The sequence below is a fragment of the Arachis ipaensis genome, chromosome B8 (assembly GCF_059453495.1).
Source record: "Arachis ipaensis isolate K30076 ecotype BB chromosome B8, ASM5945349v1, whole genome shotgun sequence".
NCBI lineage: Eukaryota > Viridiplantae > Streptophyta > Magnoliopsida > Fabales > Fabaceae > Arachis > Arachis ipaensis.
In genome coordinates, this window is record NC_142443.1 from 88,175,187 (window position 1) to 88,247,275 (window position 72,089).

General features: G+C 38.4%; 1 protein-coding gene and 2 non-coding genes across 3 annotated transcripts; 2 read left to right on the top strand and 1 right to left on the bottom strand.

The window, feature by feature from the left end:
• The first annotated feature begins 14,748 nt into the window (after positions 1 to 14,748).
• Positions 14,749 to 14,856, top strand: LOC148548748 (small nucleolar RNA R71). Its single transcript, XR_015898891.1, has one exon. It is a non-coding gene; the product is annotated as a small nucleolar RNA R71 (small nucleolar RNA).
• Positions 14,857 to 20,023: 5,167 nt separating this feature from the next.
• LOC148548749 (small nucleolar RNA R71) lies at positions 20,024 to 20,131 on the top strand. Its single transcript, XR_015898005.1, has one exon. It is a non-coding gene; the product is annotated as a small nucleolar RNA R71 (small nucleolar RNA).
• A 27,141-nt stretch (positions 20,132 to 47,272) lies between these two features.
• LOC148548750 (uncharacterized) lies at positions 47,273 to 47,815 on the bottom strand. The gene has a single exon (XM_088495656.1). The coding sequence runs from the start codon at positions 47,813 to 47,815 to the stop codon at positions 47,273 to 47,275; it is 543 nt and encodes a 180-aa protein (XP_088351782.1).
• Between the last annotated feature and the right edge of the window lie 24,274 nt (positions 47,816 to 72,089).

Below are 72,089 nucleotides of genomic sequence, written 5' to 3' on the forward strand. Positions count from 1 at the left end.
GATATTTTTTTGATTTTTGAATTTTTATGATGCAAGAGAAAAACACTAAAAGGATGCAATGCATGAAATTTTTAGATCAAAACAATGAATGCATGCAAGAATGCTATGAATGTCAAGATGAACACCAAGAACACTATGAAGAACATGATGAACATCAAGAACATATTTTTGAAAAATTTTTAATGCAAAGAAAACATGTAAGACACCAAACTTAGAATTCTTTAATGCTTACGCACTAAGAATTCAAGAATGCATATGATAAACATGAAAAGACACAAAACAACAAATCATCAAGATCAAACAAGAAGACTTACCAAGAACAACTTGAAGATCATGAAGAACACCATGAATGCATGATATTTTCAAAAAAAATGCAAGATGCATATGCAAGTGACACCAAACTTATGATATGACTCAAGACTCAAACAAGAAACACAAAAATATTTTTGATTTTTATGATTTTCAAAATTTTTTTTTTTTTGGATTTTTATTTTATGTTTTTCGAAAAATAATTTTGAAAAAGAAAATAAGGATTCCAAAATTTTTAATATGACTTCCAGGAATCTTATGCTCTAAAGCTCCAATCAAAGGGTCAGGCATGGCTTAATAGCCAGCCAAGCTTTAGTATGTAACTCAGACTTGACACGCCTGACATTCCTTACATTCAACAGCCAATTGGCTAAGAAAGATAAAGAAGCTCTTCTCTTGAGTATAAGAATTGAGACATGGCTTTACAGCCAGCCAGGCTTCAACATGCTCAATGAAACACTAGAATTCATTCTTAAAAATTCTGAAAGGAAAATATATTTTTGAAAACATTTTTATTTTAAATTTTTTTTTTCGAAAACAAAGGAAGAATTTTTAAAAGATTTTTGAAAAATTTTTTGAAAACAAGACAAAAAGAAAATTACCTAATCTGAGCAACAAGATGAACCGTCAGTTGTCCAAACTCGAACAATCCCCGGCAACGGCGCCAAAAACTTGATGCACGAAATTGTGATCTCCAGGCTCGAACAAATCCTGGTAATGGCTCCAAAGCTTGGTGCTCTGATCTTAATTCATGATTGTCACAACTTCGATACAACTAACCAGCAAGTGCACTGGGTCGTCCAAGTAATACCTTACGTGAGTAAGGGTCGAATCCCACGGAGATTGTTGGTATGAAGCAAGCTATGGTCACCTTGCAAATCTCAGTTAGGCAGATATAAATTGGTAATGGTGTTTTCGAATAATAAATAATAGAATAGGGATAGAGATACTTATGTAAATCATTGGTAGGAATTTCAGATAAGCGAATGGAGATGCTTTCGTTCCTCTGAACCTCTGCTTTCCTGCTATCTTCATCCAATCAGTCTTACTCCTTTCCATGGCTGGCTTTATGCAAGGGCATCACCGTTGTCAGTGGCTACATCCCCTTCTCTCAGTGAATAATATGCTCACGCACCCTGTCACGGCATGGCTATTCATCTGTCGGTTCTCGATCATGCTGGAATAGGATTCACCCTCCTTTTGCGTCTGTCACTAACGCCCAGCACTCGCGAGTTTGAAGCTCGTCTCAGTCATTCAATCATTGAATCCTACTCAGAATACCACAGACAAGGTTTAGACCTTCCGGATTCTCTTGAATGCCGCCATCATTCTAGCTTACGCCACGAAGATTCCGGTTAGGAGATCTAAGAGATACTCATTCTAGCTTAATTCATGTAGAACAGAAGTGTTTGTTAGGAACGCGTTCATAAGGGAGAAGGATGATGAGCGTCACATATAATCATCACCTTCATCACGTTCTTGGGTGCGAATAGATATCTTAGAAGCGAAATAAGAAGAATTGAATAGAAAACAGTAGTACTTTGCATTAATCTTTGAGGAACAGCAGAGCTCCACACCTTAATCTATGGAGTGTAGAAACTCTACCGTTAAAAATACATAAGTGAAGGTCCAGGCATGGCCGAGATGGCCAGCCCCCTAAAACGTGATCAAAGGATCATAAGGTAATCCAAAGATGCCTAATACAATAGTACGAGGTCCTATTTATAATAAACTAGCTACTAGGGTTTACATGAGTAAGTATTTGATGTATAAATCCACTTCCGGGGCCCACTTGGTGTGTGTTTGGGCTGAGCTTAAGTGTTGCACGTGCAGAGGCCATTTGTGGAGTTGAACGCCAGTTTTTGTGCCAGTTTGGGCGTTCAACTCTGGTTTTGGATCCTTTTCTGGCGCTGGACGCCAGATTTGGGTAGAAAGTTGGCGTTGAACGCCAGTTTACGTCGTCAATTCTTGGCCAAAGTATGGACTATTATATATTGCTGGAAATCCCTGGATGTCTACTTTCCAACGCAATTGGAAGCGCGCCATTTCGAGTTCTGTAGCCCCAGAAAATCCACTTTGAGTGCAGGGAGGTCAGAATCCAACAGCATCAGCAGTCCTTTTTCAACCTCTGAATCTGATTTCTGCTCAAGTCCCTCAATTTCAGCCAGAAAATACCTGAAATCATAGAAAAACACACAAACTCATAGTAAAGTCCAGAAATGTGAATTTAACACAAAATCTATTAAAAACATCCCTAAAAGTAACTAGATCCTATTAAAAACATACTAAAAACAATGTCAAAAAGCGTATAAATTATCCGCTCATCAAAGTGCAAGCGAATATCTTAGAATAGGAATAAGCTTGAATTGAATAAGAAAACAATAGTACTTTGCATTAATTCATGAGGAACAGTAGAGCTCCACACCTTAATCTATGGTGTGTAGAAATGCTACCGTTGAAAATACATAAGTAATGAAGTTCCAGGCATGGCCGTGAGGCCAGCCTCCATTGTCTAAGGACTAAACGTTCAAAAGATCTAAAAATGATCCAAAGATAGATTTAAATACAATAGTAAAAAGTCCTATTTATACTAAACTAGTTACTAGGGTTTATAGAGATAAGTAAATGATGCAGAAATCCACTTCCGGGCCCACTTGGTGTGTGCTTGGGCTGAGCATTGAGCTTTCATGTGTAGAGACTCTTTTTGGTGTTAAACGCCAGGTTGTAGCCTGTTTCTGGCGTTTAACTCTGATTTGCAACCTGTTTCTGGCATTTAACTCCAGAATTGGGCAGGAAGTTTCCGTTTGAACGCCAGTTTACGTCGTCTAAGCTCGAGCAAAGTATGGACTATTATATATTTATGGAAAGCCCTAGATGTCTGCTTTCCAACGCAATTGAGAGCGCTCCAATTGGATTTCTGTAGCACCATAAAATCCATTTCGAGTGCAGGGAGGTCAGAATCCAACAGCATCTGCAGTCCTTCTTTAGCCTCTGAATTAGATTTTTGCTCAAGTCCCTCAATTTCAGCCAGAAATTACCTGAAATCACAGAAAAACACACAAACTCATAGTAAAGTATAGAAATGTGATTTTTATTTAAATACGAATAAAAATATACTGAAAACTAACTAAATCATACTAAAAACTATGTAAAAACAATACCAAAAGCATATAAATTATCCGCTCATCACAACACCAAACTTAAATTGTTGCTTGTCCCCAAGCAACTGAAAATCAAATAGGATAAAAAGAAGAGAATATACTATAAATTCCAAAATATCAATGAAACTTAGCTCCAATTAGATGAGCGGGACTAGTAGCTTTTTGCCTCTGAACAGTTTTGGCATCTCACTTTATCCTTTGAGGTTTAGAATGATTGACATCTATAGGAACTCAGAATTCAGATAGTGTTATTGATTTTCCTAGTTTAGTATGTTGATTCTTGAACACAGCTACTTTATGAGTCTTGGCTGTAGCCCTAAGCACTTTGTTTTCCAGTATTACCACCGGATACATAAATGCCACAGACACATGACTGGGTGAACCTTTTTCAGATTGTAACTCAGCTTTGCTAGAGTCCCCAATTAGAGGTGTCCAGAGTTCTTAAGCACACTCCTTTTTTTTTGCTTTAGATCACGACTTTAACCGCTCAGTCTCAAGCTTTTGGCTTGACACCTTCACGCCACAAGCACATGGTTAGGGACAGCTTGGTTTAGCCGCTTAGGCCAGGATTTTATTCATTTGGGCCCTCTTATCCATTAATGCTCAAAGCCTTGGATCCTTTTTACCCTTGCCTTTTGGTTTAAAGGGTTATTGGCTTTTTCTGCTTACTTTTTCTTTTCTTTCTCTCTTTTTTTTCTTTTATTTTCGCCATTTTTTTTCGCAAGCCTTGTTACTCACTGCTTTTTCTTGCTTCAAGGATCAATTTTATGATTTTTCAGATTATCAATAACATTTCTCCTTTTTCATTATTCTTTCAAGAGCCAACAATTTTAACATTCATAAACAACAAATTTAAAAGACATATGCACTGTTCAAGCATTAGTTCAGAAAGCAGAAAGTGTTGCCACCACATCAAAATAATTAAACTAAGCTCAAGGATGAATTCGAAATCATGTACTTCTTGTTCTTTTGTTTTTAGAACATTTTTCATTTAAGAGAGGTGATGGATTCATAAGACATTCATAGCTTTAAGACATAGACAGTTAGATACTAGTGATCATGTAGTAAAGACACAAACATAAATAAAACATAAGGCTCAAAAACCAAAAAATAGAAAAATAAGAACAAAGAGATTAAGGAACGGGTCCACCTTAGTGAGGGTGGCGTCTTCTTTCTCTTGAAGAACCAATGGTGTTCTTGAGCTCCTCTATGTCTCTTCCTTGCCTTTGTTGCTCCTCCCTCATAGCTCTTTGATCTTATCTAATCTCATGGAGAATGTTGGAGTGCTCTTGGTACTCCATCCTTAGTTGTCCCATGTTGGAACTTAGTTCTCCTAGGGAGGTGTTGATTTGCTCCCAATAGTTTTGTGGAGGAAAGTGCATCCCTTGAGGCATCTCAGGGATTTCATGATGAGGAATTTCATCATGCTCTTGTTGAGGTCCATGATCTCTTGTTTGCTCCATCCTTTACTTAGTGATGGGCTGATGAACGAGTTTTTCTCAATGGTTTAGAATTTCTCTTCTAGAAATAAGAACTTCGTTGTAAGCATAGTTCTAAACTAACAAACAATTCTCACATAAAAAATTTGAGTTGTCACATGTAACAAACCCCAAATGAAAATTAACCGGAGTATTTAAACTCCGGGTCATCTCACAAGGAATTACAATGAAATGCTCAATTATTGGCAAGAAAATAAATGGCAAGAAAAATTAAATGGCAAGAAAAGTAAATGAACAATGAACTAACAAAATAAATGGAAAAGAACTCTTGGCTAGACATAGGTAATTGAGATCACCATCCTTGTCTACATACCAAACATTGATAATTATGAGAGGCCAAGCTCATTAAGTCTACTTCCAAAAGTCTTAAGTACGTAATATCTACTCCTAGACTTGAAGTACGTCAAATGGCTTTGATCACATCAACCCATAAGTCCCAACCTACCTACTAATTAGATTAGTAGTGGGTTGGCATCAATGAGTATCAAATTGATCACCAAGGGTTCTCAAATCACCAATCTAATGAGACCCAATGACTCAAGGTCACTCAGTTCCCTTAGCCTAGGCCAAGAGCAAAGAGAACTACTCAAAAACTAGTGTAAACATTTCATCAAACATTTAGAGTGCAAAAAAGTAAACATCACAAAATACTAGAATTAATGAAACCCATAACTATCATAAGCAAGAAATCCATAATAACAAGCAAGATAAACATCAAGAGACATGGAAATATAAAATTGCATCAAAAGAAATTGAGATCCAACAATGTTCATAAACATAAAAGAGTGCAAAATGAGAAATTAACAAGTAAAACTAGAAGATCAAGACCATAGAACACTCAAATATAAAGAGAATTGAAATCAAAGCAAGAATTGAAAGATGGATTTGAGAGAGATTAATCTAACTCTACCCTAATTTCTATCCTAAATCTAGAGAGAGGAGAGAGCATCTCTCTCTAGAATTCTACTCCTAAAACATGATGAAAAACTAAACTCTGACTATTTTGTTTCATTCTTCCTCCAATCCTTGGTTCAATAGCATCAGAAATGGGTTGGATTGGGCCCAAAATGCTTCAGAAATCGCTGGGGGTGATTTCACTAAAGTGGACCCACGTGCTCCATCGGCACGCGCGCGCACATGGCACGTGCGCGCCCCTATGCGTCAGGCAACATATGGCAAATTTTATATCATTTCGAAGCCTGGGATGTTAGCTTTCCAATGCAACTGGAACCGCTTCATTTGGACCTCTTTAGCTCAAGTTATGGTCGATTGAGTGCCAGCAGATCGGGCTTGACATCTTTACGGTTCCTTCATTTCTTCATGAGTTCTCCCAGTTTGCATGCTTTTCTCCTCACTTCTTCCATCCAATACTTACCTTATGAACCTGAAATCACTCAATAAACATATCAAGGCATCGAATGGAATTAAAGTAAGTTAAATTTAGCTATTTTAAGGCCTAAAAAGCATGTTTTCACATTTAAGCACAAATCAAGGGAGAATTGCAAAATCATGCTATTTCATTGAATAAATGTGAGAAAATATGATAAAATCCCCCAAAATAAGCACAAGATAAACCACAAAATCAGAGTTTATCATGGGCTTGTCCTCTTCAATGAGGATGTCTCCCTCTATGTCAATCCCAGCCGAATTGCAGAGTTGGCAAATAAGGTGAGGAAAGGCTAACCTTGCCAAAGTGAAGGACTTGTCAGCCACCTTGTAGAGTTCTTGAGGTATAATCTCATGAACTTCCACTTCCTCCCCAATCATGATACTATGGATCATGATGGCCTGATCCACAGTTACTTCGGATCTGTTGCTAGTAGGAATGATAGAGCGTTGGATGAACTCCAACCATCCTCTAGCTACAGGCTTTAGGTCCGGTCTTCTCAATTGAACCGACTTGCCTCTTGAGTCAACTTTCCATTGAGCTCCTTCTACACATATGTCCATGAGGACTTGGTCCAACCTTTGATCAAAGTTGACCCTTCTAATGTAGGGGCGTGCATTTTCTTGCATCATTGGCAAGTTGAATGCCAACCTTACATATTCTGGACTGAAATCTAAGTATTTTCCCCGAACCATTGTAAGCCAATCCTTTAGGTTTGGGTTCATACTTTGATCATGGTTCCTAGTGATCCATGCGTTTGCATAGAACTCTTGAACCATTAGGATTCCGACTTGTTGAATAGGATGGAGAGTACTTCCCATCCTCTTCTTCTAACCTCTTGTCGAATCTCTGGATATTCGCCCTTTTTGAGCTTAAAAGGGACCTCAGGGATCACCTTTTTCTTGGCCACAACTTCATAGAAGTCATCTTGATGGACCTTTGAGATGAATCTCTCCATCTCCCATGATTCAGAAGTGGAAGCAATTGCCTTCCCTTTCCTCTTTCTAGAGGTTTCTCTGGCCTTAGGTGCCATTAATGGTTATGGAGAAACAAAAAGCAACACTTTTACCACACCAAACTTAAAATGTTTACTCGTCCTCGAGCAAAAGAAGAAGGAAAATAGTAGAAGAAGAAGAAAATAGAGTAGATGGAGGGGAAGTGTGTATTCGGCCAAGGGGGAGAAGAAGTGTTTGTAATGTGTGAAAATGAGATAGTGTTGAGGGGTTTATATAGGGGTGGGGGAAGGGTTAGATTTCGTGTATTAGGGTTGGGTTTGGGAGGGAAAGGATTTTTGAATTTGGAGGTAGGTGGGGTTTTTGGGGAAGAGTAGATGGATGTGAGTGGTGAGGAGTATTTGGGAAAGAGATATGGAGGTGATTCGTGAAGGGTATTTGGGGAAGAGTGTTATGAAAGGGTGTGAAGAGGAGAGAAGAAGAGGTGGGGTACGTGGGGATCCTGTGGGGTCCACAGATCCTGAGAGGTCAAGAACTTAACATCCCTGCTCCATTTAGGCGTGCAAAATGCCCTTGTGCACTTCTGGCATTAAACGCTAGGTTGCTGCTTGTTTATGGCGTTTAACGCCAGCTTTTCTCCCATTCTTGGCGTTCGACGCCAAGTAGATGCTCTATTCTGGCGTTAAACGCCAGTTTGGTGCTTGTTTCTGGCGTTTAATGCCAGCTTGATGCTTCTTTCTGGTGTTAAACACCAGTCTGCTGTTTCTTACTGGCGTTTAAATGCCAGTAAGCTCTTCCTCCAGGGTGAGCTGTTTTTAATGCTGTTTTTTCATTCTGTTTTTGATTTTTCAGTTGTTTTTGTGACTTCACAAGATCATCAACCTAAAGAAAACATAAAATAGCAATGGAAAATAAATAGATATAATTAAATAACATTAGGTTGCCTCCCAACAAGCGCTTCTTTAATGTCAATAGCTTGACAGTGAGCTCTCATGGAGCCTCACAGATAATCAGAGCAGGGTTGGGGCCTCTCAACACCAAACCTAGAGTTTGGTTGTGGCCTCCCAATACCAAACTTAGAGTTTGAATGTGGGGGTTTTGTTTGACTCTGTATTGAGAGAAGCTTTTCATGCTTCCTCTCCATTGTTACAGAAGGAGAACCTTGAGTCTTGAATACAAGGTAGTCCTCATTCAACTGAAGGACCAAATCTCCTCTGTCAACATCAATCACAGCTTTTGCTGTTGCTAGAAAGGGTCTGCCAAGGATGATGGATTCATCCTCATCCTTCCCAGTGTCTAGGATTATGAAATCAGTAGGGATGTAAAGACCTTCAACCTTTACTAGCACGTCCTCTACTAGTCCATAAGCCTATTTCATTGATTTGTCTGCCATCTCTAGTGAGATTCTTGCAGCTTGTACCTCAAAAATTTCCAATTTCTCCATTACAGAGAGTGGCATGAGGTTTATCCCTGACCCCAGGTCACACAGAGCCTTCTCAAAGGTCATGGTGCCTATGGTACAAAGTATGAAGAATTTTCTGGGATCCGGTTTCTTCTGAGGTAATGTCTGCCTCATTAATGCATTCAGTTCATTGGTGAATGGTGCACGAAATTGTGATCTCAGGCAACGGCGCCAGAAAATCTGTACGCACGTCTTAATAAATCATTTTTCATTCACAACTTTGATACAACTAACCAGCAAGTGCACTGGGTCGTCCAAGTAATAAACCTTACGTGAGTAAGGGTCGATCCCACGGAGATTGTTGGTATGAAGTAAGCTACGGTCACCTTGTAAATCTCAGTTAGGCGGATAATGATTGTTTATGGAGTTTTCGAAAATAATACTAATTAAACAGAAAATAAAGATAGAAATACTTTTGTATATTACTGGTGAGAATTTCAGATAAGCGTATAGAGATGCTTTTGTTCCTCTGAACCTCTGCTTTTCTGCTGTCTTCATCCAATCAATCCTACTCCTTTCCATGGCTGGCTTTATGTAAGGACATCACCGTTGTCAATGGCTACTTTTAATCCTCTCTGGAAAATGGTCCGATGCGCTGTAATTGCATGGCTAATCGTCTGGAGGCATCACCCTTGTCAATGGCTGCATCCTATCCTCTTGTGAAAATGGTCTAAATGCTCTGTCACAGCACGGCTAATCATCTGAGGTTCTCGATCATACTGGAATAGGATTCACCCTCCTTTTGCGTCTGTCACTACGCCCAGCACTCGCGAGTTTGAAGTTCATCATAGTCATTCAATCCCAGAGTCCTACTCAGAATACCACAGACAAGGTTTAGACTTTCCGGACTCTCATGAATGCCGCCATCAATCTAGCTTATACCACGAAGATTCTGATTAAGAGATCCAAGAGATACTCATTCAATCTAAAGTAGAACGGAAGTGGTTGTCAGGCACGCGTTCATAGGGAATGATGATGATTGTCACGTTCATCACATTCAGGTTGAAGTGCGAATGAATATCTTAGAAGCGGAATAAGTTGAATTGAATAGAAAAACAGTAGTACTTTGCATTAATCTTTGAGGAACAGTAGAGCTCCACACCTTAATCTATGGAGTGTAGAAACTCTACTGTTGAAAATACATAAGTGAAAGGTCCAGGCATGGCTGAATGGCCAGCCCCTCTGATCTAAGAACCAGACGTCCCAAGATGTCAAATACAATAGTAAAAAGTTCTATTTATAATAAACTAGCTACTAGGGTTTACAGAAGTAAGTAATTGATGCATAAATCCACTTTCGGGGCCCACTTGGTGTGTGCTTGGGCTGAGCTTGAATGTTACACGTGCAGAGGCTCTTTCTGGAGTTGAACGCCAGGTTGTAACGTATTTCTGGCGTTCAACTCTGGTTTGTGACGTGTTTCTGGCGTTTAACTCCAGATAGCAGCGTAGAACTGGCGTTCAACGCCCTTTTACGTCATCAAAACTTGGCCAAAGTATAGACTATTATATATTGCTGGAAAGCCCTAGATGTCTACTTTCCAACGCAATTAGAAGCGCGCCATTTTGATTTCTGTAGCTCCAGAAAATCCACTTTGAGTGCAGGGAGGTCAGAATCCAACAACATCAGCAGTCCTTCTTCAACCTCTGAATCTGATTTTTGCTCAAGTCCCTCAATTTCAGTCAGAAAATACCTGAAATCACAAAAAAACACACAAACTCATAGTAAAATCCAGAAATGTGAATTTAACATAAAAACTAATGAAAACATCCCTAAAAGTAACTAGATTCTACTAAAAACATACTAAAAACAGTGCCAAAAAGCGTATAAATTATCCGCTCATCACAACACCAAACTTAAATTGTTGCTTGTCCCCAAGCAACTGAAAATCAAATAGGATAAAAAGAAGAGAATATACTATAAATTCCAAACTATGAATGAAACATAGCTCCAATTAAATGAGTGGGACTTGTAGCTTTTTGCCTCTTGAATAGTTTTGGCATCTCACTTTATCCATTGAAGTTCAGAATGATTGGCATCTCTAGGAACTCAGAGTTCAGATAGTGTTATTGATTCTCCTAGTTCAGTATGATGATTCTTGAACACAGCTATTTTGTGAGTCTTGGCTGTGGCCCTAAGCACTTTGTTTTCCAGTATTACCACCAGATACATAAATGCCACAGACACATAACTGGGTGAACCTTTTCAGATTGTGACTCAGCTTTGCTAAAGTCCCCAATTAGAGGTGTCCAGGGTTCTTAAGCACACTCTTTTTTTTGCTTTGGACCTTGACTTTAACCGCTCAGTCTCAAGTTTTCACTTGACACCTACACGCCACAAGCACATGGTTAGGGATAGCTTGGTTTAGCCGCTTAGGCCAAGATTTTATTCCTTTAGGCCCTCCTATCCACTGATGCTCAAAGCCTTGGGATCCTTTCTATTTACCCTTGCCTTTTGGTTTTAAGGGTTATTGGCTTTTTGCTCTTGCCTCTTGGTTTTAAGAGCTTTTGGCTTTTTCTGCTTGCTTTTTCTTTTTTTTTTTTCGCCTATATTTTTTTCTGCAAGCTTTGTTCTTTGCTACTTTTTCTTGCTTCAAGAATCATTTTTATGATTTTTCAGATTATCAAATAACATGTCTCCTTATCATCATTCTTTCAAGAGCCACCATATTTAACATTCTAAAACAACAACTTCAAAAGACATATGCACTGTTCAAGCATTCATTCAGAAAACAAAAAGTATTGTCACCACATCAATATAATTAAACTAAGTTCAAGGATAAATTCGAAACTCATGTACTTCTTGTTCTTTTGAATTAAAACATTTTTTCATTTAAGAGAGGTGATGGATTCATAGGACATTCATAACTTTAAGACATAGTTACTAAATACTAATGATCATGTAATGAAGACACAAACATGGATAAGCACTTAACATAGAGAAAACGAAAAATAGAGAATAAGAACAAGGAATGAGTCCACCTTAGTGATGGTGGCATTTCCTTCTTGAGGAACCAATGATGTCCTTGAGCTCTTCTATGTCTCTTCCTTGTCTTTGTTGCTCCTCCCTCATTGCTTTTTGATCTTCTCTTATTTCATGAAGGATGATGGAGTGCTCTTGATGTTCCACCCTTAGTTGTCCCATGTTGGAACTTAATTCTCCTAGGGAGGTGTTGATTTGCTCCCAAAAATTCTGTGGAGGAAAGTGCATCCCTTGAGGTATCTCAGGGGCTTCTTGATGATGAGCTTCTTCATGTGACTGTTGAGATCCATGAATGTGCTCTCTTGTTTGCTCCATCATTTTCTTAGTGATGGGCTTGTGAGATGAATCTTTCAATCTCCCATGGCTCAGAGGTGGAAGCAATTGTCTTCCCTTTCCTCTTCTTGAGGTTTCTCTGGCCTTAGGTGCCATTAATGGTAATGGAAAAACAAAAAGCTTATGCTTTTACCACACCAAACTTAGAATATTGCTCGCCCTCGAGCAAGAGAAGAAAGAATATAAGAAGAAGAAGAAGATATGGAGGAGATGGAGGGATGTGTGTATTCGGTCATATGGGTGGGAAAGAGATTTTGAATTTTTAAGGTAGGTGGGGTGTATGGATGTGAGTGGTAAAGTAGTGATAGGGAAGAGAGATTGAGGTGATTGGTGAAGAGTTTTGGGGAAGAGTGTTTATGAGATAGTGTGAAAGAGGGGTGAGAAGAAGTGAGTGGAGGTAGGTGGGGATCCTCTAGGGTCCACAGATCTTGAGGTGATCTTGTGGGGTCCACAGATCCTGAGGTGTTCAAGGATTTACAACCTTGCACCAAATTAGGCATGCAAAATGCCCTTGCACACAACTCTGGGCGTTCAGCGCCAGATTGGTGCTTGTTCTGGGCGTTGAACGCCCATTTATTACCCATTTCTGGCGTTGAACGCCAGAACCATGCTTGTTCTGGGCGTTCAGCGCCAGCTCTTCTCCAGGGTGCAATTCTGGCGTTCAAACGCCTAGATGCTGCCCATTTTGGGCGTTCAGCGCCAGAACCATGCTCTGTTCTAGCGTTGAACGCCAGCCAGATGCTTCTTACTGGCGTTTAAAGGCCAGTAAGGTCTTCCTCCAGGGTGTGATTTTTCTTCTGCTGTTTTTGATTCCGTTTTCAATTTTTATATTTATTTTGTGACTCCACATGATCATGAACCTAATAAAACATGAAAGAACAAGAAAAATAAAATTAGATAAATGAAAATTGGGTTGCCTCCCAACAAGCGCTTCTTTAATGTCAATAGCTTGACAGTGGGCTCTCATGGAGCCTCACAGATGTTCAGAGCATTGTTGAGACTTCCCAACACCAAACTTAGAGTTTGGATATGGGAGTTCAACACCAAACTTAGAGTTTGGTTGTGGCCTCCCAACACCAAACTTAAAGTTTGACTGTGGGGGCTCTGGTTGACTCTGCAGTGAGAGAAGCTTTTTATGCTTCCTCTCTATGTTTACAGAAGGATGACCTCGAGTTGTAAACACAAGGGAGTCCTTATTCAATTGAAGGACTAATTCACCTCTGTCAACATCAATCACAGCTCTTGCTGTGGCTAGGAAGGGTCTTCCAAGGATGATGAATTCATCCTCATCCTTCCCAGTATCTAGGACTATGAAATCAGCAGGGATGTAAAGGCCTTCGACCTTTACTAATACGTCCTCTACTTGTCCATAAGCCTGTTTTCTTGAATTGTCTGCCATCTCTAATGAGATTTTAGCAGCTTGCACCCCATAGATTCCCAGTGTCTCTATTACAGAGAGGGGCATGAGGTTTATCCCTGACCCAAGGTCACACAGAGCCTTTTCAAAGATCATGTTGCCTATGGTACAAGGTATTACGAACTTTCCAGGATCCTGTTTCTTCTGAGGCAACGTCAGTTGATCCAGATCACTTAGTTCATTGGTGAACAAGGGAGGTTCATCCTCCCAAGTCTCAATACCAAATAATTTGGCATTCAACTTCATGATTGCACCAAGGTACTTGGCAACTTGCTCTTGAGTAACATCCTCATTCTCTTCAGAAGAGGAATACTCATCAGAGCTCATGAATGGCATAAGGAGGTTCAATAGAATCTCTATGGTCTCTAGATGAGTCTCAGATTCCTTTGGTTCCTCAGAGGGAAACTCCTTATTGATCACTGGACGTCCTAGGAGGTCTTCCTCACTGGGATTCACGTCCTCAACCTCCCTTACAGGTTCGGCCATGGTGGTTATGTCAATGGCCTTGCACTCTCCTTTTGGATTTTCTTCTGTATTGCTTGGGAGAGTACTAGGAGGGATTTCAGTGATCCTTTTACTCATCTGGCCCACTTGTGCTTCCAAATTTCTAATGGAAGACCTTGTTTCATTCATGAAACTCACAGTGGCCTTAGATAGATCAGAGACTAAATTTGCTAAGCTAGATGGATTCTGCTCAGAATTCTCAGTCTGTTGCTGAGTGGATGATGGACAAGGCTTGCTATTGCTAAACCTGTATCTTTCACCATTATTAAAGCCTTGTTGAGGCTTTTGTTGATCCTTCCATGATAGATTTGGATGATTTCTCCATGATGGATTATAGGTGTTTCCATAAGGTTCACCTAAGTAATTTACCTTTGCTATTGCAGGGTTCTCAGGATCATAAGCTTCTTCTTCAGAAGATGCCTCTTGAGTACTGTTGGATGCAGCTTGCATTCCATTCAGACTCTGAGAAATCATATTGACTTGCTGAGTCAATATTTTATTCTGAGCCAATATGGTATTCAGAGTATCATTTTCAAGAACTCCCTTCTTCATAGGCGTCCCATTATTCACAGGATTCCTCTCAGAAGTGTACATGAACTGGTTAATAGCAACCATGTCAATGAGTTCTTGAGCTTCTGCAGGCGATTTCTTTAAGTGAATGGATCCACCTGCAGAGGTATCCAATGATATTTTAGCTAATTCAGACAGACCATCATAGAATATGTCCAGGATGGTCCATTCTGAAAGCATGTCAGAAGGACACTTTTTGGTCAGTCCTTTGTATCTCTCCCAAGCTTCATAGAGGGATTCACCTTCTTTCTGTCTGAAGGTCTGAACATCCACTCTAAGCTTACTCAACTTTTGAGGAGGAAAGAACTTGGCTAGGAAAGCCTTGACCAGCTTATCCCAAGAGTTCAGGCTATCTTTGGGTTGAGAGTCCAACCATATTCTAGCTCTGTCTCTCACAGCAAAAGGGAAAAGCATGAGCCTGTAGACTTCAAGATCTACTCTTTTAGTCTTAACAGTATCACATATCTGCAAGAATTCAGTTAAGAACTGAAAATGATCTTCAGATGGAAGTCCATGAAACTTGCAGTTCTGCTGCATCAGAGAAACTAATTGAGGTTTAAGCTCAAAATTGTTTGCTCCAATGGCAGGAATGGAGATGCTTCTTCCATGTAAATTGGAATTAGGTGCAGTAAAGTCACCAAGCATCCTCCTTGCATTATTATTATTTTCGGCTGCCATTTCCTCTTCTTGTTCGAAAATTTCTAAAAGGTGCTTGCTGGATTGTTGTAATTTAGCTTCTCTTAGTTTCCTCTTCAGAGTCCTTTTAAGTTCTGGATCTACTTCAACAAGAATATTCTTGTCCTTGCTCCTGCTCATATGAAAAAGAGGGACAGAAAAATAATAATAATAGGGGTCGTTTTTACCACAGTATAGAGGTCCCTATGTGAGTAGAAGAAAAGAAAAAGAAAAAATTCAAACACAGATGGAAGAGAGGGTTCGAATTTGGGTGAGATGAAGTGTTAGTAGATGAATAAATAAATAGAAGGAGATAAGAGAGGGAGAGTGAATTTTCGAAAATAATTTTTGAAAAAGAGTTAGTGGTTTTCGAAAATAGTTTTTGAAAAAGGTTAGTAATTTTTGAAATTTTAAAATCAAAAATTATAATAATTAGTTAATTAAAAAGAAATTTTGCAAAAGAGGGAAGATATTTTCGAAAATTAGAGAGAGAGGGAGTTAGTTAGGTAGTTTTGAAAAAGATAAGAAACAAACAAAAAGTTAGTTAGTTAGTTGAAATAAATTTGAAAATCAATTTTGAAGAGATAAGAGGATAAGAAGTTTAGAAAGGATATTTTAAAATCAAATTTTGAAAAAGATAAGATAAAGAGATATTTTTGAAAAGATATGATTGAAATTAGTTTTAAAAAAGATTTGATTTTTAAAATCACAATTAATGACTTGATTCACAAGAAATCACAAGATATGATTCTAGAACTCAAAGTTTGAATCTTTCTTAACAAGCAAGTAACAAACTTGAAATTTTTGAATCAAAACATTAATTGTTGATGTTATTTTCGAAAATTAGGAGATAAAGATAAGAAAAAGATTTTTGAAAAATATTTTTAAAATTTTTGAAAATAAATAAAAAAAATGGAAAAGATTTGATTTTTGAAAAAGATTTTGAAAAAGATAAGATTTTTAAATTGAAAATTTGATTTGACTCATAAAAAAAAACAACTAGATTTTAAAAATTTTTGAAAAAGTCAAATCTAATTTTCGAAATTTTGAGAGAGAAAAAGGGAAGATATTTTTTTGATTTTTGAATTTTTATGATGAGAGAGAAAAAAAACATGCAAAATGATGCAATGCATGAAAGTTATGGATCAAAGCAAGGAATGTATGCAAGAATGCTATGAATGTCAAGATGAACACCAAGAACACTTTGAAGATCATGATGAACATCAAGAACATATTTTTGAAAATTTTATATGCAAAGAAAACATGCAAGACACCAAACTTAGAAATCTTTCATGTTTAGACTCTATGGATGCAAGAATGCATATGAAAAATAAGAAAAGACACAAAACAGGAAAACATCAAGATCAAACAAGAAGACTTACCAAGAACAACCTAAAGATCATGAAGAACACTATGAATGCATGAATTTTTAAAAAATTTTATGCAAACTTTAAAACATGCAATTGACACCAAACTTAAAATTGACTCAAGACTCAAATAAGAAACACAAAATATTTTTGATTTTTATGATTTTATGATCTTTTTTGTATTTTCTTTTAATTTTTTCGAAAATCATTTTGAAAAAGAAAAATAAGGATTCCAAAATTTTTAATATGAATTCCAGGAATCTTATGCTCTTTAAACTAAAGCTCCAATCAAAGGGTCAGGCATGGCTTAATAGCCAGCGAAGCTTTAGTATGTAACTCAGACATGACACGCCTGACATTCCCTATCCAAAAGAATTAGACATGGCTTTACAGCCAGCCAGGCTTCAACATGCTTCATGAAACACTAGAATTCATTCTTAAAAATTCTGAAGAAAAATATATTTTTGAAAACATTTTTATTTTAAAATTTTTTTCGAAAACAAAGGAGAAATTTTTGAAAGATTTTTTTTGAAAAATTTTTGAAAATAAAACAAAAAGAAAATTACCTAATCTGAGCAACAAGATGAACCGTCAGTTGTCCAAACTCGAATAATCCCCGGCAACGGCGCCAAAAACTTGGTGCACGAAATTGTGATCTCAGGCAACGGCGTCAGAAACTCTATACGCACATCTTAATAAATCATTTTTCATTCACAACTTCGATACAACTAACCAGCAAGTGCACTGGGTCGTCCAAGTAATAAACCTTACGTGAGTAAGGGTCGATCCGACGGAGATTGTTGGTATGAAGCAAGCTATGGTCACCTTTTAAATCTCAGTCAGGCGCATAATGATTGATTATGGAGTTTTCGAAAATAATACTAATTAAACAGAAAATAAAGATAGAAATACTTATGTATATTACTGGAGAGAATTTCAGATAAGCGTATAGAGATGCTTTCGTTCCTCTGAACCTCTACTTTCCTGCTGTCTTCATCCAATCAATCCTACTCCTTTCCATGGCTGGCTTTATGTAAGGACATCACCGTTGTCAATGTCTACTTTTAATCCTCTCTGGAAAATGGTCCGATGCGCTGTCACTGCATGGCTAATCGTCTGGAGGCATCACCCTTGTCAACGGTTGCATCCTATCCTCTTGTGAAAATGGTCCAAATGCTCTGTCACAGCACGGCTAATCATCTGAGGTTCTCGATCATACTGGAATAGGATTCACCCTCCTTTTGCGTCTGTCACTACGCCCAGCACTCGCGAGTTTGAAGTTCGTCACAGTCATTCAATCCCAGAGTCCTACTCAGAATACCACAGACAAGGTTTAGACTTTCCGGACTCTCATGAATGCCGCCATCAATCTAGCTTATACCACGAAGATTCTGATTAAGAGATCCAAGAGATACTCATTCAATCTAAAGTAGAACGGAAGTGGTTGTGACGCACGCGTTCATAGGGAATGATGATGATTGTCACATTCATCACATTCAGGTTGAAGTGCGAATGAATATCTTAGAAGCGGAATAAGTTAAATTGAATAGAAAAACAGTAGTACTTTGCATTAATCTTTGAGGAACAGCAGAGCTCCACAACTTAATCTATGGAGTGTAGAAACTCTACCGTTGAAAATACATAAGTGAAAGGTCCAGGCATGGCCGAATGGCCAGCCCCTCTGATCTAAGAACCAGACGTCCCATGATGTCAAATACAATAGTAAAAAGTTTTATTTATAATAAACTAACTACTAGGGTTTACAGAAGTAAGTAATTAATGCATAAATCCACTTCCGGGGCCCACTTGGTGTGTGCTTGGGCTGAGCTTGAATGTTACACATGCAGAGGCTCTTTCTGGAGTTGAACGCCAGGTTGTAACATATTTCTGGCGTTCAACTCTGGTTTGTGACGTGTTTCTGGCGTTTAAATCCAGACAGCAGCGTAGAACTGGCGTTCAACGCCTTTTTACGTCATCTAAACTTGGCCAAAGTATGGACTATTATATATTGCTGGAAAGCCCTGGATGTCTACTTTCCAACGCAATTGGAAGCGCGCCATTTTGAGTTTTGTAGCTCCAGAAAATCCACTTTGAGTGCAGGGAGGTCAGAATCCAACAACATCAGCAGTCCTTCTTCAACCTCTGAATCTGATTTTTGCTCAAGTCCCCCAATTTCAGTCAGAAAATACCTGAAATCACAGAAAAACACACAAACTCATAGTAAAGTCCAGAAATGTGAATTTAACATAAAAACTAATGAAAACATGCCTAAAAGTAACTAGATTCTACTAAAAACATACTAAAAATAGTGCCAAAAGGCGTATAAATTATCCGCTCATCAGTGAACAAGGGGGGTTCATCCTCCCAAGTCTCATTACCAAATAACTTGGCATTCAGCTTCATGATTGCTCCTAGATATTTAGCAACTTGCTCTTTAGTGATGTCTTCATCCTCTTCAGAGGAAGAATATTCATCAGAGCTCATGAGTGGCAGAAGGATGTTCAGTGGAATCTCTATGGTCTCTGTATGAGCCTCAGATTCCTTTGGTTCCTCAAAGGGAAATTTCTTTCTGTCCAGAGGACGTCCCATGAGGATTTTCTCACTGGGACTCACGTCCTCCTCACTCTCTCCAGGTTCGGCCATGTTGGTCATGGTCATGGCCTTGCACTCTCTCTTGGGGTTTTCTTCTGTATTGCTTGGGAGAGTACTGGGAGGAGTTTCAGTAAACTTCTTACTCAGCTGACCCACCTGTGCCTCCAAATTTCTAATAGAGGATCTTGTTTCATTCATGAAACTTATTGTGGTCTTGGATAGATTAGAGACTATGGTTGCCAAGCCAGAATGACTCTGTTCAGAATTCTCTGTCTGTTGCTGAGAAGATGATGGAAAAGGCTTGCTATTGCTAAACTATTCCTTCCACCATTATTATTATGAAAGCCTTGATTAGGCTTCTGTTGATCCTTCCATGAGAAATTTGGGTGATTTCTCCATGAAGGGTTATAGGTGTTTCCATAGGGTTCTCCCATGTAATTCACCTCTGCCATTGCAGGATTCTCAGGATCATAAGCTTCTTCTTCAGAAGATGCTTCTTTAGTACTGTTGGATGCAGCTTGCAATCCATTCAGACTTTGAGAAATCATATTGACTTGCTGAGTCAATATTTTGTTCTGAGCCAATATGGTATTTAGAGTATCAATTTCAAGGACTCCCTTCTTCTGAGGCGTCCCATTGTTCACAGGATTCCTCTCAGAGGTGTACATGAACTGGTTATTTGAAACCATTTCAATGAGTTCCTGAGCTTCTGCAGGGGTTTTCACGTGAAGAGATCCTCCTGCAGAATGGTCCAATGACATTTTTGACAACTCAGACAGACCATCATAGAATATACTTATGATGCTCCATTCTAGAAGCATGTCAGTAGGACACCATTTGATCAGTTGCTTGTATCTTTCCCAAGCTTCATAAAGGGATTCTCCTTCCTTCTGTCTGAAGGTTTGGATTTCCACTCTAAGCTTGCTCATCTTTTGAGGTGGAAAGAATTTGGCCAGAAAAGTACTAACCAGCTTATCCCAAGAGTTCAGGCTATCCTTAGGTTGTGAATCCAACCATGTTCTAGCTCTGTCTCTTACAGCAAAAGGGAAAAGCAGAAGCCTGTAGACCTCGAGATCAACTCCACTGGTTTTGACAGTGTCACAGATTTGCAAGAATTCATCTAAAAACTGATGAGGATCTTCCATTGGAAGTCCATAAGACTTGCAATTCTGCTACATTAGAGAAACTAATTGAGGCTTAAGCTCAAAGTTGTTTGCTCCAATCGCAGGAAGTGAGATGCTTCTTTGATGAGCGGATAATTTATATGCTTTTTGGCATTATTTTTAGTATATTTTTAGTATATTTTAATTAGTTTTTATTATATTTTTATTAGTTTTTAAATAAAAATCATATTTCTGGACTTTACTATGAGTTTGTGTATTTTTCTGTGATTTCAGGTATTTTCTGGCTGAAATTGAGGGACCTGAGCAAAAATTTGATTCAGAGGCTGAAAAAGGACTGCAGATGCTGTTGGATTCTGACCTCCCTGCACTCGAAGTGGATTTTCTGGAGCTACAGAAGCCCAATTAGCACGATCTCAATTGCGTTGGAAAATAGACATCCTGGGCTTTCCAGAAATATATAATAGTCTATACTTTGCCCAAGATTTGAGGGCCCAAACCGGCGTTCAAAATCAGCATAGAAATTCTGGCATCAAAACGCCAGAACTGGCATAAAAGCTAGAGTTAAACACCCAAACTGGTACAAAAGCTGGCGTTTAACTCCAAGAAAAGTCTCTACACGTGAAAGCTTCAATGCTCAGCCCAAGCACACACCAAGTGGGCTAGGAAGAAGATTTCTGCATTAATTACCTATTTCTGTAACCCTAGGCTACTAGTTTTCAATAAATAGGACGTTTTGCTATTGTATATACCATCTTTGAATCATGTTTTGATGATTGAACCCTCTTTGGGGGGGGGGTGATGAGATATTTTCGCGGAGAAACGAATTTCTCCAAAACACCCAAAACTAACCGGCAAGTGTACCGGGTCGCATCAAGTAATAAAAACTCACGGGAGTGAGGTCGATCCCACAGGGATTGAAGGATTGAGCAATTTTAGCTTAGTGGTTAATTTAGTCAAGCGAATCAAGATTTGGTTGAGTGTTTTGTGATTTGCAGAAATTAAATTGCATGGAATTAAAGAGAACAGGAAATAAATTGCTGAATCTTAAAGAACAAGAAATTAAATGGCAGAAACTTAGAATGCAAGAAATGTAAATTGCGAAATCTTAAAGTGCAAGAAATGTAAATGACTTGAATTGTAAAGGGGATTGGGACTTGGATTTGCAGAAATTAAACAAGGAAAAGTAAATTTGCATCAAGCAGAGAAGTAGAAGAGGGTTTGGGTTAAATCGGATCTTGAAGCAGAAAAGTAAATGAACATGAAAACAGTAAACAGAGAATTAGAAATTGAAAGTTCAGATCTCAAGACCCAGAGACTAGAAAACTAAGTCTAGATCTCAATACCTTCCTAGATCCAACAAGAACAATTGCAAGGGAATTGTAAATTGTAAGGAAAGTAGATGAAGAGCAATTAACAGAAATTAAATTCAATCAAGCAGTAAATAAAGCAGAGAGATCCAAGGATGAGATTGAAACAGAATTTTTTCAATTCTCCAACCCAAGATCCAAGACAATTGTAATTGAAATTGAAAGCAATAAAACTAAGAGGAAGAGAAGTGAATTCTCCTTCCCCAAGACTAAGAAATTAAAGATCACTCAATATTCAAAGCTCTTCGAAAACTATTATGAAAATTCCAAAGGAAAGCTCTCCGAAGAACTTGAATTCTATCCTATTTATACACTTTCTTCAAATGATCTTCAAGCCTTGAGTTGGGCCTTTGCTCTTGGTGGAATTGGGTTGAAAGAGGCCTTGGTTGATTGCTCTTGGAGTTTGGAGAAGAACCAAAGTGAACCAAATGAACCGTGTTGGAGTTTTGCAAAAGTTGGAGTAAAAGTTGGAGCAAAAGTTAGGGTCTAACTTTTGGTCCAACTTTTCATATCAGCCCCCATATTTTGCTGATACCCACGTTGGTGCAAAAGTTAGGGGTCTAACTTTTGCTCCAACGTTGGCCTTCCTTGGGGCACTTATGGCGCCAACGTTAGCCCAAAGTTAGGGGCTAACGTTGGCGCAAACTTTTGCTCCTTCCCTTGTATTTTTCATGTGCCAACGTTAGCCCAAAAGTTAGGGGCTAACGTTGGCGCAAACTTTTGGTGGCCAGGGAGGTTTTTCTTATGCCAACGTTAGCCACCACGTTAGGGGCTAACGTTGGCGCAAACTTTTGGTGCCCAGGGGTGATTTTCATGTGCCAACGTTAGCCCAAAAGTTAGGGGCTAACGTTGGCGCAAACTTTTGGTGCCCAGGGAGTGATTTTCAAGTTCCAACGTTAGCCCAAAAGTTAGGGGCTAACGTTGGGGCTAACTTTTCACCCAAAAGTTTGTGTAAAAGTTTGAGGCTAACTTTAGGTCCAGCTTTTTGCTTCCTGGTTCAAGTTCACTTATTCCATTGTCCTCTCTTTACTCCTAGCTATTCCTTCTTGCTTCAACCTTTCTCCAAGCTTTCTTCACCTATCATTAATCAACCAAACACATCAAAGCTATGCTTAAAATCATGAGATATTCATTCTTTTATAATATGTGACAATTATAGTATAAAACCTCATGAAATAGCATGAATTCATACATGGTTGATTAAATCAAAGGAAGCATGAAAATCTATCTAATTGACTTGCTTGTAGCTCAAGAAAGTGCATAATTCTAATGAAAACAAAAGAAAAAGGCTAGTGAAACTAGGCTAAGATGACTTGTCATCACAACACCAAACTTAAAGCTTGCTTGTCCCCAAGCAAGAAATGAATTATGCTCATATGTTCTTTCACTTAGGAAGGATTGAAGAATAAATTGTAAGGTCCTGTGAGTGAAGTGATCAAGTATCAATGGGGTGAACTCTAAATCATATGCTCTTGCAAGGGTTTCAGTGCTCACTAGTCCTCACATATTAGGAGTCTTAGGTCTTAGGATTTTCATCCAAATGGTATCATGGAGATCTCTTTATATGTAGTCACCTTGAAGCAGCTTATAGTTTTCTGTGCTTTGGCCTTGACTCTAAGTGTCATGTCTCAAAGCGGCTCTTTAGATAAGCTTTCAATCAATACTCCTAAACCAGTTGGTTTTAAGCTATTAGGTGTTAAAGCACCCCTAAGGATTTACTTGCTCAAGCCTCTTTCCTTGACACAGCTCAACCACAAGCATTTACTAGGCTAACAACTCTTTGAGTTTTGTTTCTTCTTTCTTTTTCTGCCTAGTAATTGATGCTCAGAGCCTTGGGCCATGTTCTTTTTGTTTTTGTATTTTCTTTTCTTTCTTTTGTTTTGTTTGCTGCTTCTTGGATCAATAAATTTTTGAGAATCTCCACAAAACTTCTTTGAACTTCATGTCCCGCCTATGAGCTCCCATGCAAGTTTTCACAAGCATGCAACCTCAATACATAATCATACAACTAGAACCACCACTTTTCCCAATCTTTTGCTTGCCTCAAAACTGATTGATTCCTCAATCCTTCTTTTCAAAGAACTTTCATGTGATGCATTTCTTGAAAATTGAGTGCAAACAAGTTTTGAAAATAAGAATGTTGTGAATGATCAAGCATCTTGCTTCTTGAATAACAGAAAGACTATGCTATGCAGGCATGCAGGGGTAAAAAAAAACTATACTATGCAGATAAGCAGGGCAGATAAGGATACAATCCAACCTTCAATTACAGCAATATTTGATGTAAAACAATCACTTAACAATACAACCTGTTGAAGTTTACTTGCTTTCCTTCTTCTCATCATCATCATTGCTAGCCTTCATGTTCATCTTTCACCTCTTTGATTGATGATGCTAAACATCTCCAAAAGCTTGTATGATACTCTGCAGTGATATTGAAAGTTGCTTGTTCCCCAAGCACTTGGAAACAATGGTTAATTTTCATGATTTATTTGCGGGCTTTTTGAACTTACTTTGGTGTGGGAACACCAAACTTAGTACCTTGCCAATGGTTAACCATGTGTGATAATTTCTTTTTCTTTTTCAAAAGTGATAGAACTGAAAAGTAAGAAAAACAGTAAAATGGCTAACTAGTTCATCCAGTATGCTTGAAGCCTACATTATGCAGAAAGTGAGAATGTGTGTTACAATGGGGTTTTGGTGGACACCAAACTTAGAATCCTTCATTCTCCTTTATATTGTTTTGGTGTGTACACCAAACTTAGCTTCTTGAAATCTAGATAAAACTAATTAACCTTTTTATTGAAATAGGTATGAAAAGATAGTTACCTCCGGTTGGGTTGCCTCCCAACAAGCGCTCTTTTATTGTCACTAGCTTGACATCCTCTGTGCTTGTTCAGCTCAAATTCTGAGCTTCCTTCTCCTTGTCCCATTATCCTTCTAAGTGAGGCTTTGCTTTCTTCTCACTCGTTTCTGTGAGGTTTTTGGCTAATTGTTCCATTTGCTTCCCAATTCCCCCGAGTAAGTTCTCATGGTGTTTGTTCATCATCACTTGATGTGTCATCATTCTCTCTACTACGCTCTCTAGATTGGTGATCCTTTGAGAATTCTGTGAGATTGTGTGGTGATGTTGTTGCAGGTTTGGGAAGTGGTTGTTGTAGTTGAAGTTCCTTGGTTCCTGATGTTGAAGTTCCCTCATTCTTAGATAAGAATGTGGCTTCCATGGTGGGAACTGTGCATTCACTGTAGTGGAATGGAGAAAATCAAGTTGTCTAGCCATTGACTCCAATTGTTGCTGAGTTTGCTGATGTAGCTGTTTGCTTTGATTCATGACTGCCTTCATTCCTTCAAGATTCATCGTATCTTTCTCTGAAGTTGCATTCTGTGGTGTCTCAAAGGAGTGTTGGTTGTTGGTTCTCTTGTCATTGAACCTTGCAGTTCCTTGACCAGTTGCTGTTGCTTCGAGTAAGTCATCTGAGAAGTGATCCACCGCTCTTCTCGTTTCTGGGGTTAATCCTTCGTAGAATACTTGAAAAGCCACTTTGTCATTTGCTTTCTTGTATCTTTCCCATGCTTTGAGCAATGGTTCTTCCTCTCCTTGCATGAATGGATGTGTTCCCTCTTTCATCTTGATGTTCTGTTGGGATGTAGAGAATTTGGCTAGAAATTTGGCAACCAAACCATCCCAACTAGTGATACTTCCTTGGGGAAGAGTTTCAAGCCATTGTGCTGCCTCATCCTTTAGTGAGAAAGGAAATAGCAAGAGCTTATAGACATCATTATTGACAACATCACAGATCTTCAGAAAAATAGATAGATGCTGTTCAGGATCCTCCAATGGATTTCCACCATAGGAACAATTGTTCTCTATTAGTGTAATGATTTGCGGCTTCATGTTGGCATGTTCTTCTTTCTCAGAAACTTCATTTTCAATGATATCCTTCCCTCTGGCTACTCTTTTTTCCTGCGACAAAAAAATCAACAACGGAACACACAGTGATACTCTTGAAAATTGAGTGTAGTCAGTTGAGACAAAACTTCAAATAGTTAGTGGGTTAGTCAAAAATTAAAGAAAAAATGCTTGATCTAGATTACCACCTCACTTAATCATTGTGAATCTAATCAATCCCCGGCAACGGCGCCAAAAACTTGATGAGATATTTTCGCGGAGAAACGAATTTCTCCAAAACACCCAAAACTAACCGGCAAGTGTACCGGGTCGCATCAAGTAATAAAAACTCACGGGAGTGAGGTTGATCCCACAGGGATTGAAGGATTGAGCAATTTTAGCTTAGTGGTTAATTTAGTCAAGCGAATCAAGATTTGGTTGAGTGTTTTGTGATTTGCAGAAATTAAATTGCATGGAATTAAAGAGAACAGGAAATAAATTGCTGAATCTTAAAGAACAAGAAATTAAATGGCAGAAACTTAGAATGTAAGAAATGTAAATTGCGGAATCTTAAAGTGCAAGGAATGTAAATGACTTGAATTGTAAAGGGGATTGGGACTTGGATTTGCAGAAATTAAACAAGGAAAAGTAAATTTGCATCAAGCAGAGAAGTAGAAGAGGGTTTGGGTTAAACCGGATCTTGAAGCAGAAAAGTAAATGAACATGAAAACAGTAAACAGAGAATTAGAAATTGAAAGTTCAGATCTCAGGACCCAGAGACTAGAAAACTGAGTCTAGATCTCAATGCCTTCCTAGATCCAACAAGAACAATTGCAAGGAAATTGTAAATTGCAAGGAAAGTAGATGAAGAGCAATTAACAGAAATTAAATTCAATCAAGCAGTAAATAAAGCAGAGAGATCCAAGGATGAGATTGAAACAGAATTTCTTCAATTCTCCAACCCAAGATCCAAGACAATTGTAATTGAAATTGAAAGCAATAAAACTAAGAGGAAGAGAAGTGAATTCTCCTTCCCCAAGACTAAGAAATTAAAGATCACTCAATATTCAAAGCTCTCCGAAAACTATTATGAAAATTCCAAAGGAAAGCTCTCCGAAGAACTTGAATTCTATCCTATTTATACACTTTCTTCAAATGATCTTCAAGCCTTGAGTTGGGCCTTTGCTCTTGGTGGAATTGGGTTGAAAGAGGCCTTGGTTGATTGCTCTTGGAGTTTGGAGAAGAACCAAAGTGAACCAAATGAACCGGGTTGGAGTTTTGCAAAAGTTGGAGTAAAAGTTGGAGCAAAAGTTAGGGTCTAACTTTTGGTCCAACTTTTCATATCAGCCCCCATATTTTGCTGATACCCACGTTGGTGCAAAAGTTAGGGGTCTAACTTTTGCTCCAACGTTGGCCTTCCTTGGTGCACTTATGGCGCCAACGTTAGCCCAAAAGTTAGGGGCTAACGTTGGCGCAAACTTTTGCTCCTTCCCTTGTATTTTTCATGTGCCAACGTTAGCCCAAAAGTTAGGGGCTAACGTTGGCGCAAACTTTTGGTGGCCAGGGAGGTTTTTCTTATGCCAACGTTAGCCACCACGTTAGGGGCTAACGTTGGCGCAAACTTTTGGTGCCCAGGGGTGATTTTCATGTGCCAACGTTAGCCCAAAAGTTAGGGGCTAACGTTGGCGCAAACTTTTGGTGCCCAGGGAGTGATTTTCAAGTTCCAACGTTAGCCCAAAAGTTAGGGGCTAACGTTGGGGCTAACTTTTCACCCAAAAGTTTGTGCAAAAGTTTGAGGCTAACTTTAGGTCCAGCTTTTTGCTTCCTGGTTCAAGTTCACTTATTCCATTGTCCTCTCTTTACTCCTAGCTATTCCTTCTTGCTTCAACCTTTCTCCAAGATTTCTTCACCTATCATTAATCAACCAAACACATCAAAGCTATGCTTAAAATCATGAGATATTCATTCTTTCATAATATGTGACAATTATACTATAAAACCTCATGAAATAGCATGAATTCATACATGGTTGATTAAATCAAAGGAAGCATGAAAATCTATCTAATTGACTTGCTTGTAGCTCAAGAAAGTGCATAATTCTAATGAAAACAAAAGAAAAAGGCTAGTGAAACTAGGCTAAGATGACTTGTCATCAGGGGGGGAGGGGGGGCTGGCCATTCTTGCTGCCTGATCCTTGTTCTTATGTATTCTCAACAGTAGAGTTTCTACACACCATAGATTAAGGTGTGGAGCTCTGCTGTTCTTCATGAATTAATACAATTACTATTGTTCTTCTATTCAATTCACGCCTACTTTTTCTCTAAGATATTCATTCGTTCTTCAACTTGATGAATGTGATGATCCGTGACACTCATCATCATTCTCACCTATGAACATGTGCCTGACAACCACCTCTGTTCTACTAGCAATGACTTGAATGCGTATCTCTTGGGTTTCTAATCTAAGATTGGAACCTTCGTGGTATAGGCTAGAATTATTGGCGGTCATTCTTGAGATCCGGAAAGTCTAAACCTTGTCTGTGGTATTCCGAGTAGGATCTGGGAAGGGATGACTGTGACGAGCTTCAAACTCGCGATTGTTGGGTGTGTGACAGATGCAAAAGGATCAATGGATCCTATTCCAACATGATCGAGAACCGACAGATGATTAGCCGTGCGGTGACAGCGCATTTGAAACATTTTCACTGAGAGGACGGGAAGTAGCCATTAACAACGGTGATGCCCAACATAAAGCTTGCCATTTAAGGGAGTATGAATGATTGGATGAAGGCAATAGGAAAGCAGAGGTTCAAGAGGAACAAAGTATCTTCATACGCTTATCTGAAATTCCTACCAATGAATTACATAAGTATCTCTATCTTTATTTTATGTTTTATACATCTTTAAATTATCAATCCTCCATAACCATTTGAATCTGCCTGACTGAGATTTACAAGATGACCATAGCTTGCTTCAAGCCAACAGTCTCTGTGGGATTGACCCTCAATCACGTAAGGTATTACTTGGACGACCCAGTGCACTTGCTAGTTAGTTGTGCGGAATTGTGACAAAGTGTGATTCACGTTTGAGAGCTCCAAGTCTTTGGCGCCATTGTTGATGATCACAATTTCGTGCACCAAGTTTTTGGCGCCGTTGCCGGGGATAGAACGAACAACAATTTCACATTTGTTTCCAGTAACAACAATGCCAAGTTTGGTCCGGCAAAAACACCAAGTTTTTGGCGCTGTTGTCGGGGATTGTTCGAATTTGGACAACTGACGGTTTATGTTGTTGCTTAGATTAGGTAATTTTACTTTTCAATTTCAAAAAAAAAAAAATTTCAAAAATACAAAAATATTTCTATTCTGTTCTTCATAGTTTTTAAGAATGAATTCTAGAGTTTCATGATGATTTGTTGATGCTTGGCTGGCTGTGAAGCCATGTCTAATCTTTTGGACCGAGGTTTCAACTTATCATCACAAGAGCTTGTTGATTTCTATCAATTTTGCTGTTGAAAGTAATGATCTGCTAAAGCTTGGCTGGCCATTGGCCATGTCTAGTGTTTTGGACCGGAGCTTCCACTGAAAGCTTGGCTGGCTAGTATGCCATGTCTAATTCCTGGACCGAAGTCTTTGACTAACATTGCAATGATTTCTGGAATTCTTATTAAAAATTTTGAATCCCTTTATTTTCCTTTCCACTCAATTTTCGAAAAATAAAAAAAAATTTATAAAACCATAAAAATCAAAAAATATTTTATGTTTCTTGTTTGAGTCTAGTATCAATTTTTAAGTTTGGTGTCAATTGCATGTCTTTATTCTTCTTTCATTTTTCAAATACATGCATTATGTTCTTCATTGATCTTCAAGTTATTCTTGATGATTTCCTTGCTCTGATCATTAATTTCTCTTGTTTTGTGTCTTTTGTTGTTTCTTACATGCATTTTCAAATTGTTATAATCCTTAGTATACAAACTTCTAAGTTTGGTGTCTTGCATGCATTGTTTATTTGATCTTAGTTGCATTTTTTTTATTGTTTCTCATCAATAAAAATTCAAAATTTTTTTTCAAAATTATGTCTTTTCAAGTCAATAATATAGAGAATTGAAGATTCAGAACATTCAGCAGAGGAATTACACAGAAAAAGCTGGGCGTTCAAAACCCCCAGTGAAGAAGGAAAACTGGCGTTTAAACACCAGCCAGCGTACCTAGCTGGGCGTTAAACGCCCAAAAAGGTAGGATTTTGGGCGTTAAACACCAGAATGGATGCTATTCTGGGCGTTTAACGCCAGGATGACACTATAGGGAAGATTTTGTTTTTAATTCAAATCTTTTTCAAGTTTTCATAATTTTTCAAAATCAAATTTTTTTCAAATCATATCTTTTCAATCATATCTTTTCAAAATCAATTTCTTTTCAATTTTTTTATTTATTACTATTTTCAAAAATCTTTGCTACAATTAGTGATTTTCAAGTTATTATTTGCCTATTAAGAAAGGATCAAAAGTTTTAATTCTAGAATCATATCTTCTAATTTCTTGTTGGTCAAGTAATCAACTTTAATGCTAAAACTTTCTTCTTTTAAATTTGATTCTCAATCATATCTCCTCAATCATATCTTCTCAATCACATCTTTTTCAAAATTAATTTTCAATCATATCTTTTTTATTTCTAATTTCAAAATCTTTTCCAAAAATCACTTAATTTCTTTCCCAATCTTAGTTTTCGAAAATCATCAATCAAATTTTTAAATTTCTTTTAATTATTTCAAAATCTTTTACTTTAATTTCGAAAATTCTTCCCCTCTTCTCACACCCTTCTATTTAAGGACTAACACTCCTCCTCAATACGCAATTCGAGCTCTATCTCCCTTGATAAGTTCGAATTCTCTCTTCTCTACCTCCTCCTTCTATTCTTCTTTTCATCTGACACCTCAAGGGACATTTATTATTTAATCAAAGATCCAAACAAGGGACATTTATTATTTTTTACTTAGGCTTGTAATGTGCTAAAATTAATAACAAATGGGTTTAGCATAGGCTCAAAGTTGGCTAACAAAGAAAGATAAAAGGTAGGCTGTTTGGGTAAGTGAGCTAATTGAAACAATGGCCTCAATCATATAAGTGCATTCATACACAAAAGAAAGGACATAAAGAATCAAACAAATCAAATATTACAATAATAGAAAGTGAATAATACACACAAGAATGAAAATAAGTGGTTATATGATGTAACCACACAATTAGGCTCAAATGAAAGCATACATGATGTGGGCGGAAATCAACGATTAAGAAATTAATATAAGAAATACGTTGCGAGTACAGTTCTTAACCAGCAAAAATCCGCTTATCAATTTAAAAAGGTTGTCACAAAATTAGAATAAAAATACTGGGAGTATGAATCTGATGCGCATAAACTTGTTATGCTACGATTTAGGAAATTGCACGATCGGCAAAATTCCTTCCGGCAAGTGCACCGGTTATCGTCAAGTAAAAACTCACAATAGAGTGAGGTCGAATCCCACAAGGATTGGTTGAGTGAGCAATTCGGATTAGAAGTGTGTTCTAGTTGAGCGGAATCAAGATTTAGATGAGAATTGCGGAATGTAAAATTGGCGGGAAAAGTAAATGACAAGAAATTGAAATGGCAGAATCTTAAATTGCATGAATTAAAGAGAAGAAGCTAAATTGCTGAAATTAAAAGGGAATGGGGGTGATTGCATGAATTGAGTTGCAGAATATAAAGAGAAAGTGGAAATCAGAAATGGGGAATTCATTGGGTGTTAGGAGATATTGAGATCTCCGAATCAAAACATGTTTATCTCTTCCTCAACCAATGCGTTCATTGAATTTTGCTTGGCAATCTTATATGATTGGATCCCAATCCCTTGGCTCACCAATTCTCTCTAAAAACAAACAAATTCCCAATCCCTTGGTTTAAATGTTCATAAGAAGAGATGATGCTCGATCACTGATTATACCACACAGTTTCATGAACCACAATTTGGTAGGATTACATGTCACAATATCCATCCAAACCCCAATCCAATTCACTGTGAGAAAGCTTCTCTAGCATGAATCCTCCATTCTTTTCCCAAGGTTCCGAAGGATTCCAATTATGGGTAGTTTCTTTCCCAAGACAACTACCCAATGGAATTAGATCGAGAAGCTTTCTAACAAAATTCAAGAGAAAAGATTGAAGAAGAAGATAAACTATTATTGATTCATTGAATTACAATAGAGCTCCCTAACCCAATGAAAGGGGTTTAGTGAGTCATAGCTCTGAATTCAACTACAAAGATATGAAAACTAGCTAAATAAAAAAGTAAAAGTCTAAAAAGTCCCCCTCAGGGGCTGGATTCCCCTTCAATCCCCCCCCTTTCTTGAGTCGTCACTTTGTTCTCTTGTCAACCTTGCCAATTTGATGCCAAATATAGACTATTATACCTCGTTGGAAAGCTATGGATGTCAGCTTTCTAACGCAACTGGAAGCATCTCAATTGGATCTCTACAACTCGAGTTATACTCCATGGAAGGTGAAGAGGTCAGCTGGCCTGATTGCATGTTGGTACTATGCTCTTCTATGCACATTACGGGCTGTTTTCTCCCTCAATTTTTAGTATCCACCATGCATGCCATATATGCTTGGAAAGCTCTAGATGTCTTCTTTCCAATGCATTTTGAATCACCTCATTTGGAGTTTTGTAGCTCAAGTTATTTATGTTTGAAGAAGGCATGGTCAAGCTGTTCCATATAACACGTTTAAGCTCCAGTTTAAGCTTAAACTGGAGCTTAAACGCTGGCACTCCCTGGAGGCACAAGCTCGAGCACGTTTAAGCTTCAGTTTAAGGTTAAACTGAAGCTTAAACATGGAAATGGAAGAAGGCAACCCTGGAGTGTGGAATTGTCGAACACGTTTAAGCTTCAGTTTAAGGTTAAACTGAAGCTTAAACGTGGAAATGGAGGAAAGCCATCCTGGTTCATTTCTCAATTCTGGCGTTTAACCTCCAGTTTAAGGTTAAACTGGAGGTTAAACGTGGAAATGCTTCCTTGGTGAAATTCTCATTCTGGCGTTTAACTTCCAGTTTAAGGTTAAACTGGAGGTTAAACGCCAGTTCCAGCATTTCTTAGCCTTCATGATTCTGGCGTTTAAGCTCCAGTTTAGGCTTAAACTGGATCTTAAACTCCACATGTGATATTCAAGCTTCCTTTATTGATTTTGTTGCTTCCTTGCCTAGCCTCTTCTTCCCTGAAATCATCCAAACAATTGCATCAAAGTCTTGCAAAAATTCATGAGAATTCTTCCATTCATAGCTTTCAAGGAATATAACTAAAAACTCATGGAATTTGCATCAAAATCTTCATGTTGAATGATTTAAGACAAGCATGACTATTTGGCCCAAAATGATTACTTAAGGCTCAAAAAAATGCATAAAACAACTAAAAATAAAAGAAAAAGGCTAGTGAAACTAGCCTAAGATGCCTTGGCATCACAACACCAAACTTAATCCTTGCTTGTCCCCAAGCAAGTTCTGAATTATTGAGAAGAAAGAATGAAACAGAAAGTAAATTCATTAGCCATATCAGTAAGTAATTGACATTGATTAATGGGGTGTTCATGCAGAAAGTTGTTGCAGCATCACTTTATTGTTTCTTAGGTAAGAATGTCACTTTTTATGTTTCCACTAAAACACTGCTTATGGCCTCTTGTTATTCACATATCCTTGGCAAGTTTCTTTTCTTTGTTTTTCTTTTTCTTTGAGCTTATTTGCTCCTTGTTGCTCAGTGTCATGTGTTGCTCAAGCCTTTGGCATTTTCTTTTTCTTATTAGTGCACTACACATATCCACTACAGGCATTTTAGTTCACATTTCTTCTTGAGACATTGGTGCCCAGCACCTCTTTGTGTGACTAAATGTTTTGTATTTAGGTTGCTCTTGATAATGGACTTTTGGTTGATAATCCCGGGTTAGTTAACCCAAGTTACCAAGTGTTGAAACACTCCTCAGAACCTATTCATCCAAGCATATCCTTAATACATAAACACCACAGGCATTTGTCTCAGAAGTTCAAACCATTGGTGCCTAGCTTATTTTCTCAATTTTTTTTTGCTTTTTGGTTGCCCTTTTTCAGTGGCTTTTTCTTCTTCTTTTTCTTTCTTTTTCATGGCCAAAGACATTTATTCATCAAGATCCATAGACAGCATCCTAATTTCCACTAAAAGTGACAATTCTAACTTTATTTCTTAGTGAGCTGACTATTCAATCAAACATGCATACCACCACTTAATCTTATTTGATTTCTTACCAAATGGAATTGAGTTACTTTTGTTCAAACATTTCTTTTATTTTATGGAAACAGAACAAGCATGGCAAGCATTTGTTTAAGAAGATGAAGTTATCCAGACACTTAGACTATCACTTATTTGAAAATTAAACAAACAGACAAACAAAAACTGCAATGACTCAAACTTAAAGCAGGGGTGCATGCAAACTTCAAATATCAGCAATTCAAAGTACAAGCAATTAAGTGACAATACAACCTTTTAGCATCTTCTTTGTTGTTCATCATCCTTCCTAGCCTTGGTGTTCTCTTTGATGATGATGTATATTCCTTCCATGAGATTGATTGTCTTCCTGCAAAGCTATTAGAAGTTGCTTGTTCCCCAAGCACTTTGAGAATTGGTTAGCATGCATGGATGTTTGTAGGCCTCTGAACTTAGATTGGTGTGTGAACACGAAACTTAGTTCCTTGCCATATGCAGCAATTGGGATCATATGCAGAAAACCTCATGTGCTTTTATTAAGAAAATAACTATGAACTAGAAAAAGAAACTATGAACTAGAAATTAAACTATTGTTTAAGTAGTTTCCCTGATTGGTTGGAGCTAGTGACTAGTCATGCTGAGGTAGAAATGTGCCTTTAATGAAGTTTTTGGTGGAACACCAAACTTAGAATCTCACATTCACCCTTGAATTGTTTTGGTGTGCAACACCAAACTTAGCTCCTTGCAATACAGATAAATCTACTTAACTCTTTTATTGAAATAACTAGAAAAGAAAAACTACCTTTGGTTGGGTTGCCTCCCAACAAGCGCTTCTTTAACGTCATTAGCTTGACATGCTGTTCCTGACTTTCTTCCTCTTCCTCCAGTTTGTTAAGAGGAATGACTTTAAGTGGATAAAGGAGCTAGTTAGTGCCCCTTCTTGTGAATGCTTCTTTCCAGCAAGCTTTCCCTTGTGATTGGCTTGAGTGAACTTGCTTGTTGGCTCAGGAGTTGGATTGTTCTTCGACCTTCTCTTCTTCATGGATATGGTCCTTTGTTTCTCGGTCACAATCCTCATTTTGGTGCTTGTTTCTACTGCCTTCACATCCTTGATCTCAGAACTTGGTTGTTGTTGGACAGTTGGAGTATCTTGTTCATCAAAAGCTTCCTGAATTTGTGGTTCAATGAACCTTTCCTCTTTGCAACTCTCTGTTTCATTGGAGTGTGATCTCCCTTGATTGACTTTCTCCCTTTCTTGTTCTTCTGATTCCTCCCTTGGGTTTGCCATGGTATCACTAGAAGAATTGTGGGTAGGGATTTGCTTTGATAGATATCCAATTTGTGCTTCTAGCTTTTGAATGGCAGCACCTTGATTTTGTAAGTTGGATATCACTTCTTCCTTAAAGCCTTTCAAATCGGCCACATCTCTGCCCATAGTTGCAAGCATTCCTTCTATCCTGTTTAATTGATCTTGAAATTGTTGGTTCGGATTGGGTTGATGAGGTTGATTATCTTGGCTGTGATATGGTGGCTGGGGGTATGTGTTTTGTGTGGGCTGATAGAGTCTTTGGTTGGAGTGTTGGTAGTGGTATGACTCTTGTGTGTAGTGGAATGAGTCTTGTGGATAGTGAAATGAATTGTATGAATTTGAGAAGGAATTTTGTGCTGAGAAATGCTCAAATGATGAAGAATTTGGATATGTAAAACTAGGAGGTGAGGTTGGATAATTCAGAGGTGATGGCTCTTGATGAATGGGGTGTGAATAAGTGAAATCTCTTTGGTTTTGATCTTCCCAGCCCCAACTTGAGTAGTGATCAAATTCACCAAAACATGGACCATTTTGTGGCTCTGGGAAGTACCCCGTTTCCTGTTCCTGATACTCCCACCCACCATGAGCATAATAACATGAATCATTCTGTGGTGGTGGAGAGTTTCTCATGAATTTTGATTGACCAAAAGATGATGGATACTCCTTTCTTTTTTGCAATGTGCTCAGTCTCAAACAATACTCATCCAAAGATAGTGGAAATTCCATAGTGAGGCAATATCACAAACAGCTAGTGGTTAGTATGCTAACAAGTGAATAAGCAAAGAAAACAAATTAAAATTTGCAGAAATTAGCAGTAATAAACTGAAACAAAAACTATTAACAAAAGAAAAGAAAAATTGCTCACTCTAGTTAACTTCCAATTGGAGAATTGTCAATCGAAAACCAATCCCCGGCAACGGCGCCATAAACTTGATGCGCATAAACTTGTTATGCTACGATTTAGGAAATTGCACGATCGGCAAAATTCCTTCCGGCAAGTGCACCGGTTATCGTCAAGTAAAAACTCACAATAGAGTGAGGTCGAATCCCACAAGGATTGGTTGAGTGAGCAATTCGGATTAGAAGTGTGTTCTAGTTGAGCGGAATCAAGATTTAGATGAGAATTGCGGAATGTAAAATTGGCGGGAAAAGTAAATGACAAGAAATTGAAATGGCGGAATCTTAAATTGCATGAATTAAAGAGCAGAAGCTAAATTGCTGAAATTAAAAGGGAATGGGGGTGATTGCATGAATTGAGTTGCAGAATATAAAGAGAAAGTGGAAATCAGAAATGGGGAATTCATTGGGTGTTAGGAGATATTGAGATCTCCGAATCAAAACATGTTTATCTCTTCCTCAACCAATGCGTTCATTGAATTTTGCTTGGCAATCTTATATGATTGGATCCCAATCCCTTGGCTCACCAATTCTCTCTAAAAACAAACAAATTCCCAATCCCTTGGTTTAAATGTTCATAAGAAGAGATGATGCTCGATCACTGATTATACCACACAGTTTCATGAACCACAATTTGGTAGGATTACATGTCACAATATCCATCCAAACCCCAATCCAATTCACTGTGAGAAAGCTTCTCTAGCATGAATCCTCCATTCCTTTCCCAAGGTTCCGAAGGATTCCAATTACGGTAGTTTCTTTCCCAAGACAACTACCCAATGGAATTAGATCGAGAAGCTTTCTAACAAAATTCAAGAGAAAAGATTGAAGAAGAAGATAAACTATTATTGATTCATTGAATTACAATAGAGCTCCCTAACCCAATGAAAGGGGTTTAGTGAGTCATAGCTCTGAATTCAACTACAAAGATATGAAAACTAGCTAAATGAAAAAGTAAAAGTCTAAAAAGTCCCCCTCAGGGGCTGGATTCCCCTTCAATCCCCCCCCTTTCTTGAGTCGTCACTTTGTTCTCTTGTCAACCTTGCCAATTTGATGCCAAATATAGACTATTATACCTCGTTGGAAAGCTATGGATGTCAGCTTTCTAACGCAACTGGAAGCACCTCAATTGGATCTCTACAACTCGAGTTATACTCCATGGAAGGTGAAGAGGTCAGCTGGCCTGATTGCATGTTGGTACTATGCTCTTCTATGCACATTACGGGCTGTTTTCTCCCTCAATTTTTAGTATCCACCATGCATGCCATATATTCTTGGAAAGCTCTAGATGTCTTCTTTCCAATGCATTTTGAATCACCTCATTTGGAGTTTTGTATCTCAAGTTATTTATGTTTGAAGAAGGCATGGTCAAGCTGTTCCATATAACACGTTTAAGCTCCAGTTTAAGCTTAAACTGGAGCTTAAACGCTGGCACTCCCTGGAGGCACAAGCTCGAGCACGTTTAAGCTTCAGTTTAAGGTTAAACTGAAGCTTAAACGTGGAAATGGAAGAAGGCAACCCTGGAGTGTGGAATTGTCGAACACGTTTAAGCTTCAGTTTAAGGTTAAACTGAAGCTTAAACGTGGAAATGGAGGAAAGCCATCCTGGTTCATTTCTCAATTCTGGCGTTTAACCTCCAGTTTAAGGTTAAACTGGAGGTTAAACGTGGAAATGCTTCCTTGGTGAAATTCTCATTCTGGCGTTTAACTTCCAGTTTAAGGTTAAACTGGAGGTTAAACGCCAGTTCCAGCATTTCTTAGCCTTCATGATTCTGGCGTTTAAGCTCCAGTTTAGGCTTAAACTGGATCTTAAACTCCACATGTGATATTCAAGCTTCCTTTATTGATTTTGTTGCTTCCTTGCCTAGCCTCTTCTTCCCTGAAATCATCCAAACAATTGCATCAAAGTCTTGCAAAAATTCATGAGAATTCTTCCATTCATAGCTTTCAAGGAATATAACTAAAAACTCATGGAATTTGCATCAAAATCTTCATGTTGAATGATTTAAGACAAGCATGACTATTTGGCCCAAAATGATTACTTAAGGCTCAAAAAAATGCATAAAACAACTAAAAATAAAAGAAAAAGGCTAGTGAAACTAGCCTAAGATGCCTTGGCATCAGAATCCCAGGTCATCTCCCAACGAGTTGACAAAAGGGTGCTATCTTATTAATCAGGAGTTTTCCGAGAAATTTTGAGAGTTGAAAGACAGGAATATAAAGGAGATTTATGTATTCGGAATAAAAAAGCCTTGACCGGGATTAATTGGAAGTTCTCTCCTTGTTGGATTTTCTTAAGTGTAGTGTCAAGAGGTTGTTATTTTCACTTAGTTAACCCTTACTAAATAAAGGAAAGTCAAGTGATTGAGCTAACTCTTATTCGCAAATCCTAATCGTCTCCCTTGGGAAGGACTAGCGTTAGTAAATATAGAATTATCCAACAACTTCCAATTTAACTAATCACATGAGCATTCCAACTCAAGGGTCTCCTTTTAATCAACCCCCAAGTCAAGTTGGGAGTCTACTCAAGGGTCTCCTTTGGTAAGCATTAATAAAAGACCTATTTAAATTGCAATTAAATTGGAACTAATAAGTGCCCACTAACAATTATCAACATACAATCTCTCAAACAACACAATTAATCATGGAAATCCTCAATGCAACAATAACAAATCAAGATCTACAAGATTGATGGAATGAGTATAAAATGACAAACAACAAGGAAACATAAAACTAACACAAGATCTAAACAAAATTATACTAGAGAATTCAAATTAAACAATTAAAACTAGTAATTAACAAGATCCAATTCAGAATTCAACAAGGGAAGATCAAATTAAAGTTAGATCTAGAGAGGAACAAGGGTTTCTCTCTCTATAAGAACAAAGAACCAAAAAGTAGCAAAAATTGTGTCTAAGTGTAAAATGATTGATCCCCCCCTTTCCCCTAGCATCCTTGGGTCTTTTCCATGCAGAAACAGCTTAAATTTGGGCCTGATGAGCCTCAGAAATCGCCAGGCATGATTTCCTTTAATGAGGTCACGTGCAGCTTTCTGCGTGTGCGCGCCGATTGCTTTTGTGATCCACGCGTGCGCGCTATATGCGCGTGCGCGTCGGTGGGATTTCTCTGATCCACGCGGATGCGTCCATCCTTGCGCGCCCCTTCCAACTATCCTCATCCACGCGTGCGCGCGAGGTGCGCGCGCGCATCCATGCTGGAATTCCTAAAATCCAAATCTTCATGTTCCTTCCTCTTATGCATGCTTTCTTTCTCTCTTCTAGGCCCTTCTTGCCCTATAAATCCTGAAATCACTTAACAAATACATCACGGCATCGAATGGCAATAGAAGAAAATCAAAATATAGCAATTTTAAGGTAAAAGAAGCATGTTTTTCATCATGAAGCAATATCAGGAAGAGAACACAAAACCATGCATTTCTTGTGAATAAGTGTGATAAATATTGACAAAAACTCCCAAATTCTACACAATATAAACCATAAAATTGGGGTTTATCACACACTATTCACATATGTACAATAGCCAGGAATACAGCGCCATTGCAACTCTCCAGCAACGGCGTCAAATTTGACAAAGGAGAATTCTTGTATAGTTTGGAATCAATCAAAACAAGTGTCAATTCATTAGTAGCATAGTCCAAACCAACAATGAAGCAAATAAACATGCAAGTAATGTAAATGGCAAGGAAGTAAAACAAGCATGCAAGAAATTAAATGAAAGCAATTAAATGATCATGCAAGGAATTAAAGTCAAAGCAATAAAACTTCAAATGCAAGAAACCTCTTGACAAGCAATTGAGAACTAAGGTTACCTATCGTAGCCATTGACCACAAACACATGATGATTATGAAGAGTTAATCCTTCTTAGTCAACCCTACATCGAGGATAAGTCAAATAGGCATCGTTGATTCCAATCCCTAAGTCCTAAGTTAACACTATGGGGTCACTTAGAGTCAAGGAAAACCAAATTAACTAACAACTCTAATATATCAAACAAGAATGGACATCAATGACTTAAGGGTCACTATAGTCATCAATTTCAAGCCAAGAGTGAGGAAAAACTATGTAAAAACTAAGCCAAGCGTTTCATCAAACACTTGGTGTGCATGAAAATAAAATAATATTAAATTGCAAAAAAATAAAATCTAACTACTAAAAGCAAGAAAATAATAACAACAACTAAAGAAAGCAATAAATGATCATAAAACATAAATTGCATTAAATGAAAATGAAAATTAACAAGAGTATCCATAAACATGAAAATGACAAAAGAAAGGAAATTACAAGAGAAATAAACAAGATAAAGACAAGAAAGCATGAAAACATAAAGGAAACTACATTAAAACAATAATTAAAGACAGAAATTAAAGAGAAATTAACTAAATCTAACCTAATTCTAGAGAGAGGGGGAGCTTCTCTCTCTAGAAAACTAAGAGAAAAGCATAAGAAAACCTAAACCTAATTGCCCCCCTTCATTCTGCTTCACTTTGGCCTCAAATAGCTTCAAAAATGGATTGGATTGGGTTCTGAAGGCCCAAAATCCTCCCCAGCGATTTGCATTAATGAGCTCACGTGACTCGGATCACGTGTACGCGTCGTTTAGTGCAATTCACTCCCACGCGTACGCGTCGCACGCAAATCTTCCTTGTGCGTACGCACACATAGTTGTGCGTGCGCACACATGTTGGAATTTCCAAACTTTATTTATTCATGGTTTCTTCGCTATTGGATGCTTTTTTCTCACTTCTTCAACCTATGCTTGCCTTGGAAACCTGAAATCACCTAACAAATACATCAAGGCATCAAATGGGATCAAAGTGAATAAAATTGACTAAATTAAGCACAAAAGAGCATGTTTTCACTTTTAAGCACAATTTAGGAAGAAATCTCAAAAGTATGCTATTTAGATGAATAAATGTGGGTTTATGTGACGAAATCCACTCAAATTAAACCAAAATATATCGTATAATATGGATTCATCAGGTATCAACATTTATTCAATGCAAACTACCTAAATGCAACCTATCTAAATGCAATTATCTAAATGAATGCAACCACTTAGTCAAAATAAATCAATTCCCAAGAACACATATATGAAAATAAGGGGTAAAGCAATAGCAATCAAGTCAAATCTACAATTGAACTGAGTTATTAAAAAGAATGTACAAACTTGCAAGAAAGGAGATGATCAAGCGTGGAAACATGTAATTGAACGATCGAACCCTCACCAGATGTGTATCCGCTCTAGTCACTCAAGTGTATGGGATTGATTCACTCAATTCTCCCCAAATCATGCTTTCCAAGATTTTTTTTTTTCATCTAGCAACCAACAATTATTTCACGCATGCATACAAATATCATGAGGACTTATCCTTAGGTTGTAATGGGGCTAGGGTCAAGGTAAGATTGTATTTGGTTAAGTGGACTAGAAATTTAAATCTTTGATTAACTTAAATTTCCCACCTAACCTATGACAACCTATAAAATTCTAAACAAACCTAACTACCCATAATTCTCAATTTTTCACACACTCATGCATTCCCTTTTTATCACAACTCATATGCATTGATTATTATTGAACTTTACTTTAGGAGATTTTATCCCCTTTTTTATTGCTTTTCTTTTTCTTTCTTTTTCTTTTCTATTTTTTTCTTTTTTCTTTTTTTTCTCATTTTTTTTGATGAATTATATATAAAGATACCAATGCATATGGTTTAAACATGATTAATACATGAGTATGTACCCAATTCCCAATATTTTCAACAAAGATACAAAAACACATTTTCATCTCTACCCAATGTTCCCAATTTTTCCCAAACTTGAATGATAAACACTCTCACTAGCCTAAGCTAATCAAAAATCCAAAGAAGGGATATTATTTTTCGCTTCAAGGCTTCTAATGTGCTAAAATTTAGAACAAAAGGGGTTTAGCATAGGCTCAAAATTGGCTAACAAAGGAAGATAAAAGGTAGGCTATTTGCGTAAGTGAGCTATTTGAAACAATGGCCTCAATCATATAAGTGCATTCATACACAAAATAATGGACATAAAGAATCAAACAAATCAAAGATTGCAATCCTAGAAAGAGAATAATACACACAAGAATGAAAATAATTGGTTATATGATGTAAACACACAATTAGGCTTAAAACTCACTTGGTTGTGTGTTCTTAGCTCAAAAATCATGTTTCACAATGTATAGTTCAAGCAAGTTCTAAAAAAAAAATTTTCTTTTTATCTCAAATCAATTGGCATACCCTATAGATAAAATCCTCGGAAAATTTCATTATTTTGGCTAAGCTTATTATATTATATATGCAAAACAAGAAAACGCAACTAAGAATCCTAAAAGACCTAAAAATGAAATGCAAAAGTGTTAGGATTAGAAATTTGTCACCCAAAAATGCCGAGTGATATGAGGACGTCCCACACTTAAAAGTTTGCACTGTCCTTGGTGCATTCAAAGATGAGCAAGGGGGTACGGCGACTTTTCGGATTGCCACCTTCAGCTGGTGGATTAACCAGTTGCTGTGTGTTCTTTCTTCCACTTCCGTTTTTGCTTATGGTGACTTATCCTGAAAATAGAAGACAGGATAGTAAGAAAAGTAAATGCAAAAGCAAGGAAGCATAAATTGTTGGAATGAAGTAAGAACTACTAGAATGGAGTGAGTAAATTAGTGTGACATTGATGAAAAATAGGCGTGTGAGTTCTAAGATTGCGCGCGGTTTAGAACTCCCACCCGTGTATTTAAAAGCCATGCCACAGTTATGCAAAAGAATGGTGCACTTCACTCATTCTAGTGTACTTGAAATACTTCAAAGAAAACTTGTTGGTTAAGACAACCAAACAAGGAAGGAAGAAGAATAAAAGCATTCAAGCAAAAATCAAGCAATTTTGAATTGGATAATGAATGTGCATTGATTGATGTGCAAGGAAACTTAATGAACTAATTAAAATATAAAGCTCACACATCAAACAATGACGCATATTGAAGTTGTTGCAACACCTAAGTGACATAGAAGTGGAACACATGGGTGCTATGGAACTTAGGAGATGAGAGATAGAAATTAAAATCCATCACATTGTAAGAATGGTCCACAAAGTTTAGAAAGCTCAAAAATTTGTCACTAGGTAAGCTTTCGATCCAATTCCACAATTCCAAAATCTCAATGCATGAAATAGGTGATGTAAATGAAGATCATTCATAAATAAGCATCACCTAAAAAAATGCATTCATAATACACAATTGCCTAACAATGGATGATGAATCCATGGTGGCCAAAACATGCAATTCAAAAGAGTTGAGCTGCTTGAAAGCAATTTACAAGTACTTGGTATTCAAAAAAGTTAAGCATGAAAAATTCAAAACCAAGTAACAAAAGGTAGCCTCAATAAAAGAAGTCCAACAATGAAAATTAACAATAATGATGTTAAAATAACATCTTATCAATAATCAGCAGCAATAGATAGCAAACAAAATTAATAATCCAACACCTATAATGAAAAATAGAAAATTAATCAAAAATTAAACTAACTAAATAAATACTAACTAACTAACTAAAGGAGTTGGTGATAGATGGTGATTGGTAGTGTTGGATGATGGTTAAAGGAGGGAAAGAAAAGAAGAGAAGAGAGAAGAAGGGAAGAAATCAAAAGAAGAGAAGAAAGAAGGTGGGTGAAACAGGGAAGGGTTCACGTGTACGCTTCGTGTCACGCGTATGCGTGAATGATCGAGATGCCGTGTGATGAACAGATTTTTTACGGTTTAAAATTTCACAATAAATCGTCGTTGCAAGTATAGTTTCCAAACCAACAATAATCCTTTCATACAAAAAATTGGTTGTCACTAAAACAAACCCAATAAAATTAAACGGAAGTATTTAAACCTCGGGTCATCTCTCAAGGAATTGCAGGGAGGTGTAGTTATTATCAGTTATGAGATAATATATTTTTGGGTTTTTGAAAGGTTGAAGAAGGAATGTAAATGATAAGAAAATAAACTAATAGCTAAGAAAGCTTTTGGCAAGGTATGAGAATTAGACGTCCTATCCTAGTTATCCTTATCAATTGTGACATCAATTGTCCATTGCTCCCACTTAGTTAACCTCTAACTATGAAGGAAAGTCAAGTGGATAAATCAATTTGATTCCTCAAGTCCTAGTCAACTCCTAAGGAAAGACTAGCTTTAGAGGGATCCAAAACAACTAGCAACTTTCAATTATCAGTCAACAAAGGAGTTTGATAACTCAAGTGTCACCAATTACTCAACCAAAACCAAAAATATAAAAAATCTAACTTAAAACCCTCCCAAGCATTTTATGAAACACTTGGAAGGTACAACATAAAAGCATAGAAAAGCAATAAGAGATAATAAAATCCAAACAACCCATTGAAAGCATCAATAACATAAATTGAAGAAAGCAATCATAAATATAAAATACCTCAAATTGCATTAAATAGAAAATCAAATCTAACATGGAGTTCATAAACCAAATTGGGAAAATAAACAAACCAACAAGAGAAATAAGTAAACTAAAGTGCTAGACTAAATAAGAGTAGAAGAGAAACTAAATTAAAGTAAAGTAGAAATCTAAAATTGAAAATAGCTAAACCTAAGAATCCTAAAACCTAGAGAGAGGAGAGAGCCTCTCTCTCTAGAAAACTACATCTAGAAACCTAAAATTATGTGAATGAAAGTTGTATGAATGAATGATCAGTGATTCCCCCATTCTGTAGCCTCTATTCTGTGTTCTCGGGCTTGGAACTGGGCCAAAAAGGAGCCCAGAAATTGCCCTGAATGCTTTCTGCAATTTCTGCATGTGACGCATGTCACGCGTACGCATATGTCACATGTACACGTCGCTTGGCAAAATTCCTTGTCTTCTGCGCTAGTCACGCGTACGCGTTGCCCATGCGTACGCGTCACTGCCAGCTTCTAAAAACTTCATTTTCTTATGTTCCTTCCACTTTTGCATGTTTCCTTTCCATCCTCTAAGCCATTCCTTCCCTATAAAGCCTGAAAACACTTAACACATAGATCACGGCATCGAATGGTAATAAAGGGTAATTAAAATTGACAATTTAAAGGCTCAGGAAACATGTTTTCAATTATATCACAAAATTAGGAAGTATTTGTAAAACCTTGCCAATTATATGAATAAGTGAGCAAAGAATTGATAAAAACCACTCAATTGAGCACAAGATAAACCATAAAATAGTGGTTTATCAATCTCCCCACACTTAAACATTAGCATGTCCTCATGCTAAGCTCAAGAGAACCAAAAGAGTGAAGGCAGAATGGTGGAACTTATGTAATGCAACCTATCTAAATGCAAGCTACCTACATGCATCATGCTATTCTAATTACTATATATATATGTATACATGTGGTCAAATTGAGTCAAATTTTCAAGAAATCATATATGCACAATCAAGGGCTAAATCAATCATATCAAAATACATTCACAATTGAGTTTAGTTAATCAAAAGAGTTCACAAACTTGCAAGACAAGCAATGATCAAATATGGGCATATGGAAATGAGCCATTGAACCCTCACTGGATTTGTATATGCACTCTAATCATTCAAGTGTTTGGGGTTAAACCACTCAAATCTCCTCTAATCATGCTTTCTAAAACTTTGTTCTTCATCTAACCAATCAACAATTATCAAGTGTACAAATACAAATATCATGAGAGATTTTTCAAGGTTGTAATGGGGCTAAGGTAAGGGTGAGGATATATATATGCCCAAGTGAGCTATCATATGAATCCTTGACTATCCTAAGCTTTCACCTAACACACACACACTCTATGTAATTCTAAAATCATGCCTAGCTACCCATAATCTCACTTTTGTATATTTCACACACTCATATACCAAATTTTCCTTAATTTTACCACATATGCAATGACCTGTTATTAACTTAACATTGGGGTAATTTTGTCCCCTATTTATTTATTTATTTATATTGTACTATTTATTTATTTATAATATTTTTTTAACATAGAAGTAAACATAACATAGCATATCAATGCACATGGTCTTTCTAGTCTCACAAGAGTATGCACCCAAATTCCCAATATCTTGTCAATAAAACTCAACACTTTTTTATCAACCCAACTCCCCACAATTTTCCACACTTAATTGACACACAATCTCTATCTTAAGCTAACCAAGGATTCGAATGAAGTAATTAATCGTTTTTTCCGCTTAAGGCTAGTGATGTGGTAAAATATAGAACAAATGGGGGTTAAAAGGCTCAAAGTGGCAAACAAAGGTAGAAGGAATGGTAGGCTATTTGGGATAAGTGAGCTAATATTAAATGATGGCCTCAATCATATACAAGCATGAACATACACTGAATAATGGACATATAGAATGGAACAAAATATAGATTGCAATCATAGAGAAGAAAACACACAAGAATAAAATATTATGGTTAAATAGTGTAACCATGCAATTAAGCTAAAAAACTCACGGGTTGTGTGTTCTTAGCTCAAAAATCATATTCCAATTATATATATATATATATATATATATATATATATATATATATCGTGCATGTTACAAAAAGTTTAACTCAAACCAATGTGATTCTTAAATGCCTTTTCTAAGAAAAAGATACATTCCTTGAAAATTTCATCAATTGACCAACATTTATTAATATATATACTAAATGAATTGTTGAGATTATGAAAAGCTAAAAATTTCTAGTTTACTCCCTATTTTCAATTAAACCAATTTTCTCATATGCCAAAAGGGTAAACTAAACTTAATAATCCATATTTTTCTACATCATAACTAATAAATTAAAAGTGCAATTCAAGCTAAATATCTAAGATATATACAAGCCCAAAGTGAAAAATGCAACAAAGTAAAAATAAACAAGAGTACAATAAAATAGAAATGTGCAAGTACTAAAAGAAAAGTAAAATAAAATAAAATAAAATAAAATAAAACAATAATACAAAATAAAGCAAAATAGAATAAAAGTATGAAATAGTTCACCAAAATAAAATCTGCCAGAGGGGGCGACCTCCCCACACTTATATCATAGCATCGTCCTCGATGTTCTGTCAAACTGGGTGTGAAGGGTCCTCGCCCACTGAAGGGTGTGCTGCTGGCTCTGTGGGCTCTGGCTGTGTAGGTGCCTATGGCTCTGCAGGCTGCTCATGTTGAGGCTCGTCGTGCTGTGCCTACTGTTGGATCTCCTCTTGCTCATCCTCCTTCTTCTCATCCTCCTCCTCAGAGTGCTCCGATGGTGTGTCAGGCTCGGAGGGGATGTCAGTACGCCCAGTCGTCACAATCAGCTTCAGATGGGTGTAGCGTCGCTTATTGCGATGCTCAGACTGCTCATAACGCCACTTATTGCAGTGCTCCATTTGATCAAGGCGCTCAAAAAGGTAGTGCACCAGGTGATAGACTGGCTGGGAAGCGGATGATGGTGCTGTGGCAGCAGGTGGTGCTGCCGGCGCTGAAGGTGCTACTGAGGATGTGGCCCCATCAGTAGAAGTAGTAGAAGTAGGTAGTCTGTGGCCTAAAGGTCCGAATCGTTTGCCGTGCAGAATGACTTTCTTGCAGTCGGCAATTGCTGGCTTCTCATCCTCTAGCTCCCAAGGCACCTCAGCTCGACGAGCCAACTGGATGATCAGATAAGGAAATGGTAGGGTGCTTCGAACATGAACTCCAGCCATGTACTTTCTAATAAACCGTGGAAGGTATAGTTTAGTTCCTTCCATAACGCACCAAATAAGGATGATCATGGCAGCTGGCACTTCTGACTCGTGAGTACTAGGCATCACATAATTGCTCAGTATCTGTTGCCACAGCCTAGCCTCATCATTGAGATAAATGATCTTTATACCCCGTGGAGTTAACTTTGACTTTCCCAGAGCCTACGAAACATCAGGATCAATGGCTATGGTTTGCCTGACAGCATCCCAGTCAAAACTCATGAATCTAATAGACTCCTTGGCCTTCTAATAACCATCTGCATCATCTAGTTTAGGCTGGAAGTGGAGGCTATCCTCTATCGCCTCCTCAGTGACTAAAATCTGCTTTCCCCTAAGCTGCACTTCATCAAGGGCCATTTTATAATAGTTACAATAGAACTCACGGACCCATGATGCGTTTACCTCTGTCATATCTCTCTCCAGAAATACCCAACCTCTCTGTTTGATCTGCTATTCAGTGTACTTCTTTAATTCAGTTGGTATTTTGAGTGTCTTTTCCAAATAGAGATGCCATTTTTTCGCAAAGACTAGAAACTTGAGTTCACAGTGGAGATTTGCAAATTTAACTGGGTCATTAGCCAGCACAATTTGATCAGCTTTTTCTTGATTAGTGAAGTTCTTTTCTTGCCAAGATTCATCCGAGAGGACATCCGCTAGCTAGAGCAACGGATGATTGTCCTCTTTTCCTCTTACCAGTGCTGGCAGTAGCTTTGCCTTTTCCTTTTCTGTCAGACATCCTAAAAAATAGAATTTCTAGGATACAAATTATCAAATGAAAGCAGAGAAACAAAACGGCAACAATATGCAAGCATAACTAGCAGAAGATATTGATGCCAGGGCATCTTAGGCTAGTTTCCCTAGCTTTTTCTTTATTTTTAATAGGTTTTATGCACTTTCTTGAGCTATAAGTAAGCAAATTGGGTAGAAATTCATGTATGCCTAGATTCATTCAACCATGATTAATTTGATGAAATTTCATGATAATTTAAGCTATAATTACTTGTATGCTAAGAATGATAAAATTTCTCATAACTTAAGCAAGGCTTTGATGCATGTATTGGTTGATGATAGGTGAAAGAAAGCATGGAAGAAGGTTGAAGAAGGAGCCTGGAAAAGATGAGGAGGAAGCAACGTTGGTGGCCAAGTTAGACCACCAACGTTGCCTCAAACGTTGGAAGGTAACAGAACGATTTTCTGCATAATGAGCTGGTGTTCACGTTGGAGGGAGCGTTGGACATCCAACGTTAACCCCAACGTGGTGATAAAATGTTCAATTCTGGAGCTGAATAATTTTTGAGCGACGCGTACGCGTGAAAGAGCAAAATTTCAATATCCACGCGCAAGCGTGAGTCATGCGCACGCGTGGAATAGAAAAATTGACCATCCACGCGTAGGCGTGGGTCATGCGTACACGTCACCAACGAACGTTGGAGGTCCAACGTTGCCTCAAATGGCAGCCTCCAACGTCCGCGATAAAAATCCCAGAATTTGGAAATGAAAAATTAGAATCGACGCGCACACGTCATTGACGCGTACGCGTGGATGGGGAAAAATAGCACAGCACGCGTAAGCGTGGAGTATGTGCACGCGTGAATATGCCAACATTGGAGGGAACGTTGGAGGTCCAACGCTGAGGCCAACGTCCCCTGCATGGTTTTAAAATTGGAAAATGAAATCTTTGCATCCACGCGCACGCGTGGATGATCATTTTTGCCCCTTATGCGCAAACGCACAAAGCACGCGTACGCGTGGATAGCAGAACGTTGGCCCTCGAACGTTGAGTCAAACGCTAATGACAGCAAAGCTATCTGGTTTTTCTGAAGAGCGTTTGAGTCAACATTGGCCATCAAATGTTGACTCCAACGTGAAGCATCAGAATCTGCAATTCAAACAGATCTCTTCTCAACAGCAAGGGAAACCAATTGGAACAAATTCAACCCAATTCCATCAAGGCCAAAAGCCCAATTCAGAGATTGAAGATCAATGGAAGAGAGTGTTTAAATAGCTCAGAATTTGAGTTAGGAAGAACTTTTTTTTCCTTTTCGGACTTTTACACAGATATCACTCTTCATGTTTCTGTTTTAATTTCCAGAATGTATCTTTCAATTCCATTTTCCATTTTGAGAGCTATGAATAACTAAACCCCTTTCATTGGGATAGGGAGCTCTATTGTAATTCAATGGATCAATAGTAGTTTACATCTTCTTCTTCTCTCTTGATTTTGTTAGAAAGCTTTCGGTCTTAATTCAATTGGGTAGTTGTCTTGAGAGAGAAGCTATCCGTAATTGGAATTCTTTGGAGCCTTGAGAGAGGAATGAAGAATTCATGCTAGAATTACTTTCTCATATTGGATTAGATTGGGGGTTGGATGGATATAGTGACATGTAATCCTACCAATACTTTGATCTATGAATTTGTGTGGTATAGTCAGTGACCGAACTTCAACTCTTCCCATGAGCAATTAAATCAAGACATTGGGAAATTGTTCATGCTTAGAGAGATTGGTGAGACAAGAAATTGGGATCCAATCATCTAAGATTGCCAATCAATGTCAATGAATGCATTGATTGAGGATGAGATGAAAATGATTTGATATGGAGAATTCAATATCTCCTGAAACCCAATGAACCCCGATCTCTGATCTACCCATTCTATTTACATTCTCTCTCTAATTTCATGCTTAATTCCCGTTCCCTTTTACTTTCTTGCAATTTAAGCTTCTGTCATTTAATTTCAGCAATTTAGTTTCTGTTAATTTACTTTCTTGCAATTTAAGCTTCTCGCCAATTTACTTTCTGAAATTCCCAATTTCAATTTCGATTTTGCTCAACTAGTATAATTCTCCACATAACGTTGATCAATCTACCAATCCCTGTGGGATTTGACCTCACTCTACAGTGAGTTTTTACTTGACGACAATCCGGTGCACTTGCCGAAAGAAAATTTGTTGAGAGGAAAATTTTCGTGAATCAGGTTTATGGCGCCATTGCCGGGAATTGGTTTTGTATTGACAATTACTAAATTGAAGGATAACTAGATTGAGAACCTTTCTTTTCGTTTGATTAATTCAATTTTACTTTCAGTTGTTCCTTTTTGTTATCTGCAATTTTTTTAGTTATTTATTTTTAATTTCTCTTACTTTTTACTTTCCAGCAAACTAACCTACTAACTATTTGATAAATTGCTCTAACCAAGCTAACTATATTCTGTTTTAGTAGACTATACACTTGTTGTTTCTTGTACTTGTTCATTGTATGACAGGTAGAAAAGATGTTTCGACATCCTTTGATACTGAACCGAAAAGAACCTTCCTGAGATTAAGAATGGAAGCAAGAGGAAAGAGGGTTGTTGGTGCAGAAGACGAGGAGGAAGACTTTGATATAACCATGGAGGATGATATAGAAAACCATCATGAAGGAGAGGTGAACAATCATGCCAGAAGAGGTGGAGCCAATCCTGCTGGACAAGAGAGAAGAGTTCTGGGTTCCTACATCAATCCAAACCCAAGAAACTGTGGTAGCAGCATCCAAAAGCCAACCATTCATGCTAATAATTTTGAATCGAAGCCTTGATACCAGGGCATCTTGGCCAGTTTCACTGACCTTTTCTTTACTGTTTTTAGGTTAGTTTCATGCATTTCCTTAGGAAATAAGCTAGTTTTGGGTAGATATTCACTTACACCTTGACTCAAGCATACATTGTGCATTTTACATTATTTCATGAGGATTTTACATAAGTTTAGTGACAAATTGTATGTTGCATTGCCCATGACTTGGACTAGAACTTTGATGCACTCTATTGCTTGGTTTCAGGACCAAAGGAAGCAAGGAAAGGGAGGAAACTTGTAAGGTTAATGAGAAAAGTGATTGCCAATGACACTCTCATAGCCATCATTGCCCACGTTAAGAGTCACGTTAACTAAGTTAACGTGAACTCTAACGTGGAAAAGGGAAGTTGAGCCAACGTTAGTGACACTTAACATTGTCACTAACGTTGGCAAACACTCATAAGTGGCCACGTTAGAGCCCACGTTAACCTAGTTAACGTGGCCTCTAACGTTAAAGGGGGAAAGAGAAGCCAACGTTAGTGACATTCAACATTGTCACTAACGTTGGCCTAAGGATGCAACACACCACGTTAACTTGGTTAACGTGGGAGCTAACGTAAGAAGTGAGAGTTGTCGCCAACGTTAGTGACACTCAACATTGTCACTAACGTTGGAAGCAACAACACAACCCCCCAAGGAGCCACGTTAACTTCCACGTTAACTTAGTTAACGTGGAAGGTAACGATGAGGAATGAATGATGAGCCAACGTTAATGACACTCAACATTGTCACTAACGTTGGGATGGCTAAGAATGGCCACGTTAGAAGCCACGTTAACCTAGTTAACGTGGACTCTAACGTGAGATCTAGGGGCACATTGGAATGTTAGTAACAATGTTGAGTGTCACTAACGTTCTCGAAGGTTGGCAAGGCCACGTTAGAAGCCATGTTAACCTAGTTAACGTGGAGCTTTAACGTGAAGCAAAAAGGGGCACACTGGAACGTTAGTGACAATGTTGAGTGTCACTAACGTTCTCCAAGTTTGGCAAGGCCACGTTAGAAGCCACGTTAACATAGTTAACGTGGGCTCTAACGTGAGGCAAAGGGGTACGTTGGAACGTTAGTGAAAATGTTAAGTGTCACTAACGTTCTCGAACTTATACTTTCACTAAATGTTAACACCCCTAACGCCCTGAGCTGAAGTCTCTGCCCACTTAGCACTTTCTCTCTGCAAGTAAAGCCAAGCCCAAATGAAGAAAATAACTGCTTCAAACTCAAGATCCAAAGGCCCAAGACTTGAAGAGCAAACTAGAAGCTGAGAAGAGTAGTATATATAGGAGTAGCTTTGAATTGTAAAGGGAGTTCTAGAGGCTGGAAAAAGGGAACTACTCTCTGTATTTTACTTTCTCTGCATTTTCTAGTTTCATGATGTATTCTCCATCTTTGTTTTCATTTTCAAGAGCTATGAACAACTAAACCCCTTTCATTGGGTTAGGGAGCTCTGTTGTAATTTGATGGATCAATACTAATTTTCATTATTCTTCTTCTATCTTTTCTCTTGATTTTACTTGAAGGCTTTCGATCTTCATCCAATTGAGTAGTTATCTTGGAAGAGAAGCTATTCAAACTTGGATCTTTTTTGAACCTTTAAAGAGGAATGAAGAGATCAAGCTAGAAATGCTTTCTCATGCTGGACCAAATTGGGTTTGAATGGGTATGTGACTATAACTCTCTCAATACTTGATTTGGGAAATGCATGTGGTATAATCAGTAACCATACTTCATCTCTTCTCATGAGCAATTGACCAAGGAATTGGCTATTGATCAAGATTTGAGAGGTTGAATTGCAAGAAATTGTAATTCAATCAATTAAGATTGCCAAGGAGATCAATGAGTGCATTGATTGAGGAAGAGATGAAAATGAACTTGATCCGGAGAATTGCAACATCTCCTAAGCCCAATGAACTCCCCATCTCTGATCTTACCCATTCTCTTTAATTTTTGCCATTTACTATTATGAGCAAATCCTCCATTCCCATTTACAATTCTGCAATTTATTTTCAGTCATTTGCTTCCAGTTCTTTAATCTAGCATTTACTTTTCTGTTATTTACATTCCAACCATTTTATTTTTTGCAACTCTCAACCCAAATTCTGGATTCGCTCAACTAGAACATTCTTCTAATTAAAGTTGCTTGATCAATCAATCCCTGTGGGATTCGACCTCACTCTATTGTGAGTTTTTACTTGACGACAAATTCGGTACACTTGCCGAAGGGAGATTTGTTGTGAGACAAGTTTTCCGTGCATCAAGCCTCAGCTCATAACTCTTGTCTAAAACAATTGTTCTTTTGGAGGAAGTGCACACGAGGATCCTAATGAGCATCTCACTAAATTCCAAAGGATATGTGACACAGTTAAATTTAATGGTGGTCATCTTGACACCTATAGATTGCTATTGTTTCCATTTTCTTTGAGGGACAAAGAATCAAAATGGCTAGAATTATTTCCCAAGGAAAGCTTGACCACCTGGGAGGATGTAATAAATAAATTCTTAACAAGGTTCTACCCTCCACAAAAAGTAAACATGCTGCAAACTGAAGTGCAAACTTTCAGACAACGGGATGGTGAGACTCTATATGGAGCCTAGGAGAGATTCAAGGATTTGAAAAGGAAATGCCCCCTGATATGTTTAATGAGTGGGTGAAAATCTATATCTTCTATGAAGGGATGAGTCATGAATCAAAGAAGGCTGTAGACCACTCATCTGGAGGTTTCCTAAATAAGAAGAAGACCATTGAAGAAGCCGTTGATGTTATAGAGATGGTGGCTAACAATGAGTACTTTTATGCCTCATATAGGAGCAATAACAGGGGAGTCCTGGAATTAAATCATATGGATGCAATCTTGGCCCAGACAAGATGATCACCAAGCAACTGGCTGAATTGACCAAACACATAGAGAAGAATCAGGCTACAGCTATCCACACTCAACCATCACCTCAGGAAGAGTTGGACACAGAAGAAGGAGTTAACTGGGAGGAAGCTAATTACCTTGGAAATTCATCTAGGCCAGCTTTGGGTAGAGAAACCAACAAAATCAAAACACTTACTCACAGCCACTATACCAAAGCCACAATAACCACTCTCAACACCTAAATTCCAACCAACCATTACCACATGATGATGACAGAATTGCCAAAATGGAAGCCATGTTCGCATACCTTAGCAAGGAGTGTGAAGACATGAAGAAATTCAGGGAAGAAGTAAGAGGTAGTATAAAAAGCCAAGAGGAGGTTCTTAAAAATCTCGAATCTCAGGTAGGACATCTTTCACAGCAATTTCCCAAGCGGTGACAGCTTCCCAATTGGTACTGAAAAGAACCCAAGAAGAGAGACCAAAAAAATAAGGTGGGAAGAATGCAAGTCAATCAATCTAAAAAGTGAAGAAGGTCTGAATGAAGAATGCTCCAGACACTCAGAGCATGATGAAGGAGAGTCAAGGAAGAATGTAAGGAAGATACAAGAAATGTCTAGCCTTGAACAGAGGAAGGAACAAAAAGAGAAAGAATCCCTCAAGCCTTTTGTGCCACAAGTACCATTTCCCCAGAGACTCAAGGGAAGTAAGAAAGACAGGTTATGTTCAAGATTCCTAGACATGTTTGCATCCCTTAGTGTCAACATCCTCTTCATCAAAATTCTCCAACAGATGCCAACATACATCAAGTGCATGAAAGACCCATTGACCAAGAAAGGAACCTTAAAAGGGGGACAAACAGTGACAATGAACAAGGAATGTAGTGCCCTCATCAAGGAAGACGTACTCATGAAGAAAAAAGATCCAGGGAGCTTTCATATTCCATGTGCCATAGGAGAGACAAAAATTGACAGAGGATTATGTGACTTAGGAGCTAGCATAAATGTGATGTCTTTATCTCTTATGAGAAAGTTGCAAATCAATGAGCTGAGATCCATGGATGTAATCATCCAATTAGCAGATAAAACTCAGAAGCATGCCGAAGGAATAGTCGAAAAGGTATTAGTAAAAGTAGTAAACTACTTCCTCCCCACTAACTTTGTTCTTATGGACATGGAGGAAAGTTACCTTCATCCCATTATTCTGGGGAGACCATTTATAGCTATTGGTCGTGCTCTCATTGATGTAGAACAAGGAGAGTTGCTACTAAGAATACATGATGAGCAGCTCACTTTCTAGGTCTTCAAGCCCGTGCATGAATCTGAGCAAGAGAGCAAGGAATTAAAGGAAGAGTACATTGAGAGCTCCCTGAAGGAGAACATATATGGTATCACCAAATTCTTAGTTCTAAATATTGCTTGTTCTCTTGCCGCCACTTGTTAGTACTAACTTCTTTTGTCTTGTTATGATGGTTAGGTGAGTGGAAAACTATTTAATGAAAGGGACAAGATAAGGAAGGGTAAAGCTATCATGAAGACAAAAGTAGATCACATGGCTTGGAAGGTGATTCTGCACATCCTTGGAAGAAGCACTTGGAAGACCGAAGAGATATGCTTAATGAAGAGGCAACTTTTGTTTTCATTCAACCTTGCATGCACACCATTCATTAATCACTTGTCCCAAAAAATCCTTGCCATCCGTTCTTCATTAAAGCTTACTATAAATGGCCTCCCTTGAGCCGTGCATGTGAACTAAAGTTTCAAACTTCTTGTACTCCAGATATTAAGCTCTTGTGTTCTCTAAAACCAAAGCCCAATAGCCGTGTTCTTTGTGCAACAAAGCACCCTTGTTTACTTGCTTCCATAACACTACCTTAACTTCAAACACTTTTCCCCCGAGGGTGCATCATACCAACCTTCCCTCTTTATAAACCTTTAACCCCTACTCGGCTAACCATCAAAGAAAGCATGGCATCTTCTTTAAGTTCCAAAAGAAGGAGAGGAAAGGAACCTGTTACTGAGGAAGCTAAAAATGACTATGATCGATGGAAGTTCAGATCATGGTTCTACCAAATGAAACTTGGGTGGATGAATGACAGAAAGATATATCCAGAAATCCCTTTCCTGTTGCCTGAGGAGGGATGTCCAGAAATAAAAGCCAAGATCAGAAAGGGGAAGTGGGAAGAGCTGACCTCACCAATCACCAGGATTAATGCAAACATCATAAGGAAGTTCTATGCAAACGCTATAAGGGTGGATATGTATGAAGCACCATCATACAAGAATTTTGTACGGGGTGTGGAAGTAGACTTTAGCCCGAAGACCATTATGAAGGTCTTAGGACTAAGGCCAGCATATTTTGACGAGCCAGGATACCACCAAAGAATAATCGGGAACACAGATTATGATGAAATCTCTAGTGATATTTGTGTGATCATTACTGACTGGGAGAGAGACAATGAAGGAAGGCACAAGTAGCTAAAAAGGGGAGATCTCACTCCTGAAGCAAAGTGTTGGTATGAACTTATAAAGAGATCAATTCTGGGCACGGTGAACACCTCTGAAGTTAACAAGCAAAGGGCTGTCATGCTACACTTTGTAATAGTGGGAGGAGAGGTAAAGGTTCATGAGATCATTGCAGATGACATTAAAAAGATCTCAGAGAAAAATTCTGCTGAATCCTGGCTATACTATCCTAGCACTATAATGCGGTTATGCATGAAGGCTAGAGTGCCACTGGAGGATGCAAACCCAACATGGCTGCATCCAGGCATTCTTATGACCCTTGAAAGGATGATGAATATTATAGAGGCACAACAAAGTCGAAGATCACAAAGGAGGAGAAGGAGAGAAGAACCATGGGAGGAAGAAGAACAATAGGAAGAACAAGAAGAGGAGCAACAATTCCAACCACAAAACAACATGGACATGGGGCTGTTGCAAGAAGCAATTGAAAGGTTATCAGAACAGTACATGAGAGTTCAAGAGAAGAAAGAAGAATTCCATTCACAGTACATGAGATCTCAACAAAGACAAGAGGATTTTCAGTTGAGAATGATGAGTCAACAGAGAGATTATGAGTTAAGGTCCTTAGTTATGCAAAGGAAACAAGCTTCACAATTTCAAGAATCTTTCAACCGGCTGGCCCAACTTCAAGTTGATAACATGAGAGTTTTTAAGGAGTTCACGACCCTTCAGGATGCAAGATATGGAGTTCAAGTTGATTATAACATAAATGGCCAAATCAAGCTCAACTACACCAGGGAACATCTACATAGTGTGGACCAAGTATTTTCAATTTATGATCAATACTTTAAGGAAAGGAGTGACACAGAAATAGACAAAGCAATATGCCTTGAAAACAGAGTGGAAGAGACAATGAAGAAAGCTGGATTCTGGCAAAAGCTAAAGGGCAAAGGCAAGGGAGAAACTAGTAAGCTAGCAAGCGAGAAGAAGAAGAAAGACAAACAAGATAAAAAATGAAAGGTGGACTTGCTCCTTGGCTATTTTATTCAATAAAGAAAGAACATGTCTCTTTTTAGTTAATAGTAACATTTAGTTTAAGTTGTTTTGCACTCTGTCATGTTTAATGTTGCAATAAGTATGCTAGCTTAGATGTGTGTGCTTTCACTTTCACTTGATAAATGCTTGTTCTGTCCCCTGTGCCTTTTCAAACTAAATAAAAGAAATGTTTGAACAAGAAGTAGAATAGTTCCTTTTTAGCAAGAAGTGAAATAACAGTAAGTGGTGGTATATATATTTGATTGTGTATTAGCTCACTTATAATGAATAAAAGGATAGATTGTTCCCTTTTTAGTGTAAATTAGCTTGCTGTCTATAAATCTTAGCAAATAAAAGTCCTTGGAGGAAAGAAAAACAAGTAAAAAGAAAGAAAAGAAAGGCCAAAAGTGGCAACCAAAAACAAAAGAAAGCAAAAGAATAAGGCTAGACACCAATAGCTTGGACCTTAGGACATATGCCTGTAGTGTGTTTGTACTAGGATCTACTTGGATGATTAGGTTCTATGGAGTGCTTTAACACTTGGTAACTTAGGTTAACTAACCCGGGATTATCAACCAAAAGTCCATTATCAAGAGCAACCTAGCTACAAGGCATTTAGTGACCCAAAGAGGTGCTGGGCATTAATGTCTTAAGAAGAATTATGAGCTAAGTGTCTGTAGTGAATATGTGTTGAGTACAAATTAGCTAAGAAACCACTACAACACATGACACTGAGCTAAAGTTTACAGAAAAAGGAAATAAAGAAAAGCAATTACCAAGGATGAGTGAATAATAAGAGGTCATAGCAGTGTGTTAATTGATGCTTAAAGGAGACAGCCTATGCCTAAAGATCAATAAAAAGTGAACTGCTGCATTGTCTGCATAAAACTCGGTGAGCTATTAATAATTACTTGCTAACATGAACATCACTTTCTGTTTCATTCTTTCTTCTTAATAATTAAGTAATTGCTTAGGAACAAGAAAGATTTAAGTTTAGTGTTGTGATGCCAGGGCATCTTAGGCTAGTTTCACTAGCGTTTTCTTTATTTTTAATAGGTTTTATGTACTTTCTTGAGCTATAAGTAAGCAAATTGGGTAGAAATTCATGTATACCTAGATTCATTCAACCATGATTAATTTGATGCAATTTCATGATGATTTATGCTATAATTACTTGTATGCTATGAATGATAAAAATTCTCATGACTTTAGCAAGGCTTTGATACATGTATTGGTTGATGATAGGTGAAAGAAAGCATCGAAGAAGGTTCAGAATGAGCCTGGAAAAGATGAAGAGGAAGCAACGTTGGTGGCCAAGTTGGACCACCAACGTTACCTAAAGCGTTGGAAGTGAACAAAACAATTTTCTGCACAATGAGCTGGTGTTCACGTTGGAGGGAGCGTTGGACATCCAACGTTAACCCCAACGTGGTGATAAAATGTTCAATTGTGGAGCTGAATAATTGTTTTGAGCTGAAAGAGCAAAATTTCAATATCCACGCGCAAGCGTGAGTCACGCGCAGGCGTGGAATAGCGAAATTGACCATCCACGCGTACGCGTGGGTCACGCGTGTGCATCACCAACGAACGTTGGAGGTCCAACGTTGCCTTAAACGCCAGCCACCAACGTCCGCGATAAAAAGCCCATAATTTGGAAATGAAAATTGGAATCGACGTGCAGGCGTCATTGACGCGTATGCGTGGATGGGGAAAAATAGCACAGTATGCGTACGCGTGGAGTACGCGCACGCGTGAATATGCCAGCATTGGAGGGAACGTTGGAGGTCGAATGCTGAGGCCAACGTCCCCTGCATGGTTTCAAAACTGGAAAATGAAATATTTGCATCCACGCGCACGTGTGAAGCATGCACACTCGTGGATGAGCATTTTTGTCCCTTATGCGCAAATGATGCACAAAAATTTGCCTCTCAACAAATTTTCTTCCGGCAATTGCACCGGATTGTCGTCAAGTAAAAACTCACTGTAGAGTGAGGTCGAATCCCACAGGGATTGGTAGATTGAGCAATGTTAATTGAAGAATTGTGCTAGTTGGGCGAAATCGAAATTGAAATTGGGAATTGCAGAAAGTAAATTGGCGGGAAACTTAAATTGCAAGAAAGTAAATGAACAAAAATTAAATGGCTAGAAAATAAATTACAGAGGCTCAAATTGCATAAAATTAAATGGGAATGGGGAATTAGGATGAAATTAAAGACAGTAAGTAAATAGAATGGGTAGATCAGAGATGGGGATTCATTGGGTTTTAGGAGATATTGAATTCTCTGGATCAAATCATTTTCATCTCTTCCTCAATCAATGCATTCATTGACATTGCTTGGCAATCTTAGATGATTGGATCCCAATGTCTTGGCTCACCAATCTCTCTAAGCATGAAAAATTGTCCAATATCTTGATTTAATTGCTCATGGGAAGAGTTGAAGTTCGGTCACTAACAATACCACATAAATTCATAGATCAAAGTATTGGTAGGATTACATGTCACTATATCCATCCAACCCCCAATCTAATCCAATGTGAGAAAGCACTTCTAGCATGAACTTTTCATTCCTCTATCGAGGCTCCGAAGAATTCCAATTATGGATAGCTTATCTCTCAAGACAACTATCCAATTGAATTCAGACCGAAAGCTTTCTAACAAAATCAAGAGAAAAGAGAGAAGAAGAAGATGTAAACTACTATTGATCCATTGTATTACAATAGAGCTCCCTAACCCAATGAAAGGTGTTTAGTTGTTCATAGCTCTCAGAATGGATATTCGAATTGAAAGATACATTGCAAAGGAAAATTAACAGAAAGTAAATGTGCAGTAAAAAGTGAAAGTCCGAAAATGTTAATAAAGATCCGTCCTAACTTAAATTCTAAGCTATTTATACACTCTCTTCCATTGATCTTCAATCTCTGAATTGGGCTTTTGGCATTGGTGGAATTGGGTTGAATTGGCTCCAATTGGTTTCCTTGCTGTTGAGAAGAGATTGGTTTGAATTGTGAGTTCTGATGCTTCACGTTGGAGTCAACGTTCGATGGCCAACGTTGACTCAAACGCCTTTTAGAAGAAAACCAAAAAAAGCCGATACTTTGCTGTCATTGGCGTTTGACTCAACATTGGAGGGCCAGCGTTTTGCTTATCCATGCATACGTGTGCTTCACGCTTAAGCGTGAAGTCTGTGATTTTGCTGATTCACGCGTACGCGTGCCTGACACGGTCCCAAGGGTGTATTGGTAAAGATTCTCTTTAATAAAACTGAGTTGCAAGTATAGCTCTACCAACAACAATCCTCGGGGGTCAAATTTAGAAGAGGGATTTGGTTGTCACAAGTTCAACCCCAATAGAAATAACCGAAGTATTCAAACCTCGGGTCGTCTCACAAGGAATGGGCAAACATGTGCTTCGACATTATTTAGAAATCCGGGGTTGAGTTATAAGCATGAAAATAAATGGGAATCTTAACAAGCAAGTAATCTTAAAATGCGTCAACTAGTTCAATTGACTAAGCAAAACATGAGCAACTTCAATGAATAAACAACATTCCACTTAATTCTATTATAACCCAAACAAGGAACTACAACTAAAGCAATTGGTTGAGAAAGTTGATTTTCAAATATGAATAATAAAAGCAACTCTTGGCTAGGCTTGGGAATTGGGGTCACCATCCTTGTCTAACAACTATATCTTGACAATTATAAGGAACCAAGCTCATTAAGTCTACTCTAAAAGTCTTAAGTACGTGATATCTACTCCTAGACTTGAAGTACGTCAAATGGCCCTGATCACATCAACCCATAAGTCCCAACCCACCTACTAATTAGATTAGTAGTAGGTTGGCGTCAATGAGTATCAAATTGACCTCATAGGGCTCCCAAATCATCAAATCCATTAGACCCAATGACTCAAGTTTATCCAATTCCCTTGACCTAGGCCAAGAGTGAAAAAGACTACTCCATAATCAAAGTAAACAATTCATCAAACACTTGGTAAGCATTAACAAAAGACATGTTCAAAATGGCAATTAAATTGAAATCCACAAATACCCACTAACAATTATCAACATATGATCATCCAAACAAGAAAGCTAAACATATAAATCATCAATGTAACATTAACAAGTCAAGATTCATAACATTCATGAAATGGGTATAAAATAATAATTGACAAGAATTCATAAACTATCACAAGATATAAGCAAAATTGTAACAATGAATTCAAATTGAACAATTAAAACTAGTAATTAACAAGATCCAAGTCACAAATCAACAAAGGACAATCAAATTAAAACTAGATCTAGAGAGGAACAAGGGTTTCTCCCTCTAGAACAACAAATGGCAATGTCCAGTTGGGGCCTCGCACAATTGGTGCCGTGGTAAGAACTCTCCTTAGCTCTTCAAAAGCATTTACACATTCACTGTCAAACTCAAAATCCACATCTTTTTGGAGTAGGCGCGACAATGGTAAAGCAATCTTACTGAAGTCCTTGATAAAGCGCCTGTAAAATCCTACATGTCCCAAAAACGAGCGGACCTCCCTCACGGATGAGGGGTGAGGCAAAGTGGTAATAACATCGACCTTGGCCGGGTCCACAGAAATGCCTTCCTGAGATACTACATGTCCTAACACTATGCCTTGTCGTACCATAAAGTGACATTTTTCAAAATTCAAGTCAAGGTTAGTGTCAACACATCTAGCTAGGACCTTGGCCAAGCTCTCTAAACAACAATCGAATGAGATACCAAAAACGCTGAAGTCGTCCATAAAAACTTCCAGGCAATTCTCTATTAGATCGGAGAAGACACTCGTCATGCACTGCTGAAAAGTAGTGGGTGCGTTACATAGTCCAAATGGCATCCTTTTATAGGCAAAGGTGCCAAATGGACAAGTAAACGTGGTCTTCTCCTAATCTTCAGGAGCAATATGTATTTGGAAGTAGCCAGTAAATCTATCAAGAAAACAGTAGTGAGATTTACCTGCCAAGCGGTCTAGCATCTGATCGATGAAGGGTAAGGGGTAATGGTCTTTTCGTGTGGTGGCGTTCAATCTTCTGTAGTCAATACATACTCATCACGCATTTTGGACTCTTTTAGTGACCAATTCACCGTCGTCCTTCTTGACCGTTGTGATGCCCGACTTTTTGGGAACAACTTGAACCAGGCTCACCCACTCACTATCGGAAATTGGGTTTATGATATCCGCATCCAGTAATCGGGTGACCTCTTTCTTCACTACATCAAGGATGGTTGGGTTGAGCCTCCATTGCGGTTGCCTAACCGGCTTGGCTCCATCTTGGAGAAAGATCCTATGCATGCACTTGTGGGGGTCAATTCCCACAATATCCGCTAGGCTCCATCCTATTGCTTTCTTGTACTTTCTTAGAACATCTAGGAGCTTTCCCTCTTCTTCACTTGATAGCTCACTAGCAATAATGACCGGAAACCTTTGGTTATCCTCTAAGAAAGCATACTTCAGATGAGATGGAAGGGGCTTCAGTTCACTTTTTATCTCAAGATGACGTTCCTTTTCATCAAGCTCATGGGACTCATTCTTGACCACTTCCTCTTGTTCATTCTCTTGGTCATCCGACTCCTCAACAACGGGGTAGCACAACTTGTCATGATCTTCTTCTTGCACTTCCGCTACCACTTCATCAATTACATCACATCGGAGCTTGGAATGTTCTTTGGAAGGATGTTTCATGGCTTCCTCTAAATTGAACTTGATAGTCTTGTCTCCAACCCCAAAGGAATATACACCGGTGAAGGCATCTAACTTGAATTTGGAGGTTTTGAGGAAGGGTCTACCAAGTAGAACGGAGGATGAGCTTCTATTTTCTGTTGGAGGCATTTCAAGGATGTAAAAATCGACCGAAAAAACCAAATCCTTAATTGCCACAAGTACATCTTCCGCTATCCCCATCACTGTGATCACACTTTTATCGGCTAAGGCAAACCTCGCCGCCGACTTCTTCAATGGAGCTAAATTCAACCGCACGTAGATAGAAAGCGGCATGATACTAACACAGGCCCCCCAAGTCACACATACAATCATTAAAAGTGTATCCACCAATATAATAAGACACTAAGCACGGTCCAGCGTCACCACATTTTCTTGGAATAGGTTCCATCAAGGAAGAAATTGAACTACCCAAGGATAATGTCTCCAATTCTCCTATCCTATCCTTGTGTGTACACAAGTCTTTCAAAAATTTTGTATACTTTGGAATTTGTTGAATAGCATCAAGGAGTGGTATAGTTACCTCAACCTTTTTGAACACTTGAAGCATGTTCAAATCAAATTCCAGTGTCTTCTTTGCTTTCTTCACCATGGAAGGAAATGGAATAGGAATTGACTCATCCACTATGGCTTTCCTCTTGGGTTCCTTGAGGTTTACTCCTTCTTCCTCATGCCTTTTGTCTACCACCTCTTCTTCATCTGGGGCTTCAACGACTACCTCTTCCTCATGAATTTCTCCCATGACCCTTGGAGGTATCTCCTCTAACGTAGTCCCCGACCTTAGAGTGATGGCGTTGATACCGCCCTTTGGGTTTGGTTAGGGTTGGGATGGAAGGTTAGAAGAACTTGAGGGTTGGTTGGTGTTATTGGGGTTTGGTGGTTAGTTTGACATGTTCATCTTTGAAAGCATGTTGGTGAGGTTGGCCAATTGAACATTCAAGGCCTCAAATTGAGCCTTGTTGCTCTCATTTCATTTTTCCATAGCGGCTCTAAGCTCATCAACTTGGTTGTTGGAAGATGGAGGAGTTTGGTTTTGATTTTGTTGTCTATGGTGTGGTGCTTGGTACTTGGTGTAGTTGTTTTGGTTTTGGTTGGAGTGGCTTTGGTTGGCTTGGTAGTTGGTGTTGTTGTGGTGGTATTGGGATGAAGATTGGTTGTTGTTGTGATGAGAAGAAGAGTTGTTCTACCTTTGATTTTGATTGCTTCCTTGTGCATTATCTCTCCACCCTTGATGTTGATTACCACCTTGATGGTAATTGTTTTGACCTTGAGAAGGGTAGGGTGGACGGTTGTTGTAACTCACATTGGCTACCACAAGAGCATGTTCCTCTTGAATTTGATGGCATTGGTTGGTGTAATATGTGGTGCTAGAGCACAAACCACAAATTCTAGGAGGGCCTTCAAGTTGAGCAACTGGAGGTGGGGCTTGAATGGCTTGGATGGAGTAGTATTCCTTTTGATCCTTTTGGATTTGTGTAAGGATGATGGTCATATCCCCAAGTGCCTTGGTTAGACTTGATTCGGAAGGGGATGGTTCTACCATACCCTTAAGGGGATTACTCCTCACTCTTGTGTGTTGTGTAGATTCGGCAACGTCCTTTATCAAATTCCAAGCTTCTCCTTCCGTCTTATTTTTCGAAATGGAACCGCCACTAGAAGCGGTGAGCAATCTTCTATCTTCCGCACAAAGACCTCCGGTGAAGTAGCTAATGAGCAAGTGAGTGGTCATTCCGTGGTGTGGACATGACTCCAATAGCCTCTTGAGCCGAGACCAATACTCATACAAACTCTCTTGGTCTCTTTGCATTATGCCCAAAATCTCCTTCCGGATGTAGTCGGTCTTCTCCGGTGGGAAGAACTTATCAAGAAACTCTCTCCTCAAGAAATCCAAATTAGTCACAATCTCATCCGGTAGCGAATAAAACCATATTTTTGCTTGCGCTTCAAGAGAGAAAGGGAAGGCAAAAACCATGATAGCTACCTCATCGGCTCCATGCCTTCGAGCCATAGAACAAGCAACTTGAAAATCCTTCAAATGTCGGATGGGGTCTTGACCCGGCAACCCATGATACTTAGGAAGTAAATTTATCAAGCTACTCTTCAACTCAAAGTTCGGATCAAGGTTAGGATACCTTGCTTGCAACGGTTGAAGTATGATATCCAGAGCTCCTTGCTCATGCAAAGTGATCTGGCGTGGCTCCGCCATGTGTGGCTCACCTATAGGATGCAAAGATGTATTAGTAATGCCAACAGAAGAATAGGAAGTAACAGACTCCAAGTCACTCTCGGTAACGCCTAGTGATTCGGTGTTTTCCTCAAGAGAGGCCGAAGTACTAGGTGTATAGTCCAACCGCCGTCTAGCTTGCCGAGTGTGTAACAAAGTTCTTTCGATCTCGGGATCAAAATTGGCTAAGCTAGAATTCGGTTGAGACCGAGTCATCAAACTTGAAAGTCATAGCACAAATGTAAAAGAAATCCAAACTATAGCTAAGTATCGAAAGAAGTAAAATATCTACAATATTCACATATTCACATAACCAATATCAAGGCATACGTTGCAACCATTCCCCGCAACGGCGCCAAAAATTTGACACGGTCCCAAGGGTGTATTGGTAAAGATTCTCTTTAATAAAACCGCATTGCAAGTATAGCTCTACCAACAACAATCCACGGGAGTCAAATTTAGAAGAGGGATTTGGTTGTCACAAGTTGAACCCCAATAGAAATAACTGAAGTATTCAAACCTCGGGTCGTCTCACAAGGAATGGGCAAACATGTGCTTCGACATTAGTTAGAAATTCGGGGTTGTAAGTTATAAGCATGAAAATAAATGGGAATCTTAATAAGGAAGTAATCTTAAAATGCGTCAACTAGTTCAATTGACGAAGAAAAACATGAGAAACTTCAATGAATAAACAACATTCCACTTAATTCTATTATAACCCAAACAAGGAACTACAACTAAAGCAATTGGTTGAGAAAGTTGATTTTCAAATATGAATAATAAAAGCAACTCTTGGCTAGGCTTGGGAATTGGGGTCACCATCCTTGTCTAACAACTATATCTTGACAATTATAAGGAACCAAGCTCATTAAGTCTACTCTAAAAGTCTTAAGTACGTGATATCTACCCCTAGACTTGAAGTACGTCAAATGGCCCTGGTCACGTCAACCTATAAGTCCCAACCTACCTACTAATTAGATTAGTAGTGGGTTGGCATCAATGAGTATCAAATTGACCACCTAGGGCTCCCAAATCATCAAATCTATTAGACCCAATGACTCAAGTTTACCCAATTCCCTTGACCTAGGCCAAGAGTGAAAAAGACTACTCCATAATCAAAGTAAACAATTCATCAAACACTTGATAAGCATTAACAAAAGACATGTTCAAAATGGCAATTAAATTGAAATCCACAAATACCCACTAACAATTATCAACATATGATCATCCAAACAACAAAGCTAAACATATAAATCATCAATGTAACATTAACAAGTCAAGATTCATAACATTCATGAAATGGGTATAAAATGATAATTGACAAGAATTCATAAACTATCACAAGATATAAGCAAAATTGTAACAAGGAATTCAAATTGAACAATTAAAACTAGTAATTAACAAGATCCAAGTCACAAATCAACAAAGGACAATCAAATTAAAACTAGATCTAGAGAGGAACAAGGGTTTCTCCCTCTAGAACAATAAATAAACCAAAAACTAGCTAAAAATTATGTCCTAGTGTCAAATGAGTGATCTCCCTCCTTCTCCTAGCATCCTTGGGTCTTTTTCCATGCAGAAACAGCTTGAAATTGGGCCTAATGAGCCTCAGAAATCGCCAGGCACGATTTTCTTTAACGAGGTCACGTGCAGCTTTCCACGCGTGCGCGCCATGCGTGCGTGCACGCCGATTGCTTTTGCGATCCACGCGTGCGCGCCAAGTTCGCGTGCGCGTCGATAGAAATTTCCTGATCCGCGCGGAGGCGTCCATCCTTGCGCGCTGCTTCCAGCCAATCCCACCCACGTTTGCGCATGGAGTGCGTGAGCGCGCTGATGCTGCTTTTCCCAAGATCTCAATTCCTCATGTTCCTCCCTTTTTGTACATGCTTTCTCCCGCTCTTCTAAGTCATTCCTATCCTATAATTCCTGAAATTACTCAACAAATACATCACGGCATCGAATGACAATAGAAGAGGATTAAAATATGGCAATTTTAAGGCAAAATAAGCATGTTTTCCATCATGGAGCAATATTGGGAAGTGAACATGAAACCATGCATTTCTTGTGAATAAGTGCGAGAAATGTTGATAAAATCCCCTAAAATAAGCACAAGATAAACCACAAAATCGGGATTTATCAGTGCCCAATGCGTGTATGTGATGGCTATAATTTTGCTTTCTCACGCGTGCGCGTACACCACGCTTACGCGTGAGTTGCCTTTTTTCCTATCGACGCATACGCGTCACTGACGTGTTCGCGTTGTTTCACGTTTTTCAAATCCAAATCCTGGGCTCTTTATCACGGTCGTTGGAGGCTAGCGTTTGAGGCAACGTTGGACTCCAACGCTCGTGTAATGACATGTACACGTGACCCACGCGTACGCGTGGATGGTCAATTTTGCCATTCCACGCGTGCACCTCACTCACGCTTGCGCGTGGATACATAAATTTTGCTCTTTTACGCGTACTCGTCGAAGACACATACGCGTCACTCAAAATTCATTTAGCTCCATGATTGAACTTTTTATCACCACGTTGGGGCTAACGTTGGATGTCCAACGCTCCCTCCAACGTGGGCATCAGTGACTCATATAGAGGTTTGCTCTATTTCTCTTCCAACGTTGGAGGCAATGTTGGTGGTCCAACTTGGCCACCAACGTTGCTTCCTCTTTTTCTTTTCCAAGCTCCTTCTTCAACCTTCTTTTATGCTTTCTTTCACCTATCATCAATCAATACATGCATCAAAGCCTTGCTAAAGTCATAAGAATTCTGATCATTCTTAGCACACAAATAATTATAACATAATTCTCATGAAATTGCATCAAATTAATCATAGTTGGATGAATCTAGGTATGCATGAATTTCTACCCAAATTGCTTACTTATAGCTCAAGAAAGTGCATAAAACCTATTAAAAACAAAGAAAATGGCTAGTAAAACTAGCCTAAGATGCCCTGGCATCACAACACCAAAGTTAAATCTTGCTTGTCCCTAAGCAAGTACTGAATTATTGAGAAGAAAGAATGAAACAGAAGGTGATGTTCATATCAGCAAGGCATTATTAGTAGCTCATGAGGTTTTATGCAGACAATGCAGTAGCTAACTTCTTATTGATCTTTAGGCATAGACTGTCTCCTTTAAGCATCCATTAACACACTGCTATGACCTCTTATTATTCACTCATCCTTAGTAATTACTTTGCTTTATTTCTTTTTTCTGTAAACTTGTTTCTTACTTGTAGCTTAGTGTCATGTGTAGCAGTAGCTTCTTTAGCTCATTTGTACTCAACACATATTCACTACAGACACTTGGCTCACAATTCTTCTTAAGACATTGATGCATAGCACCTCTTTGGATCACTAAATGCCTTGTAACTAGGTTGCTCTTGATAATGGACTTTCGGTTGATAATCTCGGGTTAGTTAACCCAAGTTACCATGTGTTAAAGTACTCCACAGAACATAGTCATCCAAGCAGATCCTAGTACAGAGACACCACATGCATATATCCTAAGGTCCAAGCTATTGGTGTCTAGCCTTATTCTTTGTTTCTTCTGTTTTTGTTGCCACTTTTGGCTTTTCTTCTCTTTCTTTTTATTTGTTTTTCTTTCATCTAAGGGTTCTTATTTGCTAAGATTCATAGACAACAAGATAATCTACACTAAAGGGGAACAATCTATCCTTTTATTCATTATAAGTGAGCTACTACACAATCAAACATATATACCACTACTTACTGTTATTTCACTTCTTGCTAAAAAGGAACTGTTCCACTTCTTGTTCAAACATTTCTTTTATTTAATTGAAAAGACTTGGGGGACAAGACAAGCATTTAACAAGTGAAAGTAGAAGCACACACACTTAGGCTAGCATACTTATTACAATATTAACATAACTGCAAAACAACTACAAGTTGACCATTAACATGGGCACATTCAAACTTCCAATTCAGAGCATTTCAAAGCGGATGGAATTAAGTAACAATACAACCTCTTGGTGGTGCCTTCTAGTTGCTTCTCTCTGCTATCATCATCTATGGCTTTAGTGTTCTTTGATGATATTGCATAGTTCTTCCAAGGGTTGATTGAATCCCTGCAAAAGCTACTGAAAGCTGCTTGTTCTCCAAGCACTTGAGAGATGGTTAGCATGCATGTATGCTTGTGATTTTCTAAACTTAAGTTAGTGTGGAACACCAAACTTAGTTCCTTGCCTACTTCTACATGAAGCCGAGTAAATACATGCATGAAGCATCAAGTACTTTTTATTAATAAAGTAAACTATGAACCATAAAACCACTATGAACTAGATAACAGACTAGAAACTAGGAAACAACAATTTTTGAGTAATTTTCTCTGATTGTTTGGAGCTGATAACTAGCTATGCTGAGGGTGTAATGTGTTCTTTAATAAAAACCATGGTGGAACACCAAACTTAGATTTACACACTCACCCTTGAATTTCTTTGGTGTGCAACACCAAACTTAGCTCCTAGAAATGCAGAGAAATATCTTTACTCTTTTATTGACAAGCTATGAAAAGAGAATTACCTTTGGTTGGGTTGCCTCCCAACAAGCACTCTTTTATCGTCACTAGCTTGACGGTCAGCTTACTGTCAGGGCAGATTGTAGTGCCTGTGATCCTCTCCTCTCACTGTGAAACTGTCCCTATTTGATTCCTTGATGATTTCCAAATGCTCCAGGGAAAGGACCTTTCTGATTATAAACACTTCGGATAACTGAGATGGAATGGTTGGAAGATGTGGTAGAATTTATGGATGGTGGATTGATATCACATTGTCTCCAGGGGAGAATCCTTCTGTAGAAACCTTCTTGTTTCTCCATTCCCTTGGCATTTTGTTCACAACTCGTTTCTCTTCTTCCATTAGTGCTCCCTTGATTCTTGTGTTAGGGAGATCCTTGTTAGCTACTCTTCCTGATTCTTGTGGTTTCGGCTCTTCCTTGAACTCCATCGGTTGCTTCATCTCTTGAGCTTCTTGTTTATCTATCAAGGAAAGCTCCAGATGCTTGCCTGGTGGTTCATTGTTGTTCTCCTTCAGAGAGCTCTCACTGTATTCTTCCTTTAATTTCTTGCTCTCTTGCTCAGATTCATGCACGGGCTTGGAGGCCTAGAAAGTGAGCTGCTCATCATGTATTCTCAGTATCAACTCTCCTTGTTCTACATCAATGAATGCTCGACCAGTAGCTAGAAATGGTCTCCCCAAAATAATGGGATGGAGGTAACTTTCCTCTATGTCCAGAACAACAAAGTCAGTGGAGAGGAAGTAGTTTTCTACTTTCACCAATATATTTTTGACTACCCCTTCGGCCTACTTCTGAGTTTTATCTGCCAATTGGATGATTACATCCATAGATCTCAGCTCATTGATTTGCAACTTCTTCAAAAGAGATATAGGAATTACATTTATGCTAGCCCCTAGATCACAAAATTCTCTGTCAATTTTTGTCTCTCCTATGGCACAGAGAATATGAAAGCTCCCTGGATCTTTTTTCTTCAGGAGTACATCTTTCTTGATGAGGGCACTACATTCCTTGTTCATTGTCACTGTTTCTCCCCCTTTTAAGGTTCCTTTCTTGTTCAGCAGCTCTTTCATACATTTGATGTAGGTGGGCATCTGTTGGAGAGTTTTGATAAAGGGGATATTGACACTGAGAGATGCAAACACATCTAGGAATCTTGAATATGACTTTTCTTTTTCATCTCCCTTGAGTCTCTGAGGAAATGGTGCCTTTGGCACATAAGGTTCAAGGGATTCTTTCTATTTTTGTTCCTTCCTCTGTTCAGGGCTAGCCATTTCTTCTATCTCCCTTACATTCTTCCTTGACTCTCCTTCATCATGCTCTGAGTGTCTGGAGCATTCTTCCTTCAGAACTTCTTCACTGCTTAGATTGATTGACTTGCATTCTTCCCACCTTACTTTCTTGGTTTCTCCTCTTGGGTTTTTCTCTGTGTCACTTGGAAAACTATCAGTAGACTTTAGAATTTGTTGTGAAAGATGTCTTACCTGAGATTCGAGATTCTTAAGGACCTCCCCTCGGCTTTTCATACTACCTCTCACTTCTTCCTGGAATTTTTTCATGTCTTCACACTCCATGCAAAGGTTTGCAAGCATAGCTTCCATTTTGGCCATTCTGTCATCATCATGTGGTGATGGTTTGTTGAAGTTGGGGTGTTGAGAGTGGTTTTTATGGTTTTGATATGGTGGCTGTGAATAAGTGTTTTGTGTGGTCTGGTATGGGTGTTGGCTGGAATTTTGGTAAGTGGAGTTGTTATACTGGTTTGGATTATGGGATCTGTGGTCTTGGCCTTGGCTTTGTTGGTTCTCCCACCCAAAGTTTG

What these genes read in the sequence shown, in the direction of transcription:
- LOC148548750 (XM_088495656.1), bottom strand. Translation starts at nt 47,815, where the DNA reads ATGGAAGGAACTAAACTATACCTTCCACGGTTTATTAGAAAGTACATG.